Below are 61,586 nucleotides of genomic sequence, written 5' to 3' on the forward strand. Positions count from 1 at the left end.
GATTTCATTTTTGGTAGCCTGGTTGGAGCGCTAAATTAAATGCAGTATGTTTTTTTTTTTTTTTTTTTTTTTTACTTTTTGGAACAACGTGTTGTGAAAGACATTTATTGTGTTATTAATGGAGCAATAAACGGATAAACAGATTCCACAAGACTTGTAGAAAAAGAGGAAGGTGGAGGTGCGGATGATAAATAGAGGGGGAATCAGACACACAAATCACCATTACGGAGGACACAAGATGAAGGTCTGGCAGTGTGTGGTGTGGCTCTCGGCGGTCACATTGGAGGTGGCTCACTCTCCGTCTCCGGATCAGGAAGGACGAATCAGAGAGGCCCTGGATCTCTACAACCAGAGGGAGGATGTCCTCTATTTCTATAAACCCCTGGAGGACCTTCCAGCCATACCTATACAGGTGGAGTACAGGGCAATACTATACTATACTTTTTCACTATGACTGTAAATGTAATATGTCCATTCCTTAAAAATGTTCAGAAAAAGTAGAACCATTTATTCAACTGTCCATCCAGAGCCTCTGGTTTATAGACCGGATACATCCTAAATATAGAAACTTTTATCCAACTGTCCATCAAGAGCCTCTGGTTTATAGACCGGATACATCCTAAATATGGAATCATTTATCCAACTGTCCATCCAGAGCCTCTGGTTTATTGAGCGGATACATCCTAAATATAGAAACTTTTATCCAACTGTCCATCCAGAGCCTCTGGTTTATAGACCGGATACATCCTAAATATAGAGCCATTTATCCAACTGTCCATCCAGAGCCTCTGGTTTATAGACCAGATACATCCTAAATATAGAAACTTTTATCCAACTGTCCATCCAGAGCCTCTGGTTTATAGACCGGATACATCCTAAATATAGAGCCATTTATCCAACTGTCCATCCAGAGCCTCTGGTTTATAGACCGGATACATCCTAAATATAGAAACTTTTATCCAACTGTCCATCCAGAGCCTCTGGTTTATAGACCGGATACATCCTAAATATAGAGCCATTTATCCAACTGTACATCCAGAGCCTCTGGTTTATAGACCGGATACATCCTAAATATAGAGCCATTTATCCAACTGTACATCCAGAGCCTCTGGTTTATAGACCGGATACATCCTAAATATAGAGCCATTTATCCAACTGTACATCCAGAGCCTCTGGTTTATAGACCGGATACATCCTAAATATAGAACCATTTATCCAACTGCCCATCCAGAGCCTCTGGTTTATAGACCGGATACATCCTAAATATAGAACCATTTATCCAACTGTCCATCCAGAACCTCTGGTTTATAGACCAGATACATCCTAAATATAGAGCCATTTATCCAACTGTCCATCCAGAGCCTCTGGTTTATAGACCAGGTAAATCCTAAATATAGAGTCATTTATTCAACTGTCCATCCACAGCCTCTGGTTTATAGACCGGATACATCCTAAATATAGAACCATTTATCCCGCTGTACATCGAGTGATGAAGATTGCCCGGGCTGGAAGATGTTCATTAATAATAATAAATAATAATATGATTTGGTGATGGGGGGAGGTGTGATGACTGATTGATGACAGGTCCACTTCAATGTCACCCGAGAAATCAGGAATAGTTACATTTACATTACAAGTCACATCTAAGGACTTATTTTTATTTTTTATTGATCAAAAATTGTCAATTTTCATTCTGATAAATATTCCCGGATCACTTAGGAGTGACAAAAAGTCTAAAAAGTCTCTCTGTATCCTTCCATCTTCACAATCTTCTTCCAGGAGGGAACAAAGGATGAGATCCTGAGATTGGGAATAATGGAGACGAGGTGTCTGAAGTCGGAGGGAGGTGACGCAGCGCGGTGTGAATTTAAACCGGATGGGGTGAGTTTTATCTGAGAGTATTTCATGTGAAATGTGAAGTCTTTGTTTATGACGGAGAGGAACATGCAGAGGAAAGGTCACTCCTCTGATGATGAAGGATACAGAATAATACAATGTAACAATATTATCACTTTGTATCTCTGAATTCGATACTTTGTGACAGCTCGATCGCTGTGCTAAATTCAGTTGATTGGACATGATTTGGAAAGGCACACACAGGGGTCAAGTCCTGGGGAAAAAAATGTGGGAACTCACACCCAAGATCCACTCCCCCACCAAAAAAAAAAAAGTACGCTCATATGCATATATATTTCACAGAAAATACAGTACAACATTTATTGTAAAGTGCCAGTTTACAAAAACAAAATAAGTTAACTTGTCAAACAGAATAATCAACACAATGGGTGATGATCTTTCCCTCGCAGGGAATTTCTAACACAAATACACCCTGTTCCAAATTCAAATACAGCAAATTAGAAAATATCCCACAAACTGGAATAACGTTGCCCTTGCCGTGCAAGATTATCGGCAACGGATCAAAGAAATCACGGATCGGATCATTCCTTGGATCAGAGTCACGGATCGGATCATTTTTCGGATCAGCAAATAATAATTGAATTTGCAAAAGCCTGTGAAAATGTCACCACCATATAGTCCCCACTGTAATATACATCTCCCCCACTGTAATATCCATGTCATCTCCCCCAATAATATTTTGGCTGAGCATGGATGGGTATGGCTGGGTATTAGCAGAATATGTATTGGCAGGGTATTGCAGAATATTGGCAGGGTATGGCAGATTATTGCTGGGTATTGCAGATTATTGGCAGGGCATTGCTGGGTATTGCAGGGTAAGTATTGCAGAGTCTTGTGAGGGTAAGTACTGGCAGGGTAAGTATTACAGAGTATTGGCAGGGTATTGCAGAGTATTGGCAGCGTAAATATTGTAGAGTATTGGCAGGGTAAATATTGCAGAGTATTGGCAGGGTATGTATTGCAGAGTATTGGCAGGGTATGTATTGCAGAGTATTGGCAGGGTATTGCAGAGTATTGGCAGGGTATGTATTGCAGAGTATTGGCAGGTTATGTATTGCAGAGTATTGACAGGGTATGTATTGCAGAGTATTGGCAGAGTATTGCATTGCAGAGTATTGGCAGGGTATTGCAGAGTATTGATAGGGTATTGCAGAGTACTGGCAGGGTATGTATTGCAGAGTATTGGCAGGGTATTGCAGAGTACTGGCAGGGTACGTATTGCAGAGAATTGGCAGGGTATTGCAGAGAATTGGGTAATGCAGAGTATTGGCAGGGTATTGCAGAGTATTGGCAGGGTATGGCAGAGTATTGGCAGAGTATGGCAGAGTATTGCAGAGTATTGGCAGGGTATTGCAGAGTATTAGGTAATGCAGAGTATTGGCAGGGTATTGCAGAGTATTGGCAGGGTATTGGCAGAGTATTGGCAGGGTATTGGCAGAGTATTGGCAGAGTATTGGCAGGGCATTGCAGAGTATTGGCAGGGTATGGCAAGGTATGGCAGGGTATTGGCGGGGTATTGCAGAGTATTGCAGAGTATTGGCGGGGTATTGCAGAGTATTGGCAGGGTATGGCAGGGTATAGCTGGGTATGGCAGGGTATTGGCGGGGTATTGCAGAGTATTAGCGGGGTATTGCAGAGTATTGCAGAGTATTGGCAGGGTATGGCAGGGTACTGCAGAGTATTGGCAGGGTATGGCAGGGTATTGGCGGGGTATTGCAGAGTATTGGCGGGGTATTGCAGAGTATTGGCGGGGTATGGCAGGGTATTGGCGAGTATTGACAGGGTATTGTAGAGTATTGGGTAATGCAGAGTATTGGCAGGGTATTGCAGAGTATTGGCAGGGTATTGCAGAGTACTGGGTAATGCAGAGTATTGGCAGGGTATTGCAGAGTATTGGCAGGGTATTGGCAGAATATTGGCAGGGTATGGCAGGGTATTGCAGAGTATTGGCAAGGTATGGCAGGGTATAGCAGGGTATGGCAGGGTATTGGCGGGGTATTGCAGAGTATTAGCGGGGTATTGCAGAGTATTGGTGGGGTATGGCAGAGTATTGCAGAGTATTGGCAGGGTATGGCAGGGTATTGCAGAGTATTGGCAGGGTATTTCAGAGTATTGGCGGGGTATTGCAGAGTATTGGCGGGGTATGGCAGGGTATTGGCAAGTATTGGCAGGGTATTGTAGAGTATTGGGTAATGCAGAGTATTGGCAGGGTATTGCAGAGTATTGGCAGGGTATTGCAGAGTATTGGGTAATGCAGAGTATTGGCAAGGTATTGCAGAGTATTGGCAGGGTATTGGCAGAGTATTGGCAGGGTATGGCAGGGTATTGCAGAGTATTGGCAGGGTATGGCAGGGTATGGCAAGGTATGGCAGGGTATTGGCGGGGTATTGCAGAGTATTGGCGGGGTATTGGCAGGGTATTGCAGAGTATTGGGTATTGCAGAGTATTGAGTAAAGCAGAGTATTGGGTAATGCAGAGTATTGGCTGGGTAATGCAGAGTATTAGCAGGGTAATGCAGAGTATTGGGTAATGCAGAGTATTGGCAGGGTATTGCAGAGCATTGGGTAATGCAGAGTATTGGCCGGGTATTGCAGAGTATTGGCAGGGTATGGCAGAGGATTGGCAGGGTATGGCAGGGTATTGCAGAGTATTGGCAGGGTATTGCAGAGCATTGGCGGGGTATTGCAGAGTATTGGGTAATGCAGAGTATTGGCAGGGTATTGCAGAGTATTTGCAGGGTATTGCAGAGTATTGGGTAATGCAGAGTATTGGCAGGGTGTTGCAGAGTATTGGCAGGGTATTGGCAGAGTATTAGCAGAGTATTGGCAGGGTATGGCAGGGTATTGCAGAGTATTGAAGAGTATTGGCGGGGTATGGCAGGGTATTGCAGAGTATTGGCAGGGTATTGCAGAGTATTGGCAGGGTATGGCAGGGTATTGCAGAGTATTGGCAGGGTATGTCAGGGTATAGCAGGGTATGGCAGTTTATTGGTGGGGTATTGCAGAGTATTGCAGAGTATTGGCAGGGTATTGCAGAGTATTGGGTATTGCAGAGTATTGGGTAGTGCAGAGTATTGGATAATGCAGAGTATTGGGTAATGCAGAGTATTGGCAGGGTAATGCAGAGTATTGGGTAATGCAGAGTATTAGCAGGGTAATGCAGAGAATTGGGTAATGCAGAGTATTGGCAGGGTATTGGCAGAGTATTGGCAGAGTATGGCAGGGTATTGCAGAGTACTGAAGAGTATTGGTGGGGTATGGCAGGGTATTGCAGAGTATTGGCAGGGTATGGCAGGGTATTGCAGAGTATTGGCAGGGTTTGGCAGGGTATAGCAGGGTATGGCAGGGTATTGGCGGGGTATTGCAGAGTATTGCAGAGTATTGGCAGGGTATTGCAGAGTATTGGGTATTGCAGAGTATTGGGTAATGCAGAGTATTGGCAGGGTAATGCAGAGTATTGGGTAATGCAGAGTATTGGCAGGGTATTGCAGAGTATTGGGTAATGCAGAGTATTGGCAGGGTATTGCAGAGTATTGGGTAATGCAAAGTATTGGCAGGGTATTGCAGAGTATTGGAAGGGTATGGCAGAGGATTGGCAGGGTATGGCAGGGTATTGCAGAGTATTGGCAGGGTATTGTAGAGTATTGGGTAAAGCAGAGTATTGGCAGGGTATTGCAGAGTATTGGCAAGGTATGGCAGGGTATTGCAGAGTATTGGCAGGGTATTGGCAGAGTATTGGCAGGGTATGGCAGGGTATTGCAGAGTATTGAAGAGTATTGCCGGGGTATTGCAGAGTATTGGGTAATGCAGAGTATTGGCAGGGTATTGCAGCGTATTGGCAGGGTATGGCAGGGTATTGCAGAGTTTTGGCAGGGTATTGGCAGAGTATTGGCAGGGAATGGCAGGGTATTGCAGAGTATTGGCGGGGTATTGCAGAGTATTGGCAGGGTATGGCAGGGTATTCCAGAGTATTGGCAGGGTATGGCAGGGTATTGCAGAGTATTGGCAGGGTATGGCAGGGTATAGCAGGGTATGGCAGGGTATTGGCGGGGTATTGCAGAGTATTGCAGAGTATTGACAGGGTATTGCAGAGTATTGGCAGGGTATGGCAGGGTATTGGCGGGGTATTGCAGAGTATTGGCGGGGTATTGCAGAGTGCAACTTAATAACACACTAGTGACTAACCTGGTTTACTTCTCGGGAGAGAAGTAAACTGGTAGCAGTGCAGCGGCTGTGGCCCCAGGAGGCCTGGACTGTCTGGCACTGGGTAGAGGGGAGGTGAGGAGGAGACAGTCCGGATCCAAGCGGCGTGTGTCTGTCGCTGGCTGCGCTGGAAGCCGTATGCGCACTGCCCACTGACTCCAGTGCGTGCCCACATGTACGGCCGACGTCATGTGACCGGTTGCTAGACGCGGAGCGGCCCTAGCCTAGCAACCAGTCACTCGGGCGGCCGAGGAGCGGCGGACTACGCACTGAATAGCCTCAGGCGGCTAATGGGAACGGCGTTCCCGTTGTGGAAATAGTACGGGAACGCCGTTCCCATGCGTTCCCGCAGGACTCGAGCCCTGGGCACACACCTGTCTATAGAAGGTCCCACAGGTAACAGTGCATGTCAGAGCACAAACCAAGCCATGAAGTCCAAGGAATTGTCTGTAGACCTCCGAGACAGGATTGTATGGAGGCACAGATCGGGGGAAGGGTACAGAAAAAAGTCTGCAGCATTGAAGGTGCCAATGATCACAGTGTCCTCCATCATCCGTCAATGGAAGATGTTTAGAACCTCCAGGACTCTTCCTACAGCGGGCCGCCCGGCCAAACTGAGCGATGGGGGAGAAGAGCCTTAGTCAGGGAGGTGACCAAGAACCCCGATGGTCACTCTGGCAGAGCTCCAGTGTTTCTATGTGAAGAGAGGAGAACCTTCCAGAAGAACAACCATCTCTGCAGCTCTCCACCAATCAGGCCTGTGTGGTAGAGGGGCCAGACGGAAGACACTCCTCAGTAAAAGGCACATGACAGCCGCCTGGAGTTTGCCAAAAGGCACCTGAAGGACTCTCAGAGCACGAGAAACAAAATTCTCTGATCTGATGAAACAAAGATTGAACTCTTTGCCTGAATGGTAAGTGTCATGTCTGGAGAAAACCAGGCACCGCTCATCACCTGGACAATACCATCCCTACAGTGAAGCATGGTGGTGGCAGCATCATTCTGTGGGGATGGTTTTTCAGCAGCAGGAACTGGGAGACTAGTCAGGATTGAGGGAAAGATGAATGCAGCAATGTATAGAGACATCCTTGATGAAAACCTGCTCCAGAGCGCTCTGGAGCTCAGACTTGGGAGAAGGTTTATCTTCCAACAGGACAACGACCCTAAGCCAAGATAACAAAGGAGTGGCTACGGGACAGCTCTATAAATGTCCTTGAGTGGTCCAGCCAGAGCCCGGACTTGAACCCGATTGAACGTCTCTGGAGAGTTCTGAAAATGGCTGTTCACCGACGCTCCCCATCCAACCTGATGGAGCTTCCTACAGGTCCTACAAAGAAGAATGGGAGAAACTGGCCAGAAATAGGTGAGCCGAGCTTGTAGCATCATACTCATCATACATCATACTCATCATACATCATACTCATCATACATCATACTCACCAAGACTGGAGGATGTAATTGGTGCCAAAGGAGCTTCACCAAAGTATTGAGCAAAGGCTGTGATACTTATGTACATGGGAGGAGCCTGTGATACTTATTTACATGGGAGGAGCCTGTGATACTTATTTACATGGGAGGAGCCTGTGATACTTATTTACATGGGAGGAGCCTGTGATACTTATGTACCTGGGAGGAGCCTGTGATACTTATGTACATGGGAGGAGCCTGTGATACTTATGTACATGGGAGGAGTCTGTGATACTTATGTACATGGGAGGAGCCTGTGATACTTATGTACATGGGAGGAGCCTGTGATACTTATGTACATGGGAGGAGTCTGTGATACTTATGTACATGGGAGGGAGTCTGTGATACTTATGCACATGGGAGGAGCCTGGGATACTTATGCACATGGGAGGAGCCTGTGATACTTATGTACGTGGGAGGAGTCTGTGATACTTATGTACATGGGAGGAGCCTGTGATATATCTGTACATGGGAGGAGTCTGTGATACTTTTGTACATGGGAGGAGCCTGTGATACTTATGTACATGGGAGGAGCCTGTGATACTTATGTACGTGGGAGGAGCCTGTGATACTTATGTACGTGGGAGGAGCCTGTGATACTTATGTACGTGGGAGGAGTCTGTGATACTTCTGTAAGTGGGAGGAGCCTGTGATACTTATGTACATGGGAGGAGCCTGTGATACTTATGGACATGAGGGGATCTGTGATACTTATGGACATGGGAGGAGTCTGTGATACTTATGTACGTGGGAGGAGTCTGTGATACTTATGTACATGGGAGGAGTCTATGATGTCATTATGGGGAAATGTTTGTAGATTTTTGAGGAAAATAATGAATTTAATCTAGTTTGGAATAAGGCTGAATATGGGTTACATGGTCAGCAGGAGGTCATACGCAGCTAATTTTGCCCAACTGAATTATTTAAAGTGAAATTATACAGTGAATTCTACTTCTCAGGATTTCAGATAACTTAAATTCAGATTCTTGCCTGCTTTTGCCCTGGAGATCTTATGACCGTACAGTCATTTCTTCACACTGAGTGCTGAGTATGAGGGTCCGCCTGCTTTGATCACATGATCAGTCCCAATGTAACACAATTGAACCCCCCCCCCCCCCCCTGACTTCCAATGATCTAGGAGAGGGGCGGGGCAGAGACAGCAGATTATTTGGAGTGTCGGTCTTAGGAGGTCGGTGCTCTGGTATAGGTGAGAGACATTCAGCTCTTATTTTCTCTGAATACGCAGGAAGTTCAAATCTGTGATCTGAACCTGACTGCACCCGGCAAAGAGAACATGCAGTGTGACATCATAACCAAGGTAAGTGACCGACACAAAATCTCTCTATAACTCTCCTCTCCTGAAATGCTCTGCTGGAGGACTCTGCTCCTTCCTCTATAACTCTCCTCTCCTGAAATACTCTGCTCTGCTGGAGGATTCTGCTCCTTCCTCTATAACTCTCCTCTCCTGAAATACTCTGCTCTGCTGGAGGACTCTGCTCCTTCCTCTATAACTCTCCTCTCCTGAAATACTCTGCACTGCTAGAGGACTCTGCTCTTTCTTTTATAACTCTCCTCTCCTGTAATACTCTACTCTGCTGGAGGACTTTGCTCCTTTCTCTATAACTCTCCTCTCCTGAAATACTCTGCTCTTGCTGGAGGACTTTGTTCCTTCCTCTATAACTCTCCTCTCCTGAAATACTCTGCACTGCTGGAGGACTCTGCTCCTTCCTCTATAACTCTCCTCTCCTGAAATACTCTGCTCTTGCTGGAGGACTTTGTTCCTTCCTCTATAACTCTCCTCTCCTGAAATACTCTGCACTGCTGGAGGACTCTGCTCCTTCCTCTATAACTCTCATCTCCTGAAATACTCTGCTCCTTCCTCTATGTATGGGTAGTAATGAATTGTGTACATGGGAGGAGCCATATAGGACAATTACTATTGCTTTGTAGTGCTGTACGGTGATTGCGGTTCACTGTTCCTCCGCAGTACAAATCATTACACACCCCCTGACATTCCCCACATGTTTGTCATGCTACAACCAAAAACATAAATATATTTTATTGGGATTTTATGTGATAGAACAACACAAAGTGTCACATAATTGTGAAGTGGAAGGAAAATGATAAATGATACAAATAAATATGTGAAAAGTGTGGGGGGGGGGGGCATTTGTATGGCGCCCCCCGGAGTCAATACTTTGTAGAACCCCCTTTCTCTACAAGTCTTTTTGGGGGTGTCTCTGCCAGCTTTGCACATCTAGAGAGGACATTTCTGCCCATTCTTCTTTGCACAATATCTCAGGCTGGGTTTGCACCTCCGACGGATGCGGCTCGTAGTGGGGGGGGGGGGTCACGTGCGTTCTTGTTTCTCCCATTCAGGGACGATTCAGAGCCAAATTTTTTGTTGAATTTGGCCCTGGAACTAAATCAAAGATGCACAGTGTTCCTGTGCAAGCCGCTCTGCAGCCGCAACAGAGATTTGTGAACCGGCACCATAGAGAGCCGGTCATAATCTCCTGTCATGTAAATTGGATGCGGGGGAAACCTACATCCAATTCACGTAGCTGTGAACCCAGCCTAAAGCTCTGTCAGATTGGATGGAGAGCGTCTGTGAACAGCAATTTTCAAGCCTTGCCACAGATTCTCAATGGGATTTAGGTCTGGACTGTGACTGTGTCATTCTAACACATGAATATGCTTTGATCTAAACCATTCCATTGTAGCTCTGGCTGGATGTTTGGGGTCGTTGTCCTGCTGGAAGGTGAACCTCCTCCCCGGTCTCGAGCCTTTTGCAGACCCTAACAGGTTTTCTTCTAAGATTGTCCTGTATTTGTCTCCATCCATCTTCCCATCAACTCTGACCAGCTTCCCTGTCCCTGCTGAAGAAAAGCATCCCCACCACATGATGCTGCCACCACCATGTCTCACGGTGGGGATGGTGTGTTCAGGGGGATGGGCAGTGTTAGTTTTCCCCACACATAGCTTTTTGTGTTGCTTTTGTTTTGATCATGTGATCAGCTGTCATTGGGTCGGATCAGTGATCACCCGAGTCTTAGTGACTCGGTGATCACAGCGCGCTCCGACCATATGACGTCATATGAAGGCCTCCCGGGAATTCACATCCGTGCTGTGGCCGTCATTCGGCCATAACGCGGATGTCAACTGGTTAAACAAAAGATTCTGCGCTTAGGAGAAAATTCTATAGCTGCAGCCTCCCCAAAACAAAAAATTGATTTTTATAACAGTTTACCTGTAAAATCCTTTTCTTTGAAGTACATCATGGGACACAGAGCCATAATATTACTATGTCGGTTATAGGGCACCTTCAGGTGATGGACACTGGCATGCCCTAAGATAAAAAAGTGCACTCCCTATATAACCCCTCTCACTACTGGGAGTACCTCAGTTTTGTAGCAAAGCAATACACATGTAAACCAAGAAGGGAGGGACCTCTGTGTCCTATGATGTACCTCAAAGAAAAGGATTTTACAGGTAAGCTGTTATAAAAATCCTAGTTTCTTTAATCGTACATCACGGGACACAGAGCAACATAGTAATTACTATCTGGGATGTCCCAGAGCAATGCCAACTGAGGGGAGGGACACACAACAAAAGTAGGGCACCACGAGATCAGAGGACTTATACTGCTGCCTGCAGCACACTCGGCCCAAAGGCTAATATCCTCATGCATTTTTACATCCAGCTGATAGAATCTGGTAAATGTATGGACTGAAGACCAAGTTTCGGCCTTGCAGATTTGCGCCATGGAGGGTTGGTGATGCACTGCCCACGAAGCACTCACAGCCCTGGTGTGGTGCACTTTGATTTGAGCGGGTGGAATCTTCTTCTTAAAACCATAAGCTTGAACAATTACTTGCCGAATCCATTTAGAAATAATAGGTTTCGATGCCGCCTGTCCTCTTTTAGGACCTTCAGGCAACACACAAAAAAAAAAAAAAAACAATTTTCCGAATCTGAGCAGTCTCCTGTAAATAGACTTTGACTGCTCTCACCACATCAAGAGAATGTGGGGATTTTTCTTCCATAGAACAGGGTTCTGGAAAAAAATGAAGGCAGAATAATATCCTGGTTTAAATGAAAAACTGACACTATCTTCGGTAGAAAATTAGGTTGAGGACGCAATACTACCTTATCCTTGTGAATAAAGATGGCTCTTTACAAGAAAGCGCTGCCAAATCTGATACCCTTCTTGCAGAAGATATGGCTACCAGAAATATTAGTTTCTTTATCAAAAGGACCAAGGGAATATGCCGTATCGGCTCAAAAGGAGGTTTCTGACAGAACTAAATTCAAGTCCCAAGGGCTCAGGGGAGACCTAACTGGAGGATTAAGCCATGTTACCCCCTGAATAAAACTATGAACCAAAGAAGGCGAAGCAAGTGGTCGTTGAAACAATACCAATAGGGCCGAGACCTGGCCTTTGATAGTACTCAAGGCTAGCTTTCTCTCTAACCCCATCTGCAGAAAGTCAAGGATTCTACCTATGACATACTTCCTGGGGTGCACAGCCTTGGATTCACACCATGAAACATATGCCTTCCAGACCCTATAATATATGATTCTAGAGGCCGGCTTCCTTGCATTAATCAAGGTAGATACCACTGAACCTGGCAGCCCACGCTTCTTCAGAATGTGGGTGTCAATAGCCAAACCATTAGGATGGAATACCGGACCTTGCAAGAGCAGGTCTGGACGTGGTGGCGTAGAGTCCATGGTTTCCCTACCACCATTCTTATGATCTCTACATACCAGGATCTTCTGGGCCATGCTGGGGCAACAAGAATCACCGACTTCCCTTCCTGCTTGAACCTGCGAAGAAATCGCGGAAGCAGCAGAATAGGAGGGAATGCATAAATCAGTGAGAACTGATTCCACTGGAACACCAAGACATCTGTTCCACATGCTAGTGGATCCCTTGTTCTTGACACAAAGCTGTCGATCTTTTTGTTGAACCTGGACGTAAACAGATCTACGTCTGGGATCCCCCATCTCCGGCATATTGCCAGGAAGATATCGGAGTGAAGGGCCCATTCTCCCGGGAACAACTGCTGGCGACTCAAGTAGTCCGCCTGCCAATTTTCTATTCCTGGAATGAAGACTGCCAATACATTGTTTTCTGCCCAAGTTAAGATATAATTCACCTCTTTCTGGGCCACACGACTCCTCATGCCCCCTTGGTGATTGATATAGGCATTGTCGGATGGGATCGTGACAGGACAATTTTGTAACCTGAGTGTCCAGGGCCAAGCGTGCTGCCCGAATCTCTAGAATGTTGATGGGCAAGGTCATTTCTGATCTGGACCATTTCCCTTGGACAGTCGCCTCTTCCAGGACTGCTCCCCAACCTAAAAGGCTGGCATTTGTTGTTACCACCAACTGAGGCTCCAGCGCACCCTTGGAGGCAGACGCATTGGCAAATCTAGCACTTGGACCTTCTTGTTCCAAACCGATAGGATACTGTTTTGCAGCAGCCTCGAATGAAACTAAGCATAAGGAACGGCCTTGAATGAAGCCACCATTCTTTGCCTTGACCACCTGAATCAGTTCCTTTATGGCACTGATCTTTGCCTGGGGCGAGAGTAGATTGTCTAGTTATGCAATAATCGTTATACCTTTGGCCCTTAATCTGGCTAGAGGAGGGGCCAGGACCTTTGTAAAAACTTGAGATGCAGTAGCTAGACCGAAAGGCAGAGCTACAAACTGAAAATGAAGATTTTCTACCTCGAAGCGTAGATTTTTTTGGTGAGCGGGAAAAATCAGCACATGGAGGTATGCAACCTTAATGTAGATTGACGCCAGAAGTTCTCCTCCTTGTAGGATGGAGACTACTGATCGGATTTGCTCCCTGTGGAAAGAGCAGATATTCAGGAACCGGTTTAGATCTTTGAGATCCAGAATGGTCCTGACATCCCCCATTTGGTTTTGGCACCGTGAAAAGGTTTGAATAAAACCCCAATCCCTGCTCTTGCATGGGGACCACCGAGATCACTTTTTGAGACAAAAGCTTGAAAGAGAGACTTCTTTTTCTCTGGAACCTTGGGAACGCTTGATCTGAGAAAATGAGGAGACGTGGACTCACTGAACTCTAGCTTGTACCCTAGAGCTATTGAAGAAGTCACCCATTTGTCTCGACACTCTTCCTGCCAGACCCTTGAGCAAGCGGGGGCGACCCTTCATAAGGAGGCTTTAGTATTTTGTTTTGTAGGTTTCCTCCCCCAGGACTTCTTTTGTCCTTGGGGTTGACCCTGAGGTTTACCTCTTGAACCTGACGGTGGAGGCCGTCGTGACTGCCTGGAGGCTGATGCCCCTGGCACTGGAGAAGGAGCTTGTTTATATGAAACACAATTACTCCTCTTCCTAACTGGCAAAAGAGTACTCTTTCCACCAGAAATTCTTTGGATGTATTTATCCAAACCATCCCCAAACAGCCGTTCACCATGAAAAGGAAAACTAGCCAGGAGGTTTTTTGCATGGTGCCTCAGCTGACCACTTTTTCAACCATAAGATTCTACGCATATGCACCAGCCCCAGCGTAAGACGCAAGGCCTGAAGAATAGAATTTCTCATAGTGTCTATTGCAAAACATAAGGCCTCGGTAGTTCGGCTAAATCCTGGGCCTGCTGATCAGGAATAACCTTGAGCACCTGTTTAATGTGGTCTCTCAAGGATTGACATACACCAATTGCTGCCAGCGCAGGCTGAGTCACTGTACCTGCCAGAGAAAAAGTGTTTTTTAATAGGAATTCCAACTTTTTGTCCGTTGGATCCCTAAGCATTTGAGCATTGTCTACCGGACAAGTCAAACTTTTATTCACAGAGGATATAGCAGCGTCAATTTCTGGTATCTCCCACTTTTTCGTGAATTTTTTCCTCCACAGGATAAAGTTTTTGAAAACTTTTTAGGAGGATAAAAATGCTTATCTGGGTGATCCCACTCAGAATACATAAGCTTTTCCAGCAATGAATGGACTGGAAAGGCATGCGCGGGTTGAGGAGGCTTTAGCAAACCCAAACGAGAAGTGGGCTTATCAACCGACTCCGTTAAGGGTCGGTTGATTGCACCAGCAATCTATCAGATTGTGAAGCTGATCCTTCCACATTTGACCCCTCAGAAGAGGAGGAATCAGCCTCTTCGTGGTTCCCTGAGGGAAATTCATCTTCCCCCGGCCCGAGATCCTCAGTTAGAGGGTCCTGGGTAATGGAAGGGGACCCGTCGCGTTTTGTCCCACACTGGGATGCGATTAAAGCAGCTAACCTATCTTCCAAACCTATCATGGCTGCAGAAAAAAAACATCTTCAGTAATATAGACAGGGGCTGCAGTGTTGGAAACAGTTGCAACATTTGACGGCCCTGGTGGCTCACTCTGACCAACCACCTCAGATCTCTCAGGGGAGAATGCCATTGTGGAGATGAGTTTTGGCTTTTTAGAGCTTGAAGGAGTACCTCTTGAGCCCCTTTTTGGGGTGTTTCTACCTCCCCTTCTGACCATAGCCCGATGCAGAAATGCAGAGGTACTGCCAGAAGACATTGCACCCACTGCTTGAGCAAATAGTCCATCAACTGCCGCTGCTACCGTGTTTCCCCGAAAGTAAGACAGTGTCTTACTTTCTTTTTATCCCCAAAAGCCCCACTATGTCTTACTTTCGGGGTATGTCTTATATTAGAATAAAATCCCAGCATGCAGAGCTGCACTGCGCTACAGAAGAGGACTACAAGTCCCAGCAAGCAAGGCTGCACTGCATTACAGAGGACTACAAGTCCCAGCATGCAAGGCTGCACTGTACTACAGAGGAGGCCTACAAGTCCCAGCATGCAAGGCTGCACTATGGAGGACTACAAGTCCAAGCATACAAAGCTGCTATGCTCAGCAGAGGAGAACTGTAAGCCCACACAGCCCGGTATGTTGGGACTTGTAGTCCTCCTCAGCTGCATCTTGCGGTTACATAATAGCTGCAGAGAATCTCTTCACACCCCCCCTCCCCCTCCCCCTCCTTGGTCTCTCTCTGTATGACCAGCACTGACCTGTACCGGGAGGACACAGAGCCAGTGACACCTGTCGGCAGTGATCCGGGACCTGGCGCAATAATCCCCTTCTCTGTGGTTGCGTCGCGCCGTTCTGATCAGTCTCGGGCAGCGGCTGTCACTCACAGCCGAGCAGAGTGAAGCCACCTCCCCCTCCTCTTGTATGGCTACACAGTGCTGTGTATGGAGGAGGAGGAGGAGGGGGAGGTGGCTTCAGTGAAGCCGCCTCCCCCTCCTTCTCCTTCATGGACAGCACTGTGTAGCCATACAAGAGGAGGGGGAGGCGGCTTCACTCTGCTCGGCTGTGAGTGACAGCCGCTGCCCGAGACTGATCAGAACGGCGCGACGCAACCACAGAGAGAAGGGGGAACGGCGCTGTCTCTTCAGTCGGAGGGGGAGGGCGCTGGCCTGGCACCCCCCCCAGGGTGTGGCACCCCCCGCCCCACTCTTAGTACGCCACTGGAGGCGGCAATACCCCCGTGTTTCCCCGAAAGTAAGACATATGTCTTACTTTCGGGGTACGGCTTATATTAGCCGACCCCTCTGAAACTCCCGATACGTCTTACAATCGGGGGTGTCTTACTATCGGGGAAACATGGTATTAGTGCTCAGCCTGTTGCTTTAGTAAATGTACCAAGGAAATGCCTGTGTCACCACTTACATGCCCCCCTTTTTGCTCTTGTGTCCCTCCGACAGTTTGCAAACAGCAAAATGGAGCTTTTTAAAAGTACTCCCACGCTGGACATTGCTGCACACCAATGCCGTGCTAAGCCACTCCCCCTCCGTATTCCCACCTCGCCCCCTCCTCTTTTTTTAGAAAAAAAAAGTGTATTTCCCGCTCAAGCATGGGCCTCCGATCGGACAGGATCAGCGTGTATGTGTGTGAGTGAGGGGGGGGGGCGGGCGGCGAGGAGGCTGTGGCAAACCGCCGTGCAGGCGGTGGAACATGGAGCGGCATCCACCGATCGTTTCCAGCTTGCCCCTCTATCCAAAGAGAGGGGGAGAGCTTCCGTCCAGGTGGAGGGTGTTAGGAAAAAAAAATCCCTCCCCAACACCTTACCGGAGGGAATTCTGCAGCTTCTGCTGATTACCGAGAGATCTGAGGAAAGCATGAAAGGTACGTGCTCTATACACCTCCCAGTGGTGACTTTTAGGCATGACAACATTTACTTTGTTAAAGGAGACAATTCATAAGAGAATTTAAAATTCCTTAGAAATCTCCACTTACCTTTCCCGCCGCAGAGATCCTGTGGTACGAACCAACAGACCCAATATTCACCCCTCACGGTGGGCTCCGTTACAAAAACCTCCACACTCCTGGACCCCTAATGCACCCCGCCCAGGAAAATTTTATGCCTGGAAAAAGAAAACAAAGTACCAGATCCCGGGGTCCAGCTCTCTAAAAAGAGAAGCGTTACGGGGCTAAACCTTGTTTCTTCCGCCACGAGGCCCAGGAACCATTCAGTTCGGCCTGGAAAGACACTTTGAATGGATCAGGTTGCATGGCCTGCCCCAGCAAGGACTATTCCAGTGGAGCTCAGCACAGCACATCTTTATTTGTGACCTACACCTTCGACACTGGTGAAAAAAAAACTGAGGTACTCCCAGTAATGGGAGGAGTTATATAGGGAATGGACTTCTTGTCTTAGGGTGTGCCAGTGTCCATCACCTGAAGGTGGCCTATAACACACATAGTAATTACTATGGCTCTGTGTCCCGTGATGTACAATAAAGAAAAGGCACCACAGGATGGTGCCCAAAAAGCAGATAATCGCAAAAGGGGAATTGGCGCTGCTAGAAAACTGCATAAAGGTCACCTAATCAGGACAAATAATACATGAATAGGTAACAGCGGGAAGTATGTGTGTAAAACAAAATCCCTATGCGATATAACGAATCATATAAAAAGCCATTATTTATATCAAGAGTATAGTTTAAAAATAAAATAAAAATAAAATTAAATATAAAAAAAAGGTCTTAATTATTATCAAGAGAATAGTTTAAAAATAAAATAAAAATAAAATAAAAAAAAGGTCTTAATTATTATCAAGAGTATAGTTTTTAAATGAAAAAAAAAATAAAATTAAATATAAAAAAAAGTCTTAATTATTATCAAGAGAATAGTTTAAAAATAAAATAAAATTAAATATAAAAAAAAGGTCTTAATTATTATCAAGAGTATAGTTTTTAAATGAAAAATATATATATATATATATTAAAATTAAATATATAAAAAAAGGTCTTAATTATTATCAAGAGTATAGTTAAAAAAAAAATATTAAATTAAATATAAAAAAAAGTCTTAATTATTATCAAGAGAATAGTTTAAAAATAAAATAAAAATAAAAAAAGGTCTTAATTATTATCAAGAGTATAGTTTTTAAATGAAAAAAAAAAAATATATTAAAATTAAATATATAAAAAAAAGGTCTTAATTATTATCAAGAGTATAGTTTAAGAATAAAATAAAAATTAAATTAAATATAAAAAAAGTCTTAATTATTATCAAGAGAATAGTTTAAAAATAAAATAAAAATAAAATAAAAAAAAGGTCTTAATTATTATCAAGAGTATAGTTTTTAAATGAAAAAAATATATATATTAAAATTAAATATATAAAAAAAAAGGTCTTAACTATTATCAAGAGTATAGTTAAAAAAAAAAAATGTAATTATAGAATCTAAAATATAAAAATCTTATACTGCATATTGGAACGATGTACAATTGGTATAATGATAACCAAGGAAATAAAAGTTCTGCTACCAGAACTATATAAAGAGTAAAGAGGAGAGAGAGAATGGGGGGGGGGGGAGGGGGGGAGTAGAAGAGAGAGAAAAAAAAAGTTATAAACTGATTTCATTGAGTGAAATAAGTATTTGACCCCTTCACCGAAACATGACTACGTACTTGGTGGCAAAACCCTTGTTTCGGCAGGGCGGTGATATGCCCCCCCCGAATGTAAATCAAGACTTCTAATGTAATTACAATAAAACCTTGGGATTGTGAGTATAATTTGTTCCGGAAGCAAGCTTGTAATCTAAAGCACCTGTATATCAAAGCGAAGTTACCCATAAGAAATAATGGAAACTCAAATGATTCGTTCCACAACCATTTTATTTTATTTATTATTTTATTTTATTCATAAATCCTTCAGTTTATAGTCCATATAAAAAAAAAAAAAGATTCTAGCGATCTGATTTGGTTGCGTGACCATAAAATGTCCATCCACAAATGGAAGCCTCCATAAGTATAAAAGAGAAGAAAGGGCGCCTCTAAGTGTAACATTGTGGTTACATATTAACCACTTGCATCCTGGGCGCTTAAACCCCCCCCCCCCTCCTCCTGCCCAGACCAATTTTCAGCGCTGATGCACTTTGAATGACAATTGCGCGGTCATACAACACTGTACCCAAATGAAATTATCATTTTTTTTACCACAAACAGAGCTTTCTTTTGGTGATATTTAATCACAGCTGAGGGTTTTAATTTTTTGCTAAACGAACAAAAAAAGATGGAAAATTTAGAAAAAAATAAAAATCATGTTTAACCACTTACAGACCGGACCATTTTGCTGGTCAAAGACCAGACCACTTTTTGCGATTCGGCACTGCGTCGCTTTAACTGACAATTGCGCGGTCGTGCGACGTATAAAAAAGCATTTTTTTCCCTCAGTTTAGGCCGATACGTATTCTTCTACATATTTTTGGTAAAAAAAAAAATCGCAATAAACGATTATTGATTGGTTTGCGCAAAAGTTATAGCGTTTACAAAATAGGGGATAGTTTTATAGCATTTTTATTAATAATTTTTTATTATTTATTTTTTTACTAGTAATGGCGGTGATCAGCGATTTTTATTGTGACTGAGACATTGTGGGGGACCCATCGGACATTTTTGACACATTTTTGGGACCATTGTCATTTATACAGCAATCACTGCTATATAAATGCACTGATTCCTGTGTAAATGACACTGGCAGTGAAGGGGTTAACCAGTGGGTGGCAGTGTAGGGGTTAAGTGTTCCTAGGGGCGTGTTACTAACTGTGGGGGGGTTGGGCTTTCATTTAGTGAACACTGATCTCTGCTCCAATCACATGGAGCAGAGATCAGCGTCACTAGTTGCTAGGCAGAATAGAAAAATGCTGTTTACACGGCATTTCCTCCATTCGGCCGCTCCGTGAGACGATCGCGGGGATGCCCGCGGCGATCGAGTCCGCGGGTCCCGCGACCGGACTCACGGGGGTCCCGACCAGCGCTCCCGATGGCAGGGTGGCATTGAATATTGGATGTACATGTACGCCAATATGCCTGCCCGTGCCATTCTGTCGACGTACATTGTCGTGCGCTGGTCGGGAAGTGGTTAATAGTTTGTTAAAATTTTTTGCAAACAGGTAATTTTTCTGCTTCATTGATATGCACTGATGGGCTGCACTGGTGGGCACTGATAGGCACAGTTAACGCGGCACTGATAAGATGGTACTGATGGGCCCTGATGGGTGACACGGATGGGTGGGACTGATGGGCACTGGTAAGTGGCAGCGATATGCAGCACTGTTCTTCAGGCACTGATTATGGGCACTGATAGGTGGCACTGTGGGCAATGACAGGTGGCACTGGTAGACGGCACTGTGGTTGCCTATTGCTAGGTGGCACTTGTAGGGGGCACAGGTGGGCACTGAGAGCTGGCGGCAGCTCGCAGTGAGCGGGACTGACGTCCCGCTCACTGCCGCCGGTGATCGCCGGCTGTGTTGACATCACATGATCAGCTGATCACGTGGTAAGGGATCTCATAGACTCGCTGATCACAGAGCACGCCGCACGCGCCCTTCAGAGGTGGGGGAGGGGGCGCCGGCCGCTCGTGCACGGGACGACGTCAATAGATGCGGATCTCAAGTGGTTAAACAAGGTACAACATGTGTCCGTTTTAATCATCAACCATGAGACTTTCTAAATGTTGCACCTTCATTAATGTATCGATGTAATCATATTGCTACACTTAGAGGCGCCTCTCTTCTCTTTTATACTCGGTTGTGACTGTATATCAAGTCCAAAAACTTTTTTGAAAAATTTTTGCTTGTCTTGCAAAACGCTCTCAAACCAAGGTTTACAGTATTGGGAAATCTCACTTTCTCCTTCAGATTTCAAGGGTGAGACGTGCCGGTAGACGACCCCGCAGACCCCCCGGCAGACCACCCTGCGGACGCCTCGGCAGACCACCCTGCAGACCACCCTGCGGACGCCTCGGCAGACCACCCTGCAGACCACGCTTTCCTGGCTTCAACATCGGTATTGCAAGCATACCATAAAAGAGCGGGCGTTCCTCCAATGAAGAGACGAGAAATGAATTCTATGGAACGTTCTCTATGAAATGTCACGTAAAGGAGCGAAATAAAGAATGAAAAAGTCATGTGACTCTCGGAATTGTCATTGATGCACCAGATCCGGGTTATAATGTATGGCGGGTGGGGGATGGGTCATTGCCGGATCAACACACACCATTGTCTTCCATTGAGTTAGGAGCCCCAGGATCCTTGTTACGGGAGGACTCGCCAGGTTGTCACCACAAGATACACTCAAATTCTATTCTGTCTGTAGAGGCATCATGGACCAGATTCCGTATCCCCATCCCCCCCCCAGGGAGATTACTCCAGGACTACCCCCCCCAGGGAGATTACTCCAGGACTACCCTCCCCCCCCAGGGAGATTACTCCAGGACTACCCTCCCCCCCCCCCCCCAGGGAGATTACTCCAGGACTACCCTCCCCCCAGGGAGATTACTCCAGGACTACCCCCTCCCCAGGGAGATTACTCCAGGACTACCCTCCCCCCCCCCCAGGGAGATTACTCCAGGACTACCCCCCCAGGGAGATTACTCCAGGACTACCCCCCCCCCAGGGAGATTACTCCAGGACTACCCCCCCCAGGGAGATTACTCTAGGACTACCCCCCCAGGGAGATTACTCCAGGACTACCCCCCCCCCAGGGAGATTACTCCAGGACTACCCCCCCAGGGAGATTACTCCAGGACTACCCCCCCCCCCAGGGAGATTACTCCAGGACTACCCCCCCAGGGAGATTACTCCAGGACTACCCTCCCCCCAGGGAGATTACTCCAGGACTACCCTCCCCCCCAGGTAGATTACTCCAGGACTACCCTCCCCCCAGGGAGATTACTCCAGGACTACCCCCCCCCAGGGAGATTACTCCAGGACTACCCTCCCCCCCCTGGGAGATTACTCCAGGACTACCCTCCCCCCCCTGGGAGATTACTCCAGGACTACCCTCCCCCCCAGGGAGATTACTCCAGGACTACCCTCCCTCCCCAGGGAGATTACTCCAGGACTACCCTCCCCCCCCCAGGGAGATTACTCCAGGACTACCCTCCCTCCCTGGGAGATTACTCCAGGACTACCCCCCCAGGGAGATTACTCCAGGACTACCCCCCCAGGGAGATTACTCCAGGACTACCCCCCCAGGGAGATTACTCCAGGACTACCCTCCCCCCCCCCAGGGAGATTACTCCAGGACTACCCTCCCTCCCTGGGAGATTACTCCAGGACTACCCCCCCAGGGAGATTACTCCAGGACTACCCTCCCCCCCCCAGGGAGATTACTCCAGGACTACCCTCCCTCCCTGGGAGATTACTCCAGGACTACCCCCCCAGGGAGATTACTCCAGGACTACCCCCCCAGGGAGATTACTCCAGGACTACCCCCCCAGGGAGATTACTCCAGGACTACCCTCCCCCCCCAGGGAGATTACTCCAGGACTACCCTCCCCCCCAGGGAGATTACTCCAGGACTACCCCCCCAGGGAGATTACTCCAGGACTACCCTCCCCCCCAGGGAGATTACTCCAGGACTACCCTCCCCCCCCCCCAGGGAGATTACTCCAGGACTACCCTCCCTCCCCAGGGAGATTACTCCAGGACTACCCTCCCCCCCAGGGAGATTACTCCAGGACTACCCTCCCCCCCCAGGGAGATTACTCCAGGACTACCCTCCCTCCCCGGGAGATTACTCCAGGACTACCCCCCCAGGGAGATTACTCCAGGACTACCCCCCCAGGGAGATTACTCCAGGACTACCCCCCCCCCAGGGAGGTTACTCCAGGACTACCCCCCCCCAGGGAGATTACTTCAGGACTACCCTCCCCCCCAGGGAGATTACTCCAGGACTACCCTCCCTCCCCGGGAGATTACTCCAGGACTACCCTCCCTCCCCGGGAGATTACTCCAGGACTACCCTCCCCCCCCCCCAGGGAGATTACTCCAGGACTACCCTCCCCCCCCAGGGAGATTACTCCAGGACTACCCTCCCCCCAGGGAGATTATTCCAGGACTACTTCACCACTTGACCTCCGGAAGGTTTACCCCCCCCTTCATGACCAGGCCATTTTTATTCCAATACGGCACTGCGTTACTTTTAACTGACAATTGCGCGGTCGTGCGACGCTGTACACAAATACAATTTATGTCCTTTTTTTCCCCACAAATAGAGCTTTTCTTTTTGGTAGTGTTTGATCACCTCTGCGGGTTTTATTTATTTATTTTTTTTGCTCTATAAACAAAACAAAAAAATGGAAAATTTAAAAAAAAATAAAAATTATTTTGCTTTCTGCTATAAAATATATACAATCAAAATGAATAATAATAATAAAAAAAAAAATCTTCATCAATTTGGGGCAATATGTATTTTGCTACATATTTTTACAAAAAAAAAAAAAATCCCAATAAGCGTATATTGATTGATTTACACGAACATTTTTTTCCCCACAAATAGAGCTTTTCTTTTTGGTAGTGTTTGATCACCTCTGCGGGTTTTATTTATTTATTTTTTTTGCTCTATAAACAAAACAAAAAATTGAAAATTTAAAAAAAAAAAAAAAAAAATTATTTTGCTTTTTGCTATAAAATATATACAATCAAAATGAATAATAATAATTAAAAAAAAAAATCTTCATCAATTTAGGGCAATATGTATTTTGCTACATATTTTTACAAAAAAAAAAAAAAAAATCCCAATAAGCGTATATTGATTGATTTACACGAACATTTTTTTCCCCACAAATAGAGCTTTTCTTTTTGGTAGTGTTTGATCACCTCTGCGGGTTTTATTTATTTATTTTTTTTGCTCTATAAACAAAACAAAAAATTGAAAATTTAAAAAAAAAAAAAAAAAATTATTTTGCTTTTTGCTATAAAATATATACAATCAAAATGAATAATAATAATTAAAAAAAAAAATCTTCATCAATTTAGGGCAATATGTATTTTGCTACATATTTTTACAAAAAAAAAAAAAAAAAATCCCAATAAGCGTATATTGATTGATTTACACGAACATTTTTTTCCCCACAAATAGAGCTTTTCTTTTTGGTAGTGTTTGATCACCTCTGCGGGTTTTATTTATTTATTTTTTTTGCTCTATAAACAAAACAAAAAATGGAAAATTAAAAAAAAAAAAAAAATTATTTTGCTTTCTGCTATAAAATATATACAATCAAAATTAATAATAATAAAAAAAAATCTTCATCAATTTAGGGCAATATGTATTTTGCTACATATTTTTACAAAAAAAAAAAAAAAATCCCAATAAGCGTATATTGATTGATTTACACGAACATTTTTTTCCCCACAAATAGAGCTTTTCTTTTTGGTAGTGTTTGATCACCTCTGCGGGGGTTTTTTTTTTTTTTTTTTTTTTTTTTTTTGCTCTATAAACAAAAAAAAAAGATAGAAAATTTTGAAAAAATAAAAAATTTATTTTGCTTTCTGCTATAAAATATATACAATCAAAATGAAAAAAAAATACAAAAAAAAAATGTCTTCATCAATTTAGAGCAATATGTATTTTGCTACATATTTTGGATAAAAAAATCCCAATAAGCGTATATTGATTGGTTTACACGAACATTACAGCGTCTACAAACTATGAGATATATTTATGGAATTTTTATTTTTTTTATTTATGCTAGCAATGGCGGCGATCAGCGACTTATTGCGGGACTGCGATATTGCAGCGGACATTCTGACGCTTTTTTTGCGCATTCTTTTATGTTAAGAATCATGAAATATTACAATGTAAGGAAAGGAAAACATACAAGATGCACTTACAACTAATAACAGGGATATACGCTATATTGCCAAAAGTATTGGGACACCTGCCTTTACATGAACTTTAGTGGCATCCCAGTCTTAGTCCGTAGGGTTCAATATCGAGTTGGCTCCGCTCCCTTTGCAGCTACAACAGCTTCAACTCTTCTGGGAAGGCCGTCCACAAGGTTTAGGAGGGTGTCTCCTTGCAGCCTCCGCTCTAATTCATCCAAAAAGCTGTTCTATCCGGTTGAGGTCAGGACTCTGTGCAGGCCAGTCAAGTTCCTCCAACCCCAAACCTCGCTCATCCATGTCTTTATGGACCTTGCTTTGTGCACTGGTGCGCAGTCATGTTGGAACAGGAAGGGGGTCGTCCCCCAAAACTGTCCCCACAAAGATGGAAGCATGAAATTGTCCAAAATGTGTTGGTATGCTGACGCCTTAAAGCGGAGTTCTGCTTAAAAAAATTAAAATTAAAAGTCAGCAGCTACAAATACTGCAGCTGCTGACTTTTAATAATCGAACACTTACCTGTCCCAGGGTCCAGCGATGCGGGGGGGGGGGGGGTGGGGCGTAGCCCCGCTCGTCTCCCCCTCCTCTCTGTGGCGCCGGCATTGTTACTGTGGGCGCCTGGCTGTGACTTCACAGTTGGGCGAGCCGCGCAGTGCACCGTGACTGGCTGTGCAATCATCTCGGACTCGTGACGTGTCCCAGATGATTGCTGAGAGGGAGGGGGGGAGAGGTGATTTCCCTTCCGGTGCCGCGGTGTGCCGGGAGGAAGTGGGAGCTGGAACCCTCTAAAAATAGGGTATTCGCTCCCCCCCCCCCAGAAAATAACATGCCAACTGTGGCATGTCAGGGGGTCACCTTCCCTTAAATCGGAAGTTAAAGAAGAAGACTCTCATCCAAGATTTTCAAGAACATCAGCCAATATTTTTTTTTACTTTTATGAGAGCCAACACTGATCTATCTTATTAACCGGGGGGCACCTATACACCTTCCTGCCCAGACCAATTTTCAGCTTTCAGCGCTGTCGCACTTTGAATGACAATTGCGCGGTCATGCTACACTGTACCCAAATGACATTTTTATCATTTTTTTCCCACAAATAGAGCTTTCTTTTGGTGGTATTTGATCACCTCTACGGTTTTTATTTTTTGCTAAACAAATAAAAAAATACCGAAAATTTTGAAAAAAAATATGTTTTTTTTGTTTCAGTTTCAAAACTTTGTAAATAAGTACGTTTTCTCCTTCACTGATGGGGCTACAGTGATGGGCACCAATGATGTGGCACTGATGAGGTGGCATTGATGGACACCGATATGTGGCACTGATAGGCGGCACTGATGGGTGACACCGATGGGCACTGATAGGTGGCACGGAGTGGCATGGATGGGCGGTACAGATGGGCGGCACAGATGGGCACTGATAGGCGGCACAGGTGGGCAGTTTTCACTTTCAAATCTTTGTAAATAAGTACGTTTTTTCCTTCACTGATGGGGCTACACTGATGGGCACCAATGAAGTGGCACTGATGGACACTGATATCTGGCACTGATAGGCGGCACTGATGGGTGGCACGGATGGGCATGGATGGGCGGTACAGATGGGCATGGATGGGCGGCACAGGTGGGCACTGATAGGCGGCACAGATGGGCACTGATAGGCGGCACAGATGGGCACTGATAAGCGGCATTGTATTATGTTATACTGTACTAATGGATGCCAATCAGTGCCAAACAATAATGCATGCCAATCAGTGATGCCCATTGTGGGCACTGATTGGCATCCATTATGGGCACTGACTGGCATCCCTGGTGGTCTAGGGAGGATTACCTTGTGCTGGGCATCCCTGGTGGTCTGGTGGCGTCCCTGGCGGTCCAGTGTGAGCATCCTCTGGGGGGGGGTGGGGGGGCTGCGCTGATAATCGATCAGCACAGAACCCCCCCCCCCGTCAGAGGAGCAGCCGATCGGCTCTCCTCTACTCACGTCTGACAGACTCGAGTGAGGAAAAGCTGATCACCGGCTTTTCCTATTTACACTGTAATCAGCCGTGATTGGACACGGCTGATCACGTGGTAAAGAGTCTCCGTCAGAGACTCTTTACCGAGATCGTAGTTGCAGGGTGTTAGGCTGACACCCCGCAACAACGATCACCGCGATGCGTGCCCCCGGGGCTCAAAATCCTGATCACGTCATATGACGCCCGGTCAGGATTTTGAAACCACTTTGCCGCCGTGATTTGCCTATAGGGCGGGTGGCAAGTGGTTAAACAAGCAAAAAGGCGCAATGCTCAGATACTTCAATATTACTCATATACGGTCCATAATAGTCCAAAAGGCAGGTATCAGAGAAGAAAAACTAGGCGAGTCCGTCAGGGCTGCCACCAGAAGAGACCAGAAGCAAATTCCAGAGGACGACGAGTCGTCGGGCCCTTGCAGAGAAATGGCGCGTACACACACGAGCGGAAATTCAGCCAGCAAAAGTCCGATGAGAGCTTTTGGTCCGGAAAATGCATCCGTGTGTATGCAAGCCAGGCTTGAGCGGAATTACGTCGGGAAAAAAAACATCCAAAATTTTTCTGACTGAAATTCCGCTCGCGTGTACGCGGCTTTACGCCGCTGCAGCTTCAGGACTCCCATCTGGTCATGGCAAAGATGGAGGACGGCCGTGCAGTGTGGGAGCCAAAACGACGCTAGTATAGATCCTTCCCATTCACCAATCAAATTTAGTGTATAATGCATAACCCTACATACCTGAAATGTTGCCGATATCAGGTTCAGTAGGGATGTGTAATGGGCAAAGTATAATGACTTGCAGACTGAGGATTCCCTTCAATAAGGGGGTTTCCATAAACGAAGATTCAAGATATATATGTATTGATGGTAAATACTCTGAGGCCTACAGGTCTTAAACCACATAGATACAGACCTGGTGGGCACTGATAGATGGCACTGGTTGAGACTTAGGGGACAGATGTCCCTCTAACACACTGGTTCTCAACCTGGGGGGGGGGGGTCGAATGGCGATTTGCCGGGGGTCACCGAATCCTGGCATATTCCTGAAACCCACGCTGCTCTCCCAGCAGGATCTCCTGATTTCGGCATAGGCGTTACCGCTATGAGACACCACAAAGTCGGTAATAGACATGTGCGATTAGTTTCGTACGAATTTCCGAAATACTAGCGGGTGTACAGACCTGGAAACTCGGCACAGGGATGGTGGAACCCCTCATAATGGGCACAGCGGGTGTACAGACCCGGGAACTCAGCATAGGGATGGTGAGGACCCCTCATAATGGGCACAGTGGGTGTACAGACCTGGGAACTCGGCACAGGGATGGTGGGAACCCCTCATAATGGGCACAGCGGGTGTAAAGATCCGGGAACTCAGCACAGGGATGGTGGGAACCCCTCATAATAGACACAGCGGGTGTACAGACCCGGGAACTCAGCACAGGGATGGTGGGAACCCCTCATAATAGACACAGCGGGTGTACAGACCCGGGAACTCGGCACAGGGATGGTGGAACCCCTCATAATGGGCACAGCGGGTGTACAGACCCGGGAACTAAGCACAGGGATGGTGGGAACCCCTCATAATAGACACAGCGGGTGTACAGACCCGGGAACTCGGCACAGGGATGGTGGAACCCCTCATAATGGGCACAGCAGGTGTATAGACCCGGGAACTCGGCACAGGGATGGTGGAACCCCTCATAATGGGCACAGCTGGTGTAAAGATCCGGGAACTCAGCACAGGGATGGTGGGAACCCCTCATAATGGGCACAGCCGGTGTACAGACCCAGGAACTCAGCACAAGGATGGTGGGAAACTGCCATTCCACTCCTTGACAGCGAGGTGAGAGGTTGCTAGTCCCTTTGCTCCTGTGCTTCCAGAGACCAGGGGCTAGAGTTACTCCTCTGCCCCAGGAAGGATGCTGGATCCTGGGGAGGACCCTGGCGGGGGCCCCCTGGATAGGCCTCAACCCGTGGAAGATTCTGGGCCTGGCCCAAGGAAGGATGAATCTCTGTCTGCCTTTAGACGGAGGATTGTGGAAACGCTGAAGCGGATTGAGAAGGAAGAGGAGAAGTTGGGAGCTCTGAAATCTGAATTTAAAAAGAAAAAGCAGATTTGTGCCAAAGTCTTCCGTAAGAAGAGACCGGCTCTGAGGCCTGAATTGAAGGACCTGGAACAAGCTCTGCGGAAGCAGAAGGAATTGGTGAGTTCTCTGAAGGAGAATAGTGGAGCATTTAAAGAGAAATATAAAAATGAGGAGCGATTTAACCAAATGAGGAAAGGAGCCTCTTCCTGCATGGAGAGCGAGGAGATGCAAGCAGAGAGTGAGAAAGTGGGCCCGGAGGATGAGCCCAGCTGTTCAACATCTCACACACCTGCTGAGCCCTCAATGGCGGAGGCCTCTGTCCCCTTCCCTCCCCAGCAATGTGGAACATCTGAGCAGGAGGATGAAGGTTTTGACATGCTGGATCTGATCAATAAACTAGAGTCCAGTCCAGATTCAGCTCCCCAGGATGGTGAGGAGAAGATGGACACCGTTCCCAGCCCTGTGGAAGAAAGACCTGTGGAGAGAGCAGGTGCAGGTACTGTGTGTGTGCAGGATGGTGGTATCTTTAATGACAATGGGCCTGCTGAGGGTTGTAGTACTACAGACAGTCAGCCCAGACCCATAGACAATATACAGCAAGCAATAACATCTGCTAATAACTGTCAGCTTCAGTCTGCAGAGAGGTCCATGGACAATACAGTGACTTTGCCTGGACCAGGCACAGCGGCTGTTCCTGTGAATGGTGGAGGAGATGCTGGGAGTAGTAGTACTACAGCTCTCCAGGAGTCTGCAGCAGCCAAGACTGTGATGGCTCCCAGGATTGAAGAAGAGTGTTCGGGGGAGGGGGTGGGTCCTGCTAATCAGAAGACTGCTATCCCAGCTGATTCACACTCTCGGCCAGCAGGTTTGAATGTATCTGAGGACAAGACTGCAAATGCTGGTGGTGGAAGAAAAACTTATGCTGGTGTTGCTGCCACAGGATCTGGGAAGGGGGAGCAAGCAGGGAAGGAGCATGGGGACGTTCTATCTTCCTCCCTGTTTAAAAGGAGGAATGTTGTACAATTGAAATGGGAAGGTGATGGAAACCCCCCACATAGGAGGACAGTGGTGGATAAAATCCTGCAGATGGGGTTTAGGCCTGCGGATATCTTCGCCCTGATCAGTCCGGCAGGTTCCTATGAATATGATTTGTCCTTTATCCGTCCCGAGTCTTTGGACATATTTTGGGAGAAGTTTGAACACGTGTGTAGGGGCTGCCGGACTGGAAAGGGCTCATCCCCAAACTTATATCACGCCAGCCCCTCATTAAAATGGTGACAATACTTGTGCGCAATGAATCCATACCCCAAGGGGATCTGACTGTATGGTTGAGGAGGTATGGGGACGTCCCGAGCCCCCTAAGAAAGATTTTGGACGATCGGGGAATATGGACAGGGGGATGGTCTGTGCAGCTGAAACTAAAGGTTATTGACAATGTTGTCCAACATCTGCCATCCTCAGCTTTCCTGGGGAGGGACAGGCTGACCATCTTCTACCCGGGCCAGCCAAAGCTCTGCAATAAATGTGGAGATAAAGGGCATCTTGCATCCTCCTGTCCAGTGATGAAGTGCTCTGTGTCAGGGTATAGGACATTTGGCAAAGGATTGTAATATTATAAGGTGTAATCTGTGCAATGCAGTGGGACATCCTTATAGTCAGTGTCCTGAGGCAATGCACAACAAGCCTGAGCTCATGAGGGAGTTTTTCCGTCTGGACATGGAGGATGCACAGAGCTCATCAGCTGGAGGGCCTGTGATTCCATCTGAGTCTGTGCCCATACCCAATGTGTCTGTGTCTCCCCAGTCTGTGCCAATACCCAATGTGTCTGTGTCTCCCCAGTCTGTGCCCATACCCAATGTGTCTGTGTCTCCCCAGTCTGTGCCCATACCCAATGTGTCTGTGTCTCCCCAGTCTGTGCTGCCCCAGTCTGTGCCAATACCCAATGTGTCTGTGTCTCCCCAGTCTGTGCGTGTACCTAGTGTGCCTGTGTCTTCCCAGTCTGTATGTAAAGTTTCAGTTGCCAAGAATGTGTCCAATCCTTCTGTGTCTTCTAAAATTGCAGAGGCAGCAAGAGGTGCTGAGGCTGGTGCATCAGGTGTGGTGCCAGGCCCCTCCCCCGACGCTGCAGGGTTTCTATTGCAGATCATGGGGGGCAGAGGAGTGCGGAAAATAGTGGGGAGGCTGGCCTGGTGGTAGATAAGGGAAGGGAGAGTGGGGGGGAGGGGGTTGAAGGGGAGGACAGGTGTGGGGAGGCTGGTTGTGGTTTATCCAAAGATGATATGGAGTGGTTGGAGGATAGGAGGAGGAGGGGCAAAATAGGAAAAAAAGGGGTTCAGTTCCCTTCAATCCTGAAGTTTTGCCTTTGAAAAATAAGTTTAAGGTCCTGTCGGGCGATGATGATGATGATTGGGACTCGTTCAGTTCAGCGTCCTCCATGGATGATGAGTGCCAGGGCGCAACAAAGCGTGCTGGTTCTCCAGGCAGAGGGAGTAGTCAGGCTAAGAAACGTCTGCCTCAATTACCCTAATGGCAGTTCCCACTCCGTTAAAAGTGGCAACCATTAATGTTGCCAGCTTAAGATCAGTAAGCGCTCGTCAGATGGCCTTATTTTTGCTCAGCGAGTTTGATGCTGACATTTTGTTTTTACAAGAGACCCATCTGAGTAGTCTGGCCGATATACATCTGGCAAAGAAGGAGTGGAGACGTGGTCCCTCATTTTGGTCTCTTGCGGCCGAGCCTTACAGCGGGGTTGCAGTCCTTTTTTCTGGTATGGTAACGTGCCGGCGGGTAATTGAGGTAGAGATTGGGAGATGCATGGCCTTGGACGTCTCTGTAAGGGGGCAGGACTTGCGCCTGATTAACATCTATGGTCCCCAGATGAAGTGGGACAGGAAATGCCTCTTTACAAAGATTAAGCCTTTTCTTTTTACGGCCCAGCAGGTTATCTTTGGAGGTGATTTTAACACCATTACTAGGTCTAAAGACAGGAGAGGTTTCAGAGATAAGCTGGGCTATGACACCCTTTTTCTCAATGCGATAGTTAGGGAAGCAGGTCTGGTAGATGCGCACATTAAGCATTGCCCAGACAGCACGGGGTTCACTTTTCAGCGAGGTAGTAGTCAGAGTAGGATAGGTTTTTTTAAAGGGAGACTCTGCTTTTTCGGCACCTGTGTGTCGGGCAGTGGAGTTTTCTGATCACTGTATTCTGTCTGTGACTCTGAATGCCTCAGACATGCCACCTAGGGGGAGGGGTATCTGGAGATTGAATTCGGCCCTCCTGGAAGACGAGAGAGTAAGACAATCCTTTGAGGACTTTTTTCAAGCACAGGTAACGATCCTAGACTTTTGCAACAGCAAGTCAGAATGGTGGGAGCTTGTAAAACAGCGGACTGTTAGGCTTTTCAAGGCCATAGGAAGAAAGAAGCAGCAAGATAAGTATATCACCTACCAGCGTTTGCGGAGGAAACTTGACCGCCTTGTTTCGAATGGAGGAGATTGTGGGGCGATCTCTGAGGTGAAGCTCCTCCTTAGGAGACATGAATATGACCGGCACGCCTCTTTGGTTCAGGAGAGGGATTACGGGAAATACCATTCGCCTGACCCTTACCAGAACTGTAAACAGAGCGTAGCAGTTAAGACGGTCCATGGCCTGAAGGACAGTACGGGCTCTCTGACGAAGTCTAGGTCAGGGATCCTGGAGGTTGTCAGGTCATACTATGCAGATCTCTTGGGAGGAAGGAACCTTGATCGGACAAGGATGTTGGGTTTTTTGGACTCTACACCAGGACTGGAAAGTAATGTTCCTTTGATGAATTTGACAGATGAAATCACTGCAGATGAGGTAGTCCAGGCTATTGATAAACTGGCCATCAAGAAAACGCCAGGGCCGGATGGGTTGACAGCTGAGTTTTATAAATGTTTTAAGACGATCCTGGCTCCCTACCTTGCGGAGGTTTTTAATAGCTGTTTGTATGAGGGTTCTCTCCCTCCCTCCATGAGGCAATCTGCAGTGATCCTTCTGTCAAAGGGTAAAGATCCTTCGATGATTGAGAATTGGTGCCCCATTAGCCTTCTTAATGTCGATAGAAAGATACTGGCAAAGATTTTTTTCTGGCGATTATCGCCAGTGGCAGGCAGTTTGTTATCTCACCACCAGCACTGCTCGGTCCAAGGTAGAAGCACTTTCTCAGCAGTGTTAGCCGTCCGGGAGGCCTTGGAGCGTTGTAGGGCTGCTGGTTGGGGTAAATTTTTGCTGACATTGGATCAGGCTAAGGCCTTTGATAGGGTTAATCATGAGTACTTATGGATCCTTCTTGGCAGATATGGCCTGGAGGGGGGTTTCATTGATTGGCTCAAGATTTTGTACAAAGGGGCTGAAAGCTTTCCGCTAGTTAATGGTTGGGTCGGGCAACCCTTTGTGGTCGGCTCGGGTGTGCGTCAGGGGTGCCCATTGAGTCCTCTGTTATATGCATTTGCAATTGACCCCTTCATCAGAAGGCTGGAGAATGGGCCATTGTGTGGGGTACCTTTGGGCATCGCTGGTGAGCCTCCTTTGAAAGTTGTGGCCTATGCTGATGATGTTTCTGTTTTTGTCTCTGGGACTGGGGAGGCGCAGGAGGTGGTCTCAGTGATAACGCAGTATTCAGAGGCATCAGGTTCAAAGGTCAACCAGGACAAGTGTGAAGCTTCCTGGATGGGCGTGGAAGGTGAGAGCTTTGTTCTCCCGGATGACTTCCCAGAGCCCCAGCAAAAAATTCGAGTTCTAGGCATTGAATTTGGCCCAGGTGACTATGGTCATGCAAATTGGGTGAACAGGCTGGAGAATGCCGATGCCAAGGTGGCAAGCTGGAAAGGTTGGCAGCTTTCCTTGAGGGAAAAGGTTGATCTGATCAAGACTTACCTGATTCCGATTTTTCTATATGTCAGTTTTGTTTGCGTTTTGCCAGCTTCTCTCTATACCAGGGTCTATACTTGTTTCTTCCAGCTGTTATGGGGGAACAGAATAAACCTTGTCAAAAGGAATGTGACTTACCTTTCTAGGCGGGAGGGTGGTCTAGGGATGATCAACCCTGTAGTCTTTTTCTCTCTGATGTTTGTGAAGTACAATCTTGGTAACATGTTGGCAGAGAGACCGCCTGGGTGGGTTGGTATTTTCCAGTCCTGGTTTAGACCCTTTCTGCGAGACTGGGAAAATGGTGGGCCAGTGAAAAGCCTGAGGGTCAAGCATGATAAGCTCCCGGCTTATGTTGCCCCGTGTTTGAAAATGCTTCGGCAGTGGCAAGTAACGGCAGGAGAAGTCAGATCTCTTCCAAGGAAACTTCTTGAGAAGCGGATCATGAGCTCTGTTTTTTGCGAGCCACTGGCCTTGAGGGATTGCCCAAGCCTGGTTTTGGGGGTGGGTTTGCGGTTGATTAATTTGGAGAGAATCCCAATGAAGTTTAGGGATCAGGCTTGGCTTGCCTTTCATGGAAAACTATATGTGAAGGGCAACTTGAAGTTTCTTTCCATGAGTGATCGGGGCTGCCCGAGAGTGGAGTGTGGAGGAGTGGTGGAGTCCATGGATCACTTTCTACTTCAGTGCCCTTTTAATATAGAGGTGTACAAGAGGGTGGGGAGGGCTCTGAGTATACCCTTCCTCCCCCATATGAGTTATGCAGAGTGGGTGTATGGGGCTTTCCAGACTCGTCGGGATTATGATTTGGAAACACTTTTTTTAGTTAGTTTAGTAGTCCGTTATTTCACGTGGAGTGCACGGTGTCAGGTATCCTTACGGGGTAAAATCCTCCCTGTGGAAGTGGTGGTGCAGAACATTCTGGGTGAGGTTGGGAAGATTCGGGGTCTTGAGAAAGACAGGTGGCAGCAGGAGGCCTGGATAAAGGCGTGGAGGAATATCAGGGCTCTGTAGCTGCTGCCTGTTGATCTCGGGGTGTGCGGCTTTCTTTGTATTCTTCTTTCACTCCCTTAGATTTTCAGATCCAATGCAATTTTGATAAAAGGCTCCATGCATGGTGACGGTGATGTTCCTTAGTCTGGCTCTCCCATAGGGATTATGTAATGCGCAATTTGTTTTGCACTGTTTATTTTGTTCTTGTTCTTTCTGGTTTGTATAGTCATATTCAATTATTTTGTAAATATGTTTTATTTATTTATTATGGTTTTATTGTATATAAGTTGTTGTTTGTAAGATTTTCAATAAACAAAATTAACCCCTCATAATGGGCACAGCAGGTGTACAGACCCAGTAACTCAGCACAGGGATGGTGGGAACCCCTCATAATGGGCACAGCGGGTGTACAGACCCGGGAACTCAGCACAGGGATGGTGGGAACCCCTCATAATGGGCACAGCGGGTGTACAGACCCGGGAACTCAGCACAGGGATGGTGGGAACCCCTCATAATGGGCACAGCGGGTGTACAGACCCAGGAACTCAGCACAGGGATGGTGGGAACCCCTCAAAATGGGCACAGCGGGTGTACAGACCCAGGAACTCAGCACAGGGATGGTGGGAACCCCTATGGGAATTTCTATGCTTACAAATTTCATACGAAATTTCATTAACGAATTTCGGATCCAAATTAACAGAAACATGGCTGGTGTTTTGTTCACCAATCAGAGGAAGTCAGCACAGCACAGGGATGGTGGGAACCCCTCATAATGATAAATTCATCGTAACGAACTTTCGTTATTTAACGAAAAGTTTACGAATCTAAAGAAAATTCGTTTTGTACGAATCCGAACTGAATTTCGTACACGAAATACAATTTTTTTTTTTCCTAAGAAGCGGACCGAAACAAATTTTTTTGACGGCGCCCATATCTAGTCGGTAACACTACCTGTGATTAGAGCTGCCATTAAAAGTCCCCACTGCAGCTCTCAGATCAGCAGATGGCCTTCATCAGGAGCGCCCAACGCCTCGTTTCCGCTGAGCGGATTGGTTCGGTACAGTGCGCTAAAATTTGAGTGTTTCCATTATGAAAGCGGCCCCATACACCCAAACCATATCTGGTCCTGCTTCAGAAGTGGGGGCCATAGAAAATGGTACGGTACGGTTAGGGCGGAGCTACTGGCATCACACAATACATTCCACTGATTGGCGGACAGAAAAAAAACGTCAATGCTCACGTCAAAGGCATTTTTTTCTAAACTAATTTTTTCTAAACTCATTAAGGCTGGGTTCACACCGCTGCGGGGGGAGATCCGGATGTTATTCGCACCGCAAATCACATCCGATCTCCGTAGCGATGCGAGTTCAGCCATACAGATAGTATACAGATAGTATGGCTGAATTCGCATCGCTCCCGCAGCAAACTCGCACGGGACCCTTTTTTTGGTCCGCGACAGAATCGGATCGCATGGGGGGTTCACACCATGCGATCCGATTCCTGTGCGAGTCGACAGATCGCACTGCGATATGCGAACTGATCTGGGGGTGTCATTAACATATCATTGACACCCCCAGCCGTTCGCATAGGGCAGTGTGAACTGCCGGCGGGAGTAATGCGATGCGGGAAAACGCCGCGGATTGGCGGCGTTCCCGCATCGCAGCGGTGTGAACCCAGCCTAAAAGGCAAATCGATTAATAACTTTTTTTAAATGTGTTTTTTTTTTTCTGGATATTTTTATTGTTATAATAAACCGATCATTAACCACTTGAAATTGCCGCCATGCCATCTCGTGCGCGCCGCCTGTCGGGACCCCCGTGAGTCCAGTCGCGGGTCCTGCGGGGGACACCCGTGATCGTCTCATGGGGAGATGTGGAAGTAAACCGCATTTTCCCGTTCTGCCTAGCAACAAGTGACCCCAATCTATGCTCCCTGTGATTGGAGCAGAGATCAGTGTTCACTAACACACAGCCACTCCCCCCCCCACAGTTAGTAACACGCCCCTAGGACACACTTAACCCCTACACTGCCACCCCCCTGGTTAACCCCTTCACTGCCAGTGTCATTTACACAGGAATCACTGCATTTGTATAGCACCGATTGCTGTATAAATGACAATGGTCCCAAAAATGTGTCAAAAATGTCCGATGTGTCCGCCGTAATGTCGCAGTCACGATAAAAATCACTGATCGCCGCCATTACTAGTAAAAAAAAAAAAAAAAATTAAATAAAAATGCCATAAAAGTATTCCCTATTTTTTTTAAAGCTATAACTTTTGCGCAAACCAAGCAATAAATCGCTTATTGCGCTTTTTTTTTTTTTTTACCAAAAATATGTAGAAGAATACGTATCGGCCTAAACTGAGGGAATTTTTTTTTTTTTTTTTATATTTTTGGGGGGATATTTATTATAGCAAAAAGTAAAAAATAATGTGTTTTTTATTTCAAAATTGACGCTCTTTTTTGTTTATAGCGCAAAAAATAAAAACCGCAGAGGTGATCAAATACCACCAAAAGAAAGATCTATTTGTGGGGGGGAGGGGGGGGGGGGAAGGACATCAATTTGGTTTGGGAGCCACGTCGCCACGACCGCGCAATTGTCAGTTAAATCGCCACAGTGCCGAATCGCCAAAAAGTGGCCTGGTCTTAAGCCAGCAAAATGGTCCGGGGGCTGAAAGTGGTTAAGAGAACGCTTCTTAATATCATTACCTGTATAGAAGAAACATGGCGGCCAGAAATCTTGCTGATTGATATGGGGATCAAATAAATCATTTCACTCATTAAAATGCAAATAAATTAAGAACTTTTTTGAAACGCGTTTTTTTTTCTGGATATTGAAGTCGTCCCGTGCATGAGCGGCCTGCGCGCCCCCTAAAGGGGCGCGCGTGGCGGCTCTGTGATCATCAAGTCTATGAGACTCGCCTGATCACGGATCGGAGTGAGGGGTCGATCCCGACACCTTACCACGTGATCAGCTCTCAGCCAATGACAGCTGATCATGTGATCACAACACAGCCGGTAACCGGCTATTTTTCCTCCTCGCGCTAACAGCGCGAGGAGAAAAAAAAAGCCGTTCACCGGTGGCCGTGATCGGAACATCAGTCCCGATCACGGTGAGCTGGGGACAGCTCATCAGTGCCCACCTGCCCCCTGCCAGTGCCGCCAAAATGTCACCCATCAGTGCCCATAGTGCCACCTATCAGTGCCCACAATCTGCCTCGCACACACAGTGCTGCACCTCAGTGCCACATATCTGTGCCCATCAGTGTCATGTTCCAGTGCCCATCAGTGACGCCCATCAGTGCCCAGCAGTGCCACCTATCAGTGCCCATCAGCCCCATCTATCAGTGGTACCTATCCGTGCCACCCATCCGTGCCATCTTATCTGTGCCCATCAGTGACGCTCAGTGTCCAGCAGTGCCACCTGTCAGTGCCCATCAGTCCCATTTATCAGTGGTACCTATCAGTGCCACCCATCCGTGCCATCTTATCTGTGCCCATCAGTGCCGCCCTATCTGTGCCCATCAGTACTGCCTTATTTGTGCCCATCGGTGCCACCTTATCTGTGCCTATTAGCGCCGCCTTAACTGTGCCTATCAGTGCCGCCTCATCAGCGCATTTCAATGAAGGAGAAAAATGACCCGTTTGCAAAACTTTATAACAAACTATTAAACGTGATTTTTTATTTTGCATCTTTTTTTGTTTGTTTAGCAAAAAATAAAACTCCCAGCTGTAATTAAATACCACCAAAAGAAAGCTCTATTTGTGGGAAAAAAATGATAAAAATGTCAATTGGGTACAGTGTTGTATGACCGCGTAATTGTCATTCAAAGTGCATCAGTGCTGAAAATTGGTCTGGGCAGGAGGGGGGTTTAAGTGCCCAGTAAGCAAGTGGTTAAGAATAGCAAATAAAAAAAAAAAACTGAGTTAGTACTCACCAGTAACTCCTTTTCCGGTGGTCTTCCAGGACAAGACCCTTGAGAGATGGAGCTCCTCCCATCGACACAGGAAACACATTGCCAATCAGTTCAAAAGGCGGACTTTCAGGTCCCTGGTCAGTCATTTACCAAGAACCGAAGGATGGAACTGTAAAAAAAACAACAACAACATAACCACAACAAGCAATATCATTATTATATTAAACTTATGAGAAAAAATAAAGGGTGGGATCGTGCTGTCCTGGAAGACCACTGGAAAAGGAGTTACCGGTGAGTACTAACTCCGGTTTTCCCAAGTTGTCCTCCAGGACAGCCCTTGAGAGGATCCCCGAGTACTCACCAGATTAAGGGGGGACCACGGCCTGGAGGACTTTCCTCCCAAAAGCCTGATCCTGACTAGACATTAGATCCAGTTGATAATGTTTTGTAAAGGTGGAAAAGCTTGACCACGTGGCTGCTTTACATATTTGCTCCGGGGTGGCACCAGCCTTTTCTGCCCAGAAAGCTGCCAATGCCCTTGTGGAATGGGCCCTAACACCCCCAGGAGGGTCTTTGTTCATTGCTCTATAACCCTCTGCTATAGATAACCTGATCCACCTAGCTATGGTGGCTTTTGAGGCCTTCTGTCCTTTGCGTTGACCCGAAAACAGGACGAAGAGAGAATCTGAGATTCTAAATGGACTTGTTACCTTAAGGTATTCTAAAGGCCCATACACACGATCAGACTTTTTGACAACAAACATGCAAATTAGCTGTTTTGGAGCAACATCCGACTGTGTGTACGCTCCATCGGACAAACTTTTTTGGTTTTCATCTGACTTTTGTTGGCTGTGCAAACGGACAAACTTTCTGGCAACAAAAGTCCAATGGAGCAAAGTCCGACCGTGTGTACAGAAAACCATCGGACTTTTGTACAAAGTACAAGCAGGCATGCTCAGGACCAATGCAAAAGATCAGACAACAATACAGAAGTTGACCAAAGGTGGCGGTAAAGAGCAGAAAAACCACATGATTTGGTGAAAGTTGGCTGAAAAAGTCCTGCTGTGTGTATGCAATACAAGTTCACGGCCGACGCCCTTTGTACAAAAATCCAAGGGAAAGTTTGTACAAAGTCCTATCGTGTGTATGAGACTTAAGGCCCGTACACACGGTCGGACTTTTTGACAACAAACATGCAAATTAGCTGTTTTGGAGCAACATCCGACTGTGTGTACGCTCCATCGGACAAACTTTTTCTGTTTTCATCGGACTTTTGTTGGCTGTGCGAACGGACAAACTTTCTGGCAACAAAAGTCCGATGGAGCAAAGTCCGACCGTGTGTACGCAAAAGCATCGGACTTTTGTACAAGGTACAAACACGCATGCTCAGAACCAATGCAAAAGATCAGACTACAATACAGAAGTTCACCAAAGGTGGCGCTGGAGTCATTGAACGTCCTCTTTTGAAGCGGCGTCAGTACGTTGTGACGTCATTACGTTCGTGTTTGTTGTCAAAAAGTCCGACCGTGTGTATGCAATACAAACTTGTGGACCACGCCCTTTGTACAAAAGTCCACGGAAAAGTTTGTACAAAGTCCTATCGTGTGTATGAGGCTTTAAGAACGCTTTCAGTACGACAGCTAGATCCCAGGAAGGAGTTTTGTTGACTGGTTTATGTCTAGAGATTGCCTTACAAAACCTAGAAATGAAAGGATCTTCCTGCAACCTTCTTTCTAAAGTCTCATACACACGATAGGACTTTGTACAAACTTTCCCTTGGATTTTTGTACAAAGGGCGTCGGCCCTGAACTTGTATTGCATACACACAGCAGGACTTTTTCAGCCAACTTTCACCAAATCATGTGGTTTTTCTGCTCTTTACCGCCACCTTTGGTCAACTTCTGTATTGTTGTCTGATCTTTTGCATTGGTTCTGAGCATGCCTGTTTGCACTTTGTACAAAAGTCCTATGGTTTTCTGTACACACGATCAGACTTTGCTCCATCGGACTTTTGTTGCCAGAAAGTTTGTCCGTTCGCACAGCCAACAAAAGTCCGATGAAAACCAAAAAAGTTTGTTCGATGGAGCGTACACACGGTCGGATGTTGCTCCAAAACAGCTAATTTGCATGTTTGTTGTCAAAAAGTCTGATCGTATGGGCCTTTAGGGCAGCTATCTGAACCTTGATAGTACTAGGGGTTAACCCCTTGTCAAAACTGAACGATATTAGCTGTGTCCATGCCTTTCCTCCCACAGCCGTCCAACCAACTATTACATTTCCTCCACACCTTTTTATATATAGCCCTGGTGGTTGGCTTTCTACTCTGTAACAGGGTCTGAATTACCCTGTCTGTCAGGCCCTTACTTCTCAAGATTTCCCCCTCAGTAACCACCCTGAGAGGTTCAGCAAGGTTACTCGAGGGTGAAAAAGAGGTCCCTGCGACAGGAGATCCCATCTGTAGGGAAGTCTCAGTGGAGGCTGGTCCGACAGCTGCAACAGCGTTGTAAACCATGGCCTTTTGGGCCAAAATGGTGCCACAAGGATTAAGCAAGTTTCCTCCGCAAGGAACTCTGCTAGAACCCTTGGGATAAGGTGGAGTGGCGGAAACGCATATGCCAGGCTGGATATCCATGGAGTTTGTAAAGCATCTACTGCCAAAGGGCGATCCCCTTGGCATAGAGAGCAAAAATGTTGAACTTTTGCATTCGTCCTGTTTGCAAAAAGATCCACTACTGGCCTTCCCCAGTGAGTTACTATCGGATTGAAAACTTCTGGATGTAGCGACCATTCTTGATTCGAAACTCGTTGTCGACTCAAGAAGTCCGCAGTGCTGTTCAGCTCCCCCTCCAAATGAATCGCAGAAATAGATTTTAGATTGGACTCTGCCCATCAAAAAATGTGCCTGGCCACTGACATTAAACATGGACTTCTGGTACCTCCTTGTTTGTTTAGATATGCTACAGCCGTCATATTGTCTGAGCGGACCTGTAGATGATGACCCTGTAACGTGGTCTGGAAAGCCAGTATAGCTCTGAGGATTGCCGCTAGCTCCTTCCAATTGGAGGAGAGAAGCCTTTCTTCCTGAGTCCACCAGTCTGAGTTGAGATGAGCTCCTCAACCCCAACTGCTCGCATCTGTGGTCAGAGTGGAGGTGATAGGCAAGACCCAGAGAACCCCCTTGTTTAGGTTCCCTGCGTCCTTCCACCACCAGAGGGACTGCTTTAATCTTTTGGGGATTGATACCTCTTCCTCCAATTCCTTGCCTTTTAAGTGTTCCAGCAAGAACCACTGGAGGTCTCTTTGATGGAACCTGGCCCATTGCACAGCTGGAATGGCTGCTGTCATGAGGCCTAGCACCGACATGATCTCTTACTGTGCACTTGGAACAGGTTTGGAGAAAAGAGATTCTGTGCCATAGATTCAAAATCTTTTCCTCCGGTAGTACGATCGTCTGATCCACTGAAGCTGACTTTGTAGCCTTGGTATAGGATCTCCTGAATAGGAACAGTCTTGGATTTTTCCCGATTGATAATCCACCCTAGCGGACTTAGACTGAGCTGTTTTAACTCTAAGTCCTGAGAGAGCTTTTTCCCCTGAGTGGGCCGTCAGAAGTAAGCCGTCTAGATATGGAATGATCGAGACCGACTGAAGCCTTAATGGAACTAGTGCCTCCCCGAGAACCTTGGTAGAGATTCTCGGGGAGGCCGACAGTCCGAAAGGAAGAGCTCTTCACTGAAAATGATACATTTTTGCATCTATCTGAATAGCCATCCGAAGAAATTTCTGGCATTCCTTCCTTATAGGTATATACAGATAGGCATCCCTTAAATCCAGGGTAGCCATAAATACCTCCTTTTGGAGGATATTCTTTATTGAATAGATCGACTCCATCTGAAACTTCTTGTACCGGATGGAGAGATTCAGAGGGCGGAGGTTCATAATCAGTAGGGATGAGCCGAACACCCCCCCTGTTCGGTTCGCACCAGAACCTGCAAACAGACCTAAACTTCGTGTGAACTTTAGAACCCTATTAAAGTCTATGGGACTCGAACGTTCACAATCTAAAGTGCTCATTTTAAAGGGTAATATGCAAGTTACTGTCCTAAAAAGTGTTTGGGGACCCGGGTCCTGCCCCAGGGGACATGGATCAATGCAAAAAAAAGTTTTAAAAACGGCCGTTTTTTCAGGAGCAGTGATTTTAATAATGATTAAAGTGAAACAATAAAAGTGTAATATTCCTTTAAATTTCGTAGCTGGGGGGTATCTATAGTATGCCTGTGAAGGGGCGCATGTTTCCCGTGCTTAGAACTGTCCCTGCACAAAGTGTCATTTGTGCAGGAAAAAAAGTCTTTTAAAATCACTTGCGGCTAAATTGTCGGCTCCCCGTAATACAGAGAACATTCAATGAGTGTTCTCTGTATTAGCCGACAATTCATTCATTCATTGATAAAAAAAAAAAAGCGTGGGGGTTCCCCTAAATTCAATTACCAGGCCCTTCAGGTCTGACATGGATATTAAGGGGAACCCCACATCAAATTTTAAAAAAAATTGATGTGGGGGTCCCCCTAAAAATCCATATCAGACCCTTTATCTGAGCACGCAACCTGGCAGGCCGCCGGAAAAGAGGGGGGGGCGAGAGAGCGCCCCCCCCTCCTGAACCGTACCAGGCCACATACCCTCAACATTGGGAGGATGCTTTGGGGGTCTGTGACCCCTCAAAGCACCTTGTCCCCATGTTGATGAGGACAAGGGCCTCATCCTCACAACCCTGGCCGGTGGTTGTGGAGGTCTGCCGGCGGGGGGCTTATCAAAATCTGGAAGCCCCCTTTAACAAGGGGACCCACAGATCCCGCCCCCCCCCCCTGTTTGAAATGGTAAGGGGGTACAAAAGTACCCCTACCATTTCACAAAGAAAGTGTAAAAATGGTTAAATAAGACAAACACACTTTTGAAAAATTCCTTTATTAAAAATAAAAAAAATATTCCAGCGGTGCTAATCCACTCTTGCTATCCAGTGACGGATCTCCGGGGTCCAGCGATGGATGATCATATCCAGCGACGGGGGATCTCTCAGTCCAGCGCTGTCCATACATCCGTCTTCTGTCTCCAGTGCGGAGACACTGCGGAGATCCCAGCGCTGACGTTTCTTATATTAGGAGGGCGGGGCCACCCGTCACCTGACCCCGCCCCTCTGACGCTGGAGAGGGAAGCCAGGGGTTGCCCAGTGACGTGTGGGTGACCCCGCCCCCTCTGATGTAACGCAGGTTTCCGTTACATCAGAGGGGGCGGGGTCACCCACACGTCACTGGGGAACCCCTGGCTCCCTTCACCAGCGTCAGAGGAGGCGGGGTCAGGTGACGGGTGGCCCCGCCCTCCTAATATAAGAAACGTCAGCGCTGGGATCCCCGCAGTGTCTCCGCACTGGAGACAGAAGAAGGATGTATGGACAGCGCTGGACTGAGAGATCCCCCGTCGCTGGATATGATCATCCATCGCTGGACCCCGGAGATTCGTCACTGGATAGCAAGAGTGGATTAGCACCGCTGGAATATTTTTTTTATTTTTAACCACTTGAGATCCGCGCTATAGTCAAATGACGGCTACAGCACGGATCTCAATTTCCGGGACTACGTCTATTGACGTCGTCCCCTTTAAGAACTCCCCGCGCTCTCCCGGGAGCGCGCATCGGGGAAAATCTGTGTTGGCCATGTCCCCTGGGCACAGCCAATCACAGATCGCTGTAAACGGCCAATCACAGCGGCCGTTTACAGCGCGATCGCCGCCTCCAATGGGTGATGATCTCAAATGTAAACAAATGAGATCATCACCCATTGCCGAATGTGTCTCCTCACACAGCGATAGCGTGTGAGGAGACCGAAAGAGCGAGTGAGTGTTCTCTAGTGTTCTCTAGCAGTGTAAACGTGCCAGTGCCAGTATAAACCCTGCCAGTGCCCAAATCTACCCTGCCAGTGCCCAGATCTACCCCACCTGTGCCCAGATCTACCCCACCTGTGTCCAAATCTACCCCACCTGTGCCCACCTGTGGCCACCTGTGCCCACCTGTGCACCGCCAGTGCTCCATCTGTGCACCACCAGTGCCCGCCAGTGCCTGCCAGTGCCAATCGGTGCCCATCTGTGCCTCAGCAGTGCCCATCTGTGCCGTCTAAGCAGTGCCCATCTGTGCCGCCTCAGCAGTGCCCATCTGTGCCGCCTCAGCAGTGCCCATCTGTGCCCATCTGCTGCCTTATCAGTGCACATCCGTGCAATAAATCAGTGCACATCTGTGCCGACCTATCAGTGCCCATCTGCCGACTCAGCAGTGCCCATCTGTGCCGACTCAGCAGTGCCCATCTGCCGCCTCAGCAGTGCCCATCTGCCGCCTCAGCAGTGCCCATCTGCCGCCTCATCAGTGCACATCCATGCAATAAATCAGTGCACATCTGTGCCGACCCATCAGTGCCCATCTGCCGCCTCAGCAGTGCCCATCTGTGTCGCCTCAGCAGTGCCCATCTGCCGCCTCAGCAGTGCCCATCTGCTGCCTCAGCAGTGCCCATCTGCCGCCTCATCAGTGCACATCCGTGCAATAAATCTGCACATCTGTGCAATAAATCAGTGCACATCTGTGCCGACCCATCAGTGCCCATTTGTGCCACCTCAAAAGCGCCCATCTATGCCACCTCATCAGTGCCCATCAGTACTACCATGGCTAAACGTGTCTTTTCCGCTGAGGAGGCATACCAAATTATTTCCACGGCCGACGAGAGCAACGGGGAGCTCTCTTCTTCAGATTCGGATTCGGATTCTGAAGCCGACGTAAATTATGAGCCAGTCCTCAGCAGTGAAACACTGACTGATGAATCCAAGGAGGAAGATATCCGGCCCATCAAGCGAAGGCGTTCTAGTGAGGCAGTGCCGTCCACCATCACCGCAGTGCCGTCCACCAGCACCGCAATGCCGTCCACCAGCACCGCAGTGCCCCAGCAAGAAAGGCCAAGTACCAGTGGGGTGTCATCTCAGCCCCAAAGGGTTAGGAGCCATGCTGGCCTTCCCTATGCCCTTCAGAACCCCTTGTGGCTTCCTCCTAATTCAGGAGAGGCCAATGTTCCCCCTTTCACCGCCCAGCCAGGAGTCCAAGGTGGACACGGAGAATTTTAGCCCTATAGATTTTTTTAATTTAATTTTTACGGAGGACATGTTGGCGTCAATTGTGGCTCAGTGCAACCTGTATGCACAACAATTTATTTTTCAAAATCCGACCTCCTATTATGCCCGTCCCTACGAATGGAGAGACCTAACGGTGGAGGAGTTCAAGCTTTTTTTAGGCCTCACATTTAATATGGGACTCAACAAAAAAAATCAATTACGTACCTACTGGTCAACCCACCCCCTCCACCACTCACCGCTCTTCTCCGCGGTAATGCCCAGAACCAGGTATCAGATGATCCTGAGGTTCTTACATTTCAGTGACAATTCCCAGTGCCTTCCACGAAATGATCCAAATTATGACCCCCTTTACAAAATTCGACCAATACTAAATTATTTTTCAGAAATATTCCCCAAATTGTTTACCCCGGACCAACACATATGTGTGGATGAGTCCCTTATTAAATTTAGTGGCAGGCTTAGAATGAAGCAATTTATGCCCAGCAAAAGGGCCCGCTATGGGGTGAAGGTCTACAAATTATGTGACCGAGCCACAGGGTACACATATTCATTCAAGGTGTACGAAGGGAAGGACACCCAGCTACAGCCCCCTAATTGTCCGGACTACTTGGGATCCAGCGGAAAAATTGTTTGGGACCTCATATACCCCCTACTGGATAAAGGCTACCACCTCTATGTAGATAACTTCTACACATCTCTGCCCCTGTTCCACAACCTTCACCGGAAGAAGACGCCAGCATGTGGCACTGTAAAAAGGAATCGAATTCCTCAAAGTCTGGTGAACAAGAAGCTGCGGAAAGGAGAAACCGCAAGTCTAAGAAACAAGGAGGTTCTGGCAGTGAAGTGGAGGGACAGAAGGGATGTGTACATGTTATCTTCTATCCACAACGATACCTTCGTGGAAATCCCCAGAAGGAATGGCCCCGTAAAGAAACCCAAATGCATTTCCGAATATAATTTGTTCATGGGAGGAGTCGACTTCAACGACCAAATGATGGAACCATATCTTGTCACAAGACGGATATACCATTGGTACAAAAAAGTAGCAATTTTTTTTTTTCAATTGGCCATTTATAATTCATATGTCATTTACCGCAACGCCACCCAAAACCCCAAACGTTTCTTTGGCTACCAGGAGGAAGTTTTCACTGCCCTTATTTTCCCAAACGGCCCACCAGAAAATATCAGATCAGACGTTGTTAGTCGACTCTCCGAGCGCCACTTTCCGGATAAAATCCCCCCCACACCAGCAGGCAAAAGACGCCAAAAAAGATGTAAGGTGTGTACCAGAGCAGGAGTCAGAAGAGACACATCTTATTATTGTGCACAATGTCCTTCCCAACCAGGCCTCTGTATAGGCGACTGTTTTCGGCGTTACCATACTTCAATAAATTTTTAGTGAAGTATGGTAAACATAATCCTCAGTTCCTGCCTTCATACACCTTCACACCCCTTATGCCACTGCCTGCTCTGTAACTGACCCTGGCTTGTTATTTGACCACTCTTATGCCTGCCGATTCTGTACATACCGCTGCCTGATCTGGAACTGACCCTGGACTGTTATTCGACCATGCTTCTGCCAAACGATTCTGTACATACCTCTGCCTGATCTGGAACTGACCCTGGACTGTTATTCGACCATGCTTCTGTCTAACGATTCTGTACATATCTCTGCCTGATCTGGAACTGACCTTGGACTGTTTGACCACGATATTTGCCTGCCTCTTGGACTGATCTTGTATTCTGCAACTGGACTAGTGGGATTCAACACGGGGTCTCACATATGTGAGGGGCTCCAGTATAGTTTTTCTGGAAGAAGAAAACAATTTTCTTTGTTTTCTTATTCCTAGATTAGGGTCTGGAGACTCGGAGGCTTCAAAGAGATTTGGGAGGGAGAAGCCTCTACCCCTATCCCCATTCTGTCCTGAACGAGGCTCTACTTCTGTCTGCTGCCTGTAGGACTTACTGCCATCATGCCGCACTGACCACACCACAAGGACCTGCCTACTACCAGGACCAATATTTTTGGCACTGCTGACATCTCTGCACTGACCCTGGACTGTAATATGGACAGTATCCCTGCCTGCTGCCTAAAAAACTGTGTTCGCTGTTGCTGACCAAGTCCCTGCCTGCTGCCTGGACCAGTGATATCCTCCTGTGGACAACTGCGCTTCTAAAACCACAGGTAATCTTTTCTTTACCCTTTGCTCAGCATAATGTATTTGGGGGTGTAATTCTTGGTATGTGCAGGCTATGTGTCCCTGGAACGCAGACGGTGTTTCTTGCATGTTGCGCCTCTGTATGTGGTCAGGCTGTGTAAAAGTCTCACACATGTGGTATCGTTATACTCAGGAGGAGTAGTAGAATGTATTTTGGGGTGTTATTTTTGCTATGTAAATGCTATGCGTTGGAAATATCTTATAAACGGACAACTTTGTGTAAAAAAAAAAAAAAAATGCGTTTTCATTTTTTTCCACATTTTCCGAAAACTTCTGGAAAAAAATTAACCATTGAAAAGACTCATTATGCCTCATAGATTATACGTTGGGGTGTTAGCTTTCCAAAATGGGGTCATTTTCTGGATGTTTCCATTGCCCTGGTGTTCCAGGGCCTTCAAAACCGTAATAGGTGGTTGAGAAATGAAATGTGTAATTTATGCTCCTAGAATGCCTGATGGTGCTACTTCAAAATTAGGCCTCTGTATGTGGTCAGGCTGTGCGAAAGTCTCACACATGTGGTATCGTTATACTCAGGAGGAGTAGCAGAACGTATTTTGGGGTGTTATTTGTGGTATGCACATTCCGTGTGGGAGAAATAAGCTATTACAATGAAAATTTTGTGGGGAAAAAAAAAAAAAAAATCGTAATTTTTCAAAGAATTGTGGGAAAAAATGACAACTTAAAATAACTAACCATGCCTCTTACTAAATACATTGGAATGTCTACTTTCCAAAAAGGGGCCATTTGTACTTTCCTGGCTTGTTAGGGTCTCAAGAATGGAGATAGGCCTTAGTACATCAGATGTGATCTTTTTTTTGCAAATCTTTATGATTTGCACCATAGCTTGTAGACTCTATAAATTTCACACAGATCATATAATATGCAAAAATTTGGGTTATTTTTACCAAAGATGTGTAGTAGTATAAATTGTGGCCAAAATTTATGAAGAAAAATTGCTAATTTGCTAAATTTTGTCACAGAAACGAAGAAAAATTCATTTTTTTTCAAAATTTTCGGTCTTTTTTCATTTATAGCGCAGAAAATAAAAAACCGAGAGGTGATCAAATACCACCAAAAGAAAGCTCTATTGGTATGAAGAAAAGGACAAAAAAATCATTTGGTTACAGTGTTGCATGACTGAGTAATTGTCATTCAAAATGTGAGAGCACTGAAAGTTGAAAATTGGTCTGGGACTGAGGGGGGTTTAAGTGCCCAGTAAGCAAGTGGTTAATAAAGGAATTTTTCAAAAGTGTGTTTGTCTTATTTAACCATTTTTACACTTTCTTTGTGAAATGGTAGGGGTACTTTTGTACCCCCTTACCATTTCAAACAGGGGGGGTGGGACCTGGGGGTCCCCTTGTTAAAGGGGGGCTTCCAGATTCTGATAAGCCCCCCCGCCCGCAGACCCTCATAACCACCGCTCAGGGTTGTGAAGATGAGGCCCTTGTCCTCATCAACATGGGGACAAGGTGCTTTGAGGGGTCACAGACCCCCAAAGCATCCTCCCAATGTTGAGGGTATGTGGCCTGGTACGGTTCAGGAGGGAGGGGGGGCCGCTCTCTCGTCCCCCCCCCTCTTTTCCTGCGGCCTGCCAGGTTGCGTGCTCGGATAAAGGGTCTGGTATGGATTTTTAGGGGGACCCCTACGTCAATTTTTTGTTTAAATTTGATGCGGGGTTCCCCTTAATATCCATACCAGACCTGAAGGGCCTGGTAATTGAATTTAGGGGAACCCCCACGCTTTTTTTTTTTTTAATCAATGAATGAATGAATTGTCGGCTAATGCAGAGAACACTCATTGAGTGTTCTCTGTATTACGGAACCCGACAATAGCCGCAAGTGATTTTAAAAGACTTTTTTTCCTGCACAAATGACACTTTGTGCAGGGACAGTTCTAAGCACCAGAAACATGCGCCCCTTCACAGGCATACTAAAGATACCCCCCAGCTACGAAATTTAAAGGAATATTACACTTTTTGTTTCACTTTAATCATTATTAAAATCACTGCTCCTGAAAAAACGGCCGTTTTTAAAACTTTTTTTTTGCATTGATCCATGTCCCCTGGGGCAGGACCCGGGTCCCCAAACACTTTTTAGGACAATAACTTGCATATTACCCTTTAAAATGAGCACTTTAGATTTCTCCCATAGACTTGTATAGGGTGTTCCGGCTTTTCGAATTTGCTGCGAACAGCCCAAATTGTTCACTGTTCGCTGAACAGGCGAACAGGCAATGTTCGAGTCGAACATGAGTTCGACTCGAACTCAAAGCTCATCCCTAATAATCAGTCTGAACATCCCGGACGGCTTTTTTACCACAAATATATGAGAATAAAAACCATCCCCCTGCTCCTGAATGGGGACTGGTGTCAATACCTCTTGATCCACCATTTGCCCTATCAGCAAAGGTAAAGCCCTGGCCTTCTCCGAGTGGCTCGGGAGCTTTGTTACAAGAAATTTTGAGGGTGGGCAGCTGTGAAACTCTAGCGCATACCTTCTTCTTCTTATTAGGTTTAAAACAACTTGTTTGAGGTCATCTTCTCCCATTGTGGAAGAAAGCTCGATAACCACCCCCCCCCCCCCCCCCACAGGGAGCCTGATGTCACTGGGGCTAGGGGTCTGGCTGGGGCGGCTAAAAAGTAAGCCTTTTCGACCCGTCCAGTGCTTTTTAGGCTTGAATTCCTCCCCTTTTGCGGGTTCCTTAAAGGGACGAAAACATTTTCTTGGAAAATTTTTCTTTTTAATAGGAAAGGTCTTTTTATCTGCCGTCCTTTCTAAGGCGGTATCTAATTCAGGCCCAAAGACCAGATCTCCTGTAAAAGGGACACTACACAAGCGAGTTTTGGACGCCGTGTCACCACCCCATGTTTTCATCCATACCGCTCTCCTAGCTGCCACTGAAAGATGCGATTGTTTTAGCCGTAAATTTCACGGAATCATTGGAGGCATCAGAGATAAAACTCGAGGCCTTAAAGAGCATAGGGAAGGTCTTTATTAGTTCAGCCCTAGGAGTGCCTGCTTTCAGATGCTCCTGCAATAGCCAAAACTCCAAATTTCTAGCCACGCAGGGTGTGGCTAGAGCTGGGTTTTAACCCGGCCATGGAGGCATCCCAGGGCCCTCTTTAGGACCACATCTGCCCTTCTATCCATTGGATCCTTTAAGTGACCCCATGTCCTCTAAGGCCAAGTCAGGATTGCTTCGAGACCTTGGAAAGAAGTGAGTCTAGTTTTGGATTTTTATTCCAGACCGCCTCTGGGCTCTCATCAAAAGGGAATCTTCTTTTTAAGGAATTAAGAAGACTTTTTTTTTTTTTTTTTTTTATCTGGTTCAGACCATTCCTTAAAGGACCAGAAAGTACTTTATGTATGGGAAAAACTTTCGCCTTCTTTTTCCCCAGAGCCTCGTACATTAAATCATGCCTGGATAATCGAGTCTCTTTTTCATCAATTTCCAGCGTATCATAAATGGCGCTTAATAGCTCCTCTACCTCCTCAAGAGAAAGCTTATACCTTGCGCCTTTGTTAGCTACAGCCTGATCCTCATCAACATCAGAGCATTCAGGGCTAGGGATGGCCGAACTGTTCGCCCCGGCGGTCGGTTCGCGGCAAATTTCAGCTGTTGCAGTCCGCCCGATCGGCGGACTATTGCCGCTGTTCGCCCGGCGGACTGTGTAAAAAAAACTTTGACCCATGATGACACATCCATCGTGGGGTACAGAACAGCCAATTGAGACATTACAGCACATGGACACTTGGACGTTCCCCCTAACTTATAAATACACCCGATCCGGCGGCCATTTTACATTCTTTCTTCTGTCACTATAGGGAGAGGTTGCTGTGTGGAGCAGGGAGAGACTGCAGTGACCCAAATCGCTAGCTATTAGGTCCACAAAAGTCCTTTTAAAGGACTGGTATGGTATAGGTGTAGTTCAGGATATAGGTTTGAGGCACTGCTATTCAAGTCATTGTTGCAGCAGATTGTCTTTTCTCAGTGCAGATAGGGACAGACAGGACACTGTGTGTTGCAGTGAGGGACAGTCAGTTTAATCATTAGCTGTTACTATTAGGTCCACAAAGGTCCTTTTCAGGACTGGTATGGTAATAGGGTTGAACACGTATAATATTCTTTCTTCCAAATATAGAAAGAATATTATACTTGACTGCTGCCCTTCTGCTGTAGTAGTCCTTTATGAGTATAGGGACTGAGGTACAGTCTGCTAATCACAACCTACTAGTTCCACAAAGGTCCTTATAAGGACTGGTAAGGTATAGTGTACTACAGTACATAGGGTTGAGTGAGGTACAGTCTGCTAATCCTTAAGGACTGGTATAGGTCCACAATATATAGGGTTGAGGTGCACTACTGCTGACTGCTGCCCTATTCTGCCACCTCGGCACTGGAGAGAGGAAGGGAGCGGGTCTGCTCCTACAACGCCGGGCGGTACCCGAGCCCAAAAATCCTCAGAATATGGACTAGCTAAGAACCTGCCGGACAGGACCCAGTCCCCCAGCACAGGTTTACACGATTTTGATAGAGATGATAGAAGAGAAAGAGATAGAGATATATAGAGATAGAGATATATAGAGATAGAGATATAGAGAGATAGAGATATAGAGAGATAGAGAGAGAGAGATATATAGAGAGAGAGATATATATATATAGAGATAGAGATATATATAGAGATAGAGATCTATTTTATTTTTTTTATTTGCTATTCTTAAAGTTCTCTGGTGTCCTCTGTGAAAGACCCCCGACTATCTACAAATCAGAAGAAGGTTTTTGACCTTCCCAAAACCTAATCCGGCTTTCCAATGCAGATAATAAAAAACTTATCAGATCCATATTTTAGGATGTTAAAAAAAAAAAAAAAAACACACAATCAGTCTTTACATTGGTCTTTATTGTTTTTGTTTTTCTTCCATTGCACTTCATTTCAAAGTAAAATACAGATAATCTTAAAATACCGATCCCGTCCCAAAACACCCCCCCCCCCCCCCCCCGGAGCCAGACACCTGGCAGAGAAGGTAAAGTTACATATATACACGTCGTCTCGGTCTGGTTGGGCTTCCTCACGAAGCCTTGTCTTCCTCCCATCACCTTCTTAATCTGATCCTTCAGGAAACTTTGCTTCTCCCGCTCCGACTTTAATTCCTGCCAATCGTAATAAGGCACCTGTAGGGGGAGGGGTAACGGGAAAAAAACAGTCAGATGGACATCAGGTCTAATGTAGCCTTTCCCAACCTTCGGCCCCGCCCCAGAGGAACCCCTAACGAAGTTCTCAGGAAACCCCAATTAAAAGCTACAGTATATATACAAATAACTGTGCGGGTATAGATGGAATAAAAAAAAAACAAAAAAAAACAAATAGAACACAAAAAGGACTTCAGAGGACACAAGGATCACACAAAATTAGCTGAAACAACTAATCGATTATAAAAATAGTAAATCGATTTCCATAATTTATTAATTGGCCAGTAACATAATAGGGTTAAAAAATACGAAAATGAGCCCTTTATAGTACAAAGAGAGCAAATAATCGCTACTGTAAATATTACTTTCACTGTTCTACAGTAAAAAAAAAAAAATTAACCCCTTCTAGTAATGATTATCTGCTTTATTTGTACTATAAAAGGGGCTAAATTTTAGTCTTTTCAACCCCCATTATGTTACTAAACGTCTTAGACCTGGTTCACATCTATGTGCTTTTTGCAGAAATGCACTACAGGTCATTTATATGGTTTTCCTATGGGACACGTTCACATCTGGGCTTTTTCAGCTGTTGGGTATTTAGAAAACATTCCGAGTCTGATATTCACCAGATTCACCCTCTAATAGTATATACGGTACACCTCCCCTCTCCTGGTATATACGGTACCCCTCTCCTGGTATATACACGGTACCCCTCTCCTGGTATATACACGGTACCCCTCTCCTGGTATATACACGGTACCCCTCTCCTGGTATATATACACGGTACCCCTCTCCTGGTATATACACGGTACCCCTCTCCTGGTATATACGGTACCCCTCTCCTGGTATATACGGTACGGTATCTCGCTCCTCTCCTGGTATATACACGGTATCTCTCTCCTCATAGTATATACAGTATATAGCATCTAATAGTATATACAGTATATCTCCTCTAATAGTATATACAGTATACTTACCATATAGTTGGTTATTTTTTTTACCACTGCATACAGAGATAAGAATAAATTGCCATTTTTTAAAAACTTTACATATTAACTGAATTATACACCACAGTTTTTTCTTAAGATTATTAACCGAAACAATCGGCCAGCTAATCGATTATGAAAAGAATAGTTGTTAGTTGCAGCCCTACACAAAAGAAGAGTATCGCTCTTTGTTGATCGGGATTTATTACACATTCTCTCTCTCCTATCCCTTTCATGACTGAGCCTATTTCTGACATTTGAGGTTTACAAGTTAAAATCCGTATTTTTTGCTAGAAAATTACTTAGAACCCCCAAACACACACACACTATATATATGTATATATCTCCTCTCCTGGTATATACACGGTATCATACATATATATATACACATACATATATGTATATGTGTATATATATATATATATATATATATATATATATATTATATATATATATATATATATATATATATATATTTACACACACACACACTATATCCATCTATCCCTCGCTCCCCATCCATCTCTCTCCCTCCCCATCCATCTCCATCTATATTTGTTTTTAGCAGAGAATCTAGAGAATAAAATTATTGTTTTATACATTTATATAGCGCCAACAGTTTACGCAGCGCTTTACAATGTATGGGGGGGGGGGGGGGGGGACGAAACAATTATATACAGGAGGTACAAGAGGGCCCAGCTCGTAGAGCTTACCTTCTAAAGGGAGGGGGTGGTGATACAAAAGGTAATAGCTGCAGAGAATGATTTGATGGGGGGTGGGGGCTCGGGGTCATTTGTTAGTTGGGTGTGGGATAGGCTTCCCTGAATAAATGAGTTTTCATATCTCCTAAAGGTGGACATCGTAGGGGCCGATCGGATATACTGGGGGGCAGGGAGTTCCAGAGGATGGGAGAGGCTCTGGAGAAGTCCTGAAAGTGAGGATGAGAGGAGGTAACAAGGGAGGTAGAGAGCAGGAGGTCCTGGGAGGAGCGGAGGGGAGGATTTGGGCGATATCTGCAGATGAGGTTGGTGATGTAGATGGGGGGGGGGGGGCGGCGATGTTGTGAATGGTTTTGTATGTTAAGGTTAGCATTTGAATTTTATACAGTGGGGGAGGGGAAGCCAGTGAAGGGATTGGCAGAGAGGGGCGGCAGTCACGGATCGATTAGTGAGGTGTATTAGTCTAGCTAATAGACTAAGGGGGGGCGGAGCCTGCTTAAGGGTCGGCCATTAAGGAGAGATTGTTAAAATGTATTTATAAAATGATTGTTAAAAATGAGATTGTTAAGGAGAGATTGTTGAAAATGAAAACGGCGACTGTTGCAATATTTTATGTCACGCGGTATTTTTGCGCAGCGGTATTTTAAACACAACTTTTTGGGGAAAGGGACACTTTCATGAATTTTAAAAAGAAAAACGAAAATCAGTAAAGTTTGCCCAATTTTTTTGTATAATGTGAAAGACGACGTTACGCCGAGTAGATAGATACCCAACATGTCACGTTTTATAAATCGCACTCGTGAATGGCGACAAAACCACACTACCTAAAAATCTCCATAGGCAACGCTTTCAATTTTTTTTTTTTTTTACGGTTACCATGTTAGCGTTACAGAGGAGGTCTAGTGCTAGAATTATTGCTCTCACTCTGACGATCGCAGCGATACCTCACATGTGTGATTTGAATACTGTCTACATTATGCGGGCGCTACTCAAGTATGCGTATTCTTTTCTGCACGAGCTCGCAGCGATGCTTTATATAAAAAAAAAAATCTTATTTAATTTAAATAATATTTTGTTTCTAATTTTTTATCCATAATTTTTTTTTTTTTTTTTATCAAAAGAGAACATAACAATTAAGATTGTCCATTTTTTTTTTCATTCAAATTTTGATCACTTTTATCGCTGTCACAAGGGATGTTTATATTCCGTGTGACAGCAATAAAAGTGATCAAAATTTGATGTAAACATCCCTTGTGACAGTAATAGGTGGTGACAGGTCCCCTTTATGGAGGGATCGGGGGGGGGGGGAGGGGGGTCTTTGCACTTCAAAGTATTCAGATTACCGAAAACGGCGAATCTGAATACTGTGTATATATTTTTTTTTAAACCGGCGCCCATTGGCAGCCGAGTAAACGGGAAGCGACGTCATGATGTCGCTTCTGTGTTTACAATCAGGAGACTGGAAGGAACGGCTTCACTCCAGTCTGTCCCTAGCCGCCAAAGGCATGGGAGAAGAGCGCCAGCTGCTAGAGGGGAGGGGAGGGGAGAGGAGAGGAGAGGGAGAAGAGCGCCAGCTGCTAGAGGGGAGGGGAGGGGAGAGGAGAAGAGCGCCAGCTGCTAGAGGGGAGGGGAGGGGAGAGGAGGGGAGAGGAGGGAGAAGAGCGCCAGCTGCTAGAGGGGAGGGGAGGGGAGAGGAGGGGGAGAAGAGCGCCAGCTGCTAGAGGGGAGAGGAGGGGAGAAGAGCGCCAGCTGCTGGAGGGGAGGGGAGGGGAGAAGAGCGCCAGCTGCTAGAGGGGAGGGGAGAGGAGAGGAGAAGAGCGCCAGCTGCTAGAGGGGAGGGGAGAGGAGGGGAGAAGAGCGCCAGCTGCTAGAGGGGAGGGGAGAGGAGGGGAGAAGAGCGCCAGCTGCTAGAGGGGAGGGGAGAAGAGCGCCAGCTGCTAGAGGGGAGGGGAGAAGAGCTCCAGCTGCTAGAGGGGAGGGGAGAAGAGCGCCAGCTGCTAGAGGGAGGGAGAAGAGCGCCAGCTGCTAGAGGGGAGGGGAGAAGAGCGCCAGCTGCTAGAGGGGAGGGGAGAAGAGCGCCAGCTGCTAGAGGGGAGGGGAGAAGAGCGCCAGCTGCTAGAGGGGAGGGGAGTATTGTGCTCATTTCTCCACCCATAGGTAACCCTTGCACTGCAGGCGGGTGTTCTCACAGATTCCCGAGGTTTTGGCTTTGATAATGAGGATCACATAACATTTAGGTAGTTTTCAGCAGCCGCCAAACCCCAGACTTACCTCCACCACTAGGAATCCCGCTGCCCGCAAATGCCGCCGGTTCATGACGTACCGCCCCAACAAGTCCTTTTCATGGACGGTGAAGTGTGAGAATTCCCGACTCACAATGGCAAACCTGGGAAGAGAAGCAGAATCCGCGTCACAAAGTGAAACTGATCGTTTGAGAGGAGTACTGAGGCCGGGTGATGGGATGTTTTCAAAAAGATATGTACAGCCCCCCCGCCCAGGCCCCTCCCACCAGCCGTGATCTGCCTGCATTGTATAGAGACCTATGGCACCCTGCTGGCCCCTCCCATTAACATTTTCTTTTGGTGGTATTTAATCACCACTGTGTTTTTTTTTTATTTTTTGCTAACCAAAAAAAATAAAAATAAAAAAGACCGAAAAAATGTTGAAGAAAAACAAAACAAAACAAATAAAAAGTAGACAGTCCAAGGTATTTTATGTAAGAAGATTACCCTCGCGCCACAGTAATTATAGAAAAAGGAAAGTCCACAAGATTAAATAAAAAACAAAATAAAAATTAATAAAAAAACAAACAAAAAGGATTAAGGTTGCAGCAAAGCACCGGCAGGGGTTCTAACCCTCCCCTAAGTGAGTGAAGTCTAAATGTATACAGTGGTGTTGCGCTCCTTAATTAACTATGTCAATAAATATGTGAAGTACACAGTGTACAAAAATTAAAAATGAGTAATCCTACAAGCATGTAACTATAAACACATAATTTAACATCCAAAAAGTGCATTTAAATAAAGTGCATTTAGGTGCAAGGATAGGTATGTAATATATCACAATCTAAAGTGCACAGATTGCAGTGATAGCAGGATCTACAGCGTAACTAAACGCTTGATGATATAATGTCCAAAGGTGCAGCAGGTATAGGTATGTAATATATCTCAATCTAAAGTGCACAGATTGCAGTGATAGCAGGATCCACAGCGTGACTAGACGCTTGATAATATAATGTCCAAAGGTGCAGCAGGGAAACAAATAAAGTGATAGAAATATATAAGAGATCTAAAAAAATAAATATAAGGTATATTCCACAGTCCGTATTAAATCATGCACTGAAAAAAGTCCACTCTGTGTGCAAATATCTGATAATCCCGTGAGTGAAATCGTTATTCCATAGGTGATAACGTGCAAGGTGTCCACACACTGGTAGCAATGGCTACCTTACCTTACTGCTGTAAGGTAACAGCATATATCCTTTTAAGCAGGTGGTAGATGTAAACAGCAATGGGTGCCCCCCTCTCTAGGTCCTCAGTCACAGGCAGCATATACATCCATAGGAGAAGAGAAAACGCTAATAGTGAAGTATGTAATGTAATCCGAACTTTATTTTAAAAGGACATAGTCCAGGGTACTCACATTTTAGCATAAAACATAAATGCAGAAAAAAAACTTTACACGAAGCGACAGCGTCAAACGAATGAGCAGGTAGCAGGTAATGCTAAAATGTGAGTACCCTGGACTATGTCCTTTTAAAATAAAGTTCGGATTACATTACATACTTCACTATTAGCGTTTTCTCTTCTCCTATGGATGTATATGCTGCCTGTGACTGAGGACCTAGAGAGGGGGGCACCCATTGCTGTTTACATCTACCACCTGCTTAAAAGGATATATGCTGTTACCTTACAGCAGTAAGGTAAGGTAGCCATTGCTACCAGTGTGTGGACACCTTGCACGTTAGCACCTATGGAATAACGATTCCATGTGCACTTTAGATTGAGATATATTATATACCTATACCTGCTGCACCTTTGGACATTATATCATCAAGCGTTGTTACGCTGTAGATCCTGCTATCACTGCAATCTGTGCACTTTAGATTGTGATATATTACATACCTATCCTTGCACCTAAATGCACTTTATTTAAATGCACTTTTTGGATGTTAAATTATGTGTTTATAGTTACATGCTTGTAGGATTACTCATTTTTAATTTTTGTACACTGTGTACTTCACATATTTATTGACATAGTTAATTAAGGAGCGCAACACCACTGTATACATTTAGAGTCCAAGGTATTTAGTAAGAGGCATGGCGAGTTTTTGGAAGTTGTAATTTTTTGTCACTCTTTTTTTTTTAATGAAGAAATTGAATAAAATGTTTTTCTTTCACATTTTTTATATATTTTTTTTACATATACATATTGTCACTAGTGCAGTACTACAGCGGCCTCATGACCGATGTAGCGGTGATCGAGGACACTGACTGGTAAAAGTATATGAAAAAAAAAAAAAAAAAGGATACATTTTTTGGTAATAAAAGAAAAATGAAAGAAATTTTTATATTCACAATTAGTTTTTTTTTTTTAGTTTTTTTTCCTCACATAGGGACACGAATGCAGTACAGCGTTCTCATATGAAAAAAATTATACCATTGAATTTCATTAGTATATAAGCAACCATTTTTTACGAAATTAAACTTCTTCATTCAGTCTGTTATGTTGCGATTGGCCAAAGCGATGCACATGGTGCAGATGGGGCTGAGATTGTCCCTGTCTGTACCATGTGATTACAGTGACCAATCACAGCTCGCAACACAATTGTACACAGTGGATGTCATGAAAGGAAGCCATCCACCGTTTACAACTGTCACGTGATCTGCTGTGACTGCCCCTGTCTGTACCATGTGATCACTGTGACCAATCACAGCTTGCAACACAATGGATGGCATGAAAGGAAACCACTCATTGTCTACAATGGTCATGTGATCTGCTGTGATTTGTCCTATCTGTACCGTGTGATCGATGTGACCAATCACAGCTAGCAACACAATTCTACACAATGGATGGCATGAAAGGAAGCCTTCCACCGTTTACAATTATGTGATCTGTTGTGATTGCCCCTGTCTGTACCATGTGATCACTGTGACCGATCACAGCTTGCAACACAATGGATGCATGAAAGGAAACCACTCATTGTTTACAATGGTTATGTGATCTGCTGTGATGTGTCCTGTCTGTACCATGTGATTGCTGTGACCAATCACAGCTAGCAACACAATTGCAAACAGTGGACGGCTTCCTTTCATGCCAAACGTTTACAATTGTCACGTGATCTGCTGTGATTGCCCCTGTCTGTACCATGTGATCACTGTGACCGATCACAGCTTGCCAATCAATGGATGGCATGAAAGGAATCCATTCATTGTTTACAATGGTCATGTGACCTGCTGTGATTTTTAACCTGTCTGCACCATGTGATCGCTGTGACCAATCACAGCTAGCAACACAATTGTAAACAGTGGACGGTTTCCTTTCATGCCCTCTGTTTACAATGGTCATGTGATCTGCTGTGATGTGTCCTGTCTGTACCATGTGATCGCTGTGACCAATCACAGCTAGCAACACAATTGTAAACAGTGGACGGTTTCCTTTCATGCCCTCTGTTTACAATGGTCATGCGATCTGCTGTGATTGGTCACAGCGATCACATGACACGGGCCGGTATAGTGATCAGTCTTGTGTCTGGTGGATACAGGCGGTGACAGATCGCACCGCAGCACCTTCCGAGAGGAAGTCATATGAAGGAGGAGAAACATCCCGCCCCGGCTGGGAAGGCGTCAAGGCTACATTCACACGGGTGGGCGTGGATGGCTGGTTGCAGCCACACTCTGTGCTATGGTGGCAAACAAACCGGGCAATTACCTGTGGCCAGTTTGGGGGCGAGGGCCAGGACAACGGTTGTGTCCAGGGTCAGCTGGGAGGTTCCATATGGACAACAGTGGCACCAGCCATTGACCTGTACAGAGTAGGCAGCATTCAGAACCTGTCGGCAAGAATGGACCGAGCTGCCACCAGGAGAACGAAGCTTCAAGCGGCATCATCGACTGGCTGGTCGTGTCAAGCTTTCTCGGACGCAACCAAATTAGGGCTCATTAGTGCCGATTTTTTTTTTTTTTTTTTGTTCCTCACCTCCTGGCCCCCTCCGGCAGGGGTTGGGTCCCTCCGGACTGCGGATCCTGGAGGTCCTCGGAATCCCTCAGTGCTAAGGCTTTAAGATCAGCATCTAGGACAACCCAGCCATCTAACACAAAAAGTAGGAAATAAAAACTGATTAAAATTGCCACTAAAGAGATATTCACAGAAGAGAACAGAGCACAGCGACCAACAGAAGTTTCTAGAAGTTTGCCAAAAAACTGGGGACAACGGAAGTTTTGTTGGGCGGGGGGGGGGGGGGGGGTGGAGACTCCCACGCAGACGACTGACCTCGCATAGAGCCACCAGTGGAGTCCTATATGTGGAAAAATTATCCAACGCAGGTCCGCAAAATCCTATCGACTTCAGTAGGACACGGCAGCACAGAGGCCACGTTGGGAATCCACGAGTCCAATTGCCTTTCCTTAATCGTGAGCCGATACTGTAGGGCCTTAACCACTTGATCTCCAAGAGATT

General features: G+C 46.1%; 1 protein-coding gene and 1 long non-coding RNA gene across 2 annotated transcripts; one reads left to right on the plus strand and one right to left on the minus strand.

The window, feature by feature from the left end:
• The first annotated feature begins 223 nt into the window (after nt 1-223).
• LOC143998418 (uncharacterized) lies at nt 224-21,035 on the plus strand. The gene is made up of 4 exons (XM_077493970.1): nt 224-412; nt 1,780-1,881; nt 8,833-8,904; nt 20,769-21,035. The coding sequence occupies exons 1-4, from the start codon at nt 239-241 to the stop codon at nt 20,934-20,936; spliced, it is 516 nt and encodes a 171-aa protein (XP_077350096.1). The 5' UTR covers nt 224-238; the 3' UTR covers nt 20,937-21,035.
• Nucleotides 21,036-52,892: 31,857 nt separating this feature from the next.
• Nucleotides 52,893-61,250, minus strand: LOC143997744 (uncharacterized). The gene is made up of 3 exons (XR_013277730.1): nt 61,107-61,250; nt 57,180-57,294; nt 52,893-53,185 (listed from the first exon to the last, which is right to left on the minus strand). It is a non-coding gene; the product is annotated as an uncharacterized LOC143997744 (long non-coding RNA).
• Between the last annotated feature and the right edge of the window lie 336 nt (nt 61,251-61,586).

Source organism: Lithobates pipiens, unplaced genomic scaffold (assembly GCF_037356315.1).
Source record: "Lithobates pipiens isolate NorthernLeopardFrog02 unplaced genomic scaffold, aLitPip1_a1.2 Scaffold_19, whole genome shotgun sequence".
NCBI classification, from domain to species: Eukaryota; Metazoa; Chordata; class Amphibia; order Anura; family Ranidae; genus Lithobates; species Lithobates pipiens.

Bases quoted from the DNA above. Each gene is read 5' to 3' on its own strand.
- LOC143998418 (XM_077493970.1), top strand. From the start codon at position 239: ATGAAGGTCTGGCAGTGTGTGGTGTGGCTCTCGGCGGTCACATTGGAG. The intron at 413-1,779 runs GTGGAGTACAGG...ATCTTCTTCCAG, and splicing joins TTCCAGCCATACCTATACAG to GAGGGAACAAAGGATGAGAT. The intron at 1,882-8,832 runs GTGAGTTTTATC...CTGAATACGCAG, and splicing joins GTGAATTTAAACCGGATGGG to GAAGTTCAAATCTGTGATCT.